Below are 71,554 nucleotides of genomic sequence, written 5' to 3' on the forward strand. Positions count from 1 at the left end.
GACACGTACTCTGGCCTAATGGTTAAGGTCTTAACTCTTACTCTGGCCTACTTGTTAAGGTCTTAACTCTTACTCTGGCCTAATAGCTAAGGTCTTAGACTCGTACTCTGGCCCAATGTTTAAGGTCTTAACTCTTACTCTGGCCTAATAGCTAAGGTCTTAACTCTTACTCTGGCCTAATAGCTAAGGTCTTAGACTCGTACTATGGCCTACAGGTTAAGGTCTTAACTCTTACTCTGGCCTAATATCTAAGGTCTTAGATTCGTACTCTGGCCTACTGCTTAAGGTCTTAACTCTTACTCTGGCCTAATAGCTAAGGTCTTAACTCTTACTCTGGCCTAATAGCTAAGGTCTTAGACTTGTACTATGGCCTAATGGTTAAGGTCTTAACTCTTACTCTGGCCTAAAAGCAAAGGTCTTAGACTCGTAATCTGGCCTAATAGCTAAGGTCTTAGACAAGTACTCTGGCCTAATGGTTAAGGTCTTAACTCTTACTCTGGCCTAATAGGTAAGGTCTTAGACTCGTACTCTGGCCTACAGGTTAAGGTCTTAACTCTTACTCTGGCCTAATAGCTAAGGTCTTAACTCTTACTCTGGCCTAATAGCTAAGGTCTTAGACTCGTACTCTGGCCTACTGGTTAAGGTCTTAACTCTTACTCTGGCCTAATAGCTAAGGTCTTAAACTCGTACTCTGGCCTAATAGCTAAGGTCTTCGACTCGTGCTCTGGCCTACTGGTTAAGGTCTTAACTGTTACTCTGGCCTATTAGCTAAGGTCTTAACTCTTACTCTGGCCTAATAGCCAAGGTCTTAGACTCGTACTCTGGCCTACTGGTTAAGGTCTTAACTCTTACTCTGGCCTAATAGCTAAGGTCTAAGACTCCTACTCTGGCCTAATAGCTAAGGTCTTAACTCTTACTCTGGCCTAATAGCTAAGGTCTTAGACTCGTACTCTGGCCTAATAGCTAAGGTCTTAACTCTTACTCTGGCCTAATAGCTAAGGTCTTAGACTCGTACTGTGGCCTAATGGTTAAGGTCTTAACTCTTACTCTGGCCTACTGGTTAAGGTCTTAACTCTTACTCTGGCCTAATAGCTAAGGTCTCAGACTCGTACTCTGGCCTAATGGTTAAGGTCTTAACGCTTACACTGGCCTACTGGTTAAGGTCTTAACTCTTACTCTGGCCTAATAGCTAAGGTCTTAACTCTTACTCTGGCCTAATAGCAAAGGTCTTAGACTCGTAATCTGGCCTAATAGCTAAGGTCTTAACTCTTACTCTGGCCTAATAGCAAAGGTCTTAGACTCGTACTATGGCCTACTGGTTAAGGTCTTAACTCTTACTCTGGCCTAATAGCTAAGGTCTTAACTCTTACTCCTGCCTAATAGCTAAGGTCTTAGACTCGTACTCTGGCCTAATGGTTAAGGTCTTAACTCTTACTCTGTCCTAATAGATAAGGTCTTAGACTCATACTCTGGCCTAATGGTTAAGGTCTTAACTCTTACTCTGGCCTAATAGCTAAGGTCTTAACTCTTACTCTGGCCTAATAGCTAAGGTCTTAGACTCGTACTCCGGCCTAATGGTTAAGGTCTTAACTCTTACTCTGGCCTAAAAGCTAAGGTCTTAGACTCGTACACTGGCCTAATAACTAAGGTCTTTGACTAGTGCTCTGGCCTAATGGTTAAGGTCTTAACTCTTACTCTGGCCTAATAGCTAAGGTCTTAACTCTTACTCTGGCCTAATAGCTAAGGTCTTAGACTCGTACTCTGGCCTAATGGTTAAGGTCTTAACGCTTACACTGGCCTACTGGTTAAGGTCTTAACTCTTACTCTGGCCTAATAGCTAAGGTCTTAGACTCGTAATCTGGCCTAATAGCTAAGGTCTTAACTCTTACTCTGGCCTAATAGCTAAGGTCTTAGACTCGTACTATGGCCTACTGGTTAAGGTCTTAACTCTTACTCTGGCCTAATAGCTAAGGTCTTAACTCTTACTCCTGTCCAATAGCTAAGGTCTTAGACTCATACTCTAGCCTACTGGTTAAGGTCTTAACTCTTACTCTGGCCTACTGGTTAAGGTCTTAACTCTTACTCTGGCCTAATAGCTAAGGTCTTAAATCCTACTCTGGCCTAATAACTAAGGTCTTAGACTCGTACTCTGGCCTAATGGTTAAGGTCTTAAGTCTTACTCTGGCTTAATAGCTAAGGTCTTAACTCTTACTCTGGCCTAAGAGCTAAGGTCTTAGACTTGTACTATGGCCTACAGGTTAAGGTCCTAACTCTTACTCTGGCTTAATAGCTAAGGTCTTAGACTCATAGTCTGGCTCACTGGTTAGGGTCTTAACTCTTACTCTGGCCTAATAGCTAAGGTCTTAACTCTTACTCTGGCCTAATGGCTAAGGTCTTAGACTCATACTCTGGCCTAATGGTTAAGGTCTTAACTCTTACTCTGGCCTAATAGCTAAGGTCTTAGACTCGTACTTTGACCTAGTGGTTAAGATCTTAACTCTTACTCTGGCCTACTGGTTAAAGTCTGAATTCTTACTCTGGCCTAATAGCTAAGGTCTTAGACTCGTACTCTGGCCTAATGGTTAAGGTCTTAACTCTTACTCTGGCCTACTGGTTAAGGTCTTAACTCTTACTCTGGCCTAATAGCTAAGGTCGTAGACTCGTACTCTGGCCCAATGTTTAAGGTCTTAACTCTTACTCTGGCCTAATAGCTAAGGTCTTAACTCTTACTCTGGCCTAATAGCTAAGGTCTTAGACTTGTACTATGGCCTAATGGTTAAGGTCTTAACTCTTACTCTGGCCTAATAGCAAAGGTCTTAGACTCGTAATCTGGCCTAATAGCTAAGGTCTTAACTATTACTCTGGCCTAATAGCTAAGGTCTTAGAATCGTACTATGGCCTACTGGTTAAGGTCTTAACTATTACTCTGGCCTAATAGCTAAGGTCTTAACTCTTACTCCTGCCTAATAGCTAAGGTCTTAGACTCGTACTCTGGCCTAATGGTTAAGGTCTTAACTCTTACTCTGGCCTAATAGCTAAGGTCTAAGTCTCGTACTCTGGCCTAATAGCTAAGGTCTTAGACTCATACTCTGGCCTAATGGTTAAGGTCTTAACTCTTACTCTGGCCTAATAGCTAAGGTCTTAGACTCGTACTCTGGCCTAATGGTTAAGGTCTTAACTTTTACTCTGGTCTAATAGCTAAGGTCTTAACTCTTACTCTGGCCTAATAGCTAAGGTCTTAGAATCCTACTCTGGATTATTGGTTAAAGTCTTAACTCTAACTCTGGCCTACTGGTTAAGGTCTTAACTCTTACTCTGGCCTAACAGCTAAGGTCTTAGACTCATACTCTGGCCTAATAGCTAAGGTCTTAGACTCGTACTCTGGTCTAATAGTTAAGGTCTTAACTCTTACTCTAGCCTAATAGCTAAGGTGTTAACTCTTACTCTGGCCTACTGGTTAAGGTCTTAACTCTTACTCTGGCCTAATAGCTAAGGTCTTAGACTCGTACTCTGGCCTAATAGCTAAGGTCTTAACTTTTACTCTGGCCTAATAGCTAAGGTCTTAGACTCGTACTCTAGCCTACTGGTTAAGGTCTTAACTCTTACTCTGGCCTAATGGTTAAGGTCTCAACTCTTACTCTGGCCTAATAGCTAAGGTCTTAACTCTTACTCTGGCCTAATAGCTAAGGTCTTAGACTCATACTCTGGCCTAATAGCTAAGGTCTTAGACTTGTACTCTGGCCTAATGGTTAAGGTCTTAACTCTTGCTCTGGCCTAATAGCTAAGGTCTTAACTCTTACTCTGGCCCAATAGCTAAGGTCTTAGACTCGTACTCTGGCCTAATGGTTAAGGTCTTAACTCTTACTCTGGCCTAATAGCTAAGGTCTTAGACTCGTAATCTAGCCTACTGGTTAAGGTCTTAACTCTTACTCTGGCCTACTGGTTAAGGTCTTAACTCTTACTCTGGCCTAATAGCTAAGGTCTTAACTCTTACTCTGGCCTAATAGCTACGGTCTTAGACTCGTACTCTGGCCTAATGGTTAAGGTCTTAACTCTTACTCTGGCCTAATAGTTAAAGTCTTAGACTCGTACTATGGCCTAATGGTTAAGGTCTTAACTCTTGCTCTGGCCTACTGGTTAAGGTCTTAACTCTTACTCTGACCTAATAGCTAAGGTCTTAGACTCGCACTCTGGCCTAATAGCTACGGTCTTAGACTCGTACTCTGGCCTAATGGTTAAGGTCCTAACTCTTACTCTGGCCTAATAGCTAAGGTCTTAGACTCGCACTCTGGCCTAATAGCTAAGGTCTTAGACTCGTACTCTGGCCTAATGGTTAAGGTCTTAACTTTTTCTCTGGTCTACTGGTTAAGGTATTAACTCTTACTCTGGCCTAATAGCTAAGGTCTTAGACTCGTACTCTGGCCTAATAGCTAATGTCTTAGACTCATACTCTAGCCTACTGGTTAAGGTCTTAACTTTTACTCTGGCCTAATAGCTAAGGTCTTAACTCTTACTCTGGCCTAATAGCTAAGGTCTTAGACTTGTACTCTGGCCTAATGGTTAAGGTCTTAACGCTTACACTGGCCTACTGGTTAAGGTCTTAACTCTTACTCTGGCCTAATAGCTAAGGTCTTAACTCTTACTCTGGCCTAATAGCAAAGGTCTTAGACTCGTAATCTGGCCTAATAGCTAAGGTCTTAACTCTTACTCTGGCCTAATAGCTAAGGTCTTAGACTCGTACTATGGCCTACTGGTTAAGGTCTTAACTCTTACTCTGGCCTAATAGCTAAGGTCTTAACTCTTACTCCTGCCTAATAGCTAAGGTCTTAGACTCATACTCTAGCCTACTGGTTAAGGTCTTAACTCTTACTCTGGCCTACTGGTTAAGGTCTTAACTCTTACTCTGGCCTAATAGCTAAGGTCTTAAATCTTACTCTGGCCTAATAGCTAAGGTCTTAGACTCGTACTCTGGCCTAATGGTTAAGGTCTTTAGTCTTACTCTGGCTTAATAGCTAAGGTCTTAACTCTTACTCTGGCCTAAGAGCTAAGGTCTTAGACTCGTACTATGGCCTCCAGGTTAAGGTCTTAACTCTTACTATGGCCTACTGGTGTAGGTCCTAACTCTTACTCTGGCTTAATAGCTAAGGTCTTAGACTCATACTCTGGCTCACTGGTTAGGGTCTTAACTCTTACTCTGGCCTAATGGCTAAGGTCTTAGACTCATACTCTGGCCTAATGGTTAAGGTCTTAACTCTTACTCTGGCCTAATAGCTAAGGTCTTAGACTCGTACTATGGCCTAGTGGTTAAGATCTTAACTCTTACTCTGGCCTACTGGTTAAAGTCTGAACTCTTACTCTGGCCTAATAGCTAAGGTCTTAGACTCGTACTCTGGCCTAATGGTTAAGGTCTTAACTCTTACTCTGGCCTACTGGTTAAGGTCTTAACTCTTACTCTGGCCTAATAGCTAAGGTCTTAGACTTGTACTCTGGCCCAATGTTTAAGGTCTTAACTCTTACTCTGGCATAATAGCTAAGGTCTTAACTCTTACTCTGGCCTAATAGCTAAGGTCTTAGACTTGTACTATGGCCTAATGGTTAAGGTCGTAACTCTTACTCTGGCCTAATAGCAAAGGTCTTAGACTCGTAATCTGGCCTAACAGCTAAGGTCTTAGACTCATACTCTGGCCTAATAGCTAAGGTCTTAGACTTGTACTCTGGCCTAATGGTTAAGGTCTTAACTCTTGCTCTGGCCTAATAGCTAAGGTCTTAACTCTTACTCTGGCCCAATAGCTAAGGTCTTAGACTCGTACTCTGGCCTAATGGTGAAGGTCTTAAACTCTTACTCTGGCCTAATAGCTAAGGTCTTACACTCGTACTCTAGCCTACTGGTTAAGGTCTTAACTCTTACTCTGGCCTACTGGTTAAGGTCTTAACTCTTACTCTGGCCTAATAGCTAAGGTCTTAACTCTTACTCTGGCCTAATAGCTACGGTCTTAGACTCGTACTCTGGCCTAATGGTTAAGGTCTTAACTCTTACTCTGGCCTAATAGTTAAAGTCTTAGACTCGTACTATGGCCTAATGGTTAAGGTCTTAACTCTTGCTCTGGCCTACTGGTTAAGGTCTTAACTCTTACTCTGACCTAATAGCTAAGGTCTTAGACTCGCACTCTGGCCTAATAGCTAAGGTCTTAGACAACGTACTCTGGCCTAATGGTTAAGGTCTTAACTTTTTCTCTGGGCTACTGGTTAAGGTATTAACTCTTACTCTGGCCTAATAGCTAAGGTCTTAGACTCGTACTCTGGCCTAATAGCTAAGGTCTTAGACTCGTACTCTGGCCTAATGGTTGAAGTCTTAACTTTTACTCTGGCCTAATAGCTAAGGTCTTAACTCTTACTCTGGCCTAATAGCTAAGGTCTTAGACTCGTACTCTGGCCTAATGGTTAAGGTCTTAACTCTTACTCTGGCCTACTGGTTAAGGTCTTAACTCTTACTCTGGCCTAATAGCTAAGGTCTTAGACTCGTACTCTGGCCTAATGGTAAAGGTCTTAACTCTTACTCTGGCCTAATAGCTAAGGTCTAAGACTCGTACTCTGGCCTAATAGCTAAGGTCTTAGATTCGTACTCTGGCCTACCGGTTAAGGTCTTAACTCTTACTCTGGCCTAATAGCTATGGTCTTAACTCTTACTCTGGCCTACTGGTTAAGGTCTTAACTCTTACTCTGGCCTGATAGCTAAGGTCTTAACTCTTACTCTGGCCTAATAGCTAAGGTCTAAGACTCGTACTCTGGCCTAATAGTTAAGGTCTTAGACTCGTACTCTGGCCTACTGGTTAAGGTCTTAACTCTTACTCTGGCCTAATAGCTAAGGTCTTAACTCTTACTCTGTCCTACTGGTTAAGGTCTTAACTCTTACTCTGGCCTAATAGCTAAGGTCTTAGACTCGTACTCTGGCCCAATGTTTAAGGTCTTAACTCTTACTCTGGCCTAATAGCTAAGGTCTTAACTCTTACTCTGGCCTAATAGCTAAGGTCTTAGACTCGTACTATGGCCTACAGGTTAAGGTCTTAACTCTTACTCTGGCCTAATATCTAAGGTCTTAGATTCGTACTCTGGCCTACTGGTTAAGGTCTTAACTCTTACTCTGGCCTAATAGATAAGGTCTTAACTCTTACTCTGGCCTAATAGCTAAGGTCTTAGACTTGTACTATTGCCTAATGGTTAAGGTCTTAACTCCTACTCTGGCCTAAAAGCAAAGGTCTTAGGCTCGTAATCTGGCCTAATAGCTAAGGTCTTAGACAAGTACTCTGGCCTAATGGTTAAGGTCTTAACTCTTACTCTAGCCTAATAGCTAAGGTCTTAGACTGGTACTCTGGCCTAATGGTTAAGGTCTTAACTCTTACTCTGGCCTAATAGCTAAGGTCTTAGACTCGTACTCTGGCCTAATAGCTAAGGTCTTAGACTCATACTCTGGCCTAATGGTTAAGGTCTTAACTCTTACTCTGGCCTAATAGCTAAGGTCTTAGACTCGTACTCTGGCCTAATGGTTAAGGTCTTAACTTTTTCTCTGGGCTACTGGTTAAGGTATTAACTCTTACTCTGGCCTAATAGCTAAGGTCTTAGACTCGTACTCTGGCCTAATAGCTAAGGTCTTAGACTCGTACTCTGGCCTAATGGTTGAAGTCTTAACTTTTACTCTGGCCTAATAGCTAAGGTCTTAACTCTTACTCTGGCCTAATAGCTAAGGTCTTAGACTCGTACTCTGGCCTAATGGTTAAGGTCTTAACTCTTACTCTGGCCTACTGGTTAAGGTCTTAACTCTTACTCTGGCCTAATAGCTAAGGTCTTAGACTCGTACTCTGGCCTAATGGTAAAGGTCTTAACTCTTACTCTGGCCTAATAGCTAAGGTCTAAGACTCGTACTCTGGCCTAATAGCTAAGGTCTTAGATTCGTACTCTGGCCTACCGGTTAAGGTCTTAACTCTTACTCTGGCCTAATAGCTATGGTCTTAACTCTTACTCTGGCCTACTGGTTAAGGTCTTAACTCTTACTCTGGCCTGATAGCTAAGGTCTTAACTCTTACTCTGGCCTAATAGCTAAGGTCTAAGACTCGTACTCTGGCCTAATAGTTAAGGTCTTAGACTCGTACTCTGGCCTACTGGTTAAGGTCTTAACTCTTACTCTGGCCTAATAGCTAAGGTCTTAACTCTTACTCTGTCCTACTGGTTAAGGTCTTAACTCTTACTCTGGCCTAATAGCTAAGGTCTTAGACTCGTACTCTGGCCCAATGTTTAAGGTCTTAACTCTTACTCTGGCCTAATAGCTAAGGTCTTAACTCTTACTCTGGCCTAATAGCTAAGGTCTTAGACTCGTACTATGGCCTACAGGTTAAGGTCTTAACTCTTACTCTGGCCTAATATCTAAGGTCTTAGATTCGTACTCTGGCCTACTGGTTAAGGTCTTAACTCTTACTCTGGCCTAATAGATAAGGTCTTAACTCTTACTCTGGCCTAATAGCTAAGGTCTTAGACTTGTACTATTGCCTAATGGTTAAGGTCTTAACTCCTACTCTGGCCTAAAAGCAAAGGTCTTAGGCTCGTAATCTGGCCTAATAGCTAAGGTCTTAGACAAGTACTCTGGCCTAATGGTTAAGGTCTTAACTCTTACTCTAGCCTAATAGCTAAGGTCTTAGACTGGTACTCTGGCCTACAGGTTAAGGTCTTAACTCTTACTCTGGCCTAATAGCTAAGGTCTTAACTCTTACTCTGGCCTAATAGCTAAGGTCTTAGACTCGTACTCTGGCCTACTGGTTAAGGTCTTAACTCTTACTCTGGCCTACTGGTTAAGGTCTTAACTCTTACTCTGGCCTAATAGCTAAGGTCTTAAACTTGTACTCTGGCCTAATAGCTAAGGTCTTCGACTCGTGCTCTGGCCTACTGGTTAAGGTCTTAACTCTTACTCTGGCCTATTAGCTAAGGTCTTAACTCTTACTCTGGCCTAATAGCTAAGGTCTTAGACTCATACTCTGGCCTACTGGATAAGGTCTTAACTCTTACTCTGGCCTAATAGCTAAGGTCTAAGACTCCTACTCTGGCCTAATAGCTAAGGTCTTAACTCTTACTCTGGCCTAATAGCTAAGGTCTTAGACTCGTACTATGGCCTAATGGTTAAGGTCTTAACTCTTACTCTGGCCTACTGGTTAAGGTCTTAACTCTTACTCTGGCCTAATAGCTAAGGTCTTAGACTCGTACTCTGGCCTAAAGGTTAAGGTCTTAACGCTTACACTGGCCTACTGGTTAAGGTCTTAACTCTTACTCTGGCCTAATAGCTAAGGTCTTAACTCTTACTCTGGCCTAATAGCAAAGGTCTTAGACTCGTAATCTGGCCTAATAGCTAAGGTCTTAACTCTTACTCTGGCCTAATAGCTAAGGTCTTAGACTCGTACTATGGCCTACTGGTTAAGGTCTTAACTCTTACTCTGGCCTAATAGCTAAGGTCTTAACACTTACTCCTGCCTAATAGCTAAGGTCTTAGACTCGTACTCTGGCCTAATGGTTAAGGTCTTAACTCTTACTCTGTCCTAATAGATAAGGTCTTAGACTCGTACTCCGGCCTAATGGTTAAGGTCTTAACTCTTACTCTGGCCTAAAAGCTAAGGTCTTAGACTCGTACACTGGCCTAATAGCTAACGTCTTTGACTAGTGCTTTGGCCTAATGGTTAAGGTCTTAACTATTACTCTGGCCTAATAGCTAAGGTCTTAGACTCGTACTCTGGCCTAATGGTTGAAGTCTTAACTTTTACTCTGGCCTAATAGCTAAGGTCTTAACTCTTACTCTGGCCTAATAGCTAAGGTCTTAGACTCGTACTCTGGCCTAATGGTTAAGGTCTCAACGCTTACACTGGCCTACTGGTTAAGGTCTTAACTCTTACTCTGGCCTAATAGCAAAGGTCTTAGACTCGTAATCTGGCCTAATAGCTAAGGTCTTAACTCTTACTCTGGCCTAATAGCTAAGGTCTTAGACTCGTTCTATGGCCTACTGGTTAAGGTCTTAACTCTTACTTTGGCCTAATAGCTAAGGTCTTAACTCTTACTCCTGCCTAATAGCTAAGGTCTTAGACTCATACTCTAGCCTAATGGTTAAGGTCTTAACTCTTACTCTGGCCTAATAGCTAAGGTCTTAGACTGGCACTCTGGCCTACAGGTTAAGGTCTTAACTCTTACTCTGGCCTAATAGCTAAGGTCTTAACTCTTACTCTGGCCTAATAGCTAAGGTCTTAGACTCGTACTCTGGCCTACTGGTTAAGGTCTTAACTCTTACTCTGGCCTACTGGTTAAGGTCTTAACTCTTACTCTGGCCTAATAGCTAAGGTCTTAAACTTGTACTCTGGCCTAATAGCTAAGGTCTTCGACTCGTGCTCTGGCCTACTGGTTAAGGTCTTAACTCTTACTCTGGCCTATTAGCTAAGGTCTTAACTCTTACTCTGGCCTAATAGCTAAGGTCTTAGACTCATACTCTGGCCTACTGGATAAGGTCTTAACTCTTACTCTGGCCTAATAGCTAAGGTCTAAGACTCCTACTCTGGCCTAATAGCTAAGGTCTTAACTCTTACTCTGGCCTAATAGCTAAGGTCTTAGACTCGTACTATGGCCTAATGGTTAAGGTCTTAACTCTTACTCTGGCCTACTGGTTAAGGTCTTAACTCTTACTCTGGCCTAATAGCTAAGGTCTTAGACTCGTACTCTGGCCTAAAGGTTAAGGTCTTAACGCTTACACTGGCCTACTGGTTAAGGTCTTAACTCTTACTCTGGCCTAATAGCTAAGGTCTTAACTCTTACTCTGGCCTAATAGCAAAGGTCTTAGACTCGTAATCTGGCCTAATAGCTAAGGTCTTAACTCTTACTCTGGCCTAATAGCTAAGGTCTTAGACTCGTACTATGGCCTACTGGTTAAGGTCTTAACTCTTACTCTGGCCTAATAGCTAAGGTCTTAACACTTACTCCTGCCTAATAGCTAAGGTCTTAGACTCGTACTCTGGCCTAATGGTTAAGGTCTTAACTCTTACTCTGTCCTAATAGATAAGGTCTTAGACTCGTACTCCGGCCTAATGGTTAAGGTCTTAACTCTTACTCTGGCCTAAAAGCTAAGGTCTTAGACTCGTACACTGGCCTAATAGCTAAGGTCTTTGACTAGTGCTCTGGCCTAATGGTTAAGGTCTTAACTATTACTCTGGCCTAATAGCTAAGGTCTTAGACTCGTACTCTGGCCTAATGGTTGAAGTCTTAACTTTTACTCTGGCCTAATAGCTAAGGTCTTAACTCTTACTCTGGCCTAATAGCTAAGGTCTTAGACTCGTACTCTGGCCTAATGGTTAAGGTCTCAACGCTTACACTGGCCTACTGGTTAAGGTCTTAACTCTTACTCTGGCCTAATAGCAAAGGTCTTAGACTCGTAATCTGGCCTAATAGCTAAGGTCTTAACTCTTACTCTGGCCTAATAGCTAAGGTCTTAGACTCGTACTATGGCCTACTGGTTAAGGTCTTAACTCTTACTCTGGCCTAATAGCTAAGGTCTTAACTCTTACTCCTGCCTAATAGCTAAGGTCTTAGACTCATACTCTAGCCTACTGGTTAAGGTCTTAACTCATACTCTGGCCTAATAGCTAAGGTTTTAAATCTTACTCTGGCCTAATAGCTAAGGTCTTAGACTCGTACTCTGGCCTAATGGTTAAGGTCTTAAGTCTTACTCTGGCTTAATAGCTAAGGTCTTAACTCTTACTCTGGCCTAAGAGCTAAGGTCTTAGACTCGTACTATGGCCTACAGGTTAAGGTCTTAACTCTTACTCTGGCCTACTGGTTAAGGTCCTAACTCTTACTCTGGCTTAATAGGTAAGGTCTTAGACTAATACTCTGGCTCACTGGTTAGGGTCTTAACTCTTACTCTGGCCTAATAGCTAACGTCTTAACTCTTACTCTGGCCTAATGGCTAAGGTCTTAGACTCATACTCTGGCCTAATGGTTAAGGTCTTAACTCTTACTCTGGCCTACTGGTTAAGGTCTTAACTCTTACTCTGGCCTAATAGCTAAGGTCTTAGACTCGTACTCTGGCCTAATGGTTAAGGTCTTAACTCTTACTCTGGCCTACTGGTTAAGGTCTTAACTCTTACTCTGGCCTAATAGCTAAGGTCTTAGACTCGTACTCTGGCCCAATGTTTAAGGTCTTAACTCTTACTATGGCCTAATGGTTAAGGTCTTAACTCTTACTCTGGCCTAATTGCAAAGGTCTTAGACTCGTAATCTGGCCTAATAGCTAAGGTTTTAACTATTACTCTGGCCTAATAGCTAAGGTCTTAGACTCGTACTATGGCCTAGTGGTTAAGGTCTTAACTATTACTCTGGCCTAATAGCTAAGGTCTTAACTCTTACTCCTGCCTAATAGCTAAGGTCTTAGACTCGTACTCTGGCCTAATGGTTAAGGTCTTAACTCTTACTCTGGCCTAATAGCTAAGGTCTTAGACTCGTACTCTGGCCTAATAGCTAAGGTCTTAGACTCATACTCTGGCCTAATGGTTAAGGTCTTAACTCTTACTCTGGCCTAATAGCTAAGGTCTTAGACTTCTACTCTGGATTATTGGTTAAAGTCTTAACTCTTACTCTGGCCTACTGGTTAAGGTCTTAACTCTTACTCTGGCCTAATAGCTAAGGTCTTAGACTCATACTCTGGCCTAATAGCTAAGGTCTTAGACTCGTACTCTGGTCTAATAGTTAAGGTCTTAACTCTTACTCTAGCCTAATAGCTAAGGTCTTAACTCTTACTCTGGCCTACTGGTTAAGGTCTTAACTCTTACTCTGGCCTAATAGCTAAGGTCTTAGACTCGCACTCTGGCCTAATAGCTAAGGTCTTAACTCTTACTCTGGCCTAATAGCTAAGGTCTTAGACTCGTACTCTAGCCTACTGGTTAAGGTCTTAACTCTTACTCTGGCCTACTGGTTAAAGTCTTAACTCTTACTCTGGCCTAATAGCTAAGGTCTTAACTCTTACTCTGGCCTAATAGCTAAGGTCTTAGACTCGTACTCTGGCCTACTGGTTAAGGTCGTAACTCTTACTCTGGCCTAATAGCTAAGGTCTTAACTCTTACTCAGGCCTAATAGCTAAGGTCTTAGACTCGTACTCTGGCCTACTGGTTAAGGTCGTAACTCTTACTCTGGCCTAATAGCTAAGGTCTTAACTCTTACTCAGGCCTAATAGCTAAGGTCTTACACTCGTACTCTGGCCTAATGGTTAAGGTCTTAACTCTTACTCTGGCATACTGGTTAAGGTCTTAACTCTTACTCTGGCCTACTGGTTAAGGTCTTAACTCTTACTCTGGCCTAATAGCTAAGGTCTTAACTCTTACTCTGGCCTAATAGCTAAGGTCTTAGACTCATACTCTGGCCTAATGGTTAAGGTCTTAACTCTTACTCTGGCCTACTGGTTAAAGTCTGAACTCTTACTCTGGCCTAATAGCTAAGGTCTTAGACTCGTACTCTGGCCTAATGGTTAAGGTCTTAACTCTTACTCTGGCCTACTGGTTAAGGTCTTAACTCTTACTCTGGCCTAATAGCTAAGGTCTTAGACTCGTACTCTGGCCCAATGTTTAAGGTCTTAACTCTTACTATGGCCTAATGGTTAAGGTCTTAACTCTTACTCTGGCCTAATTGCAAAGGTCTTAGACTCGTAATCTGGCCTAATAGCTAAGGTTTTAACTATTACTCTGGCCTAATAGCTAAGGTCTTAGACTCGTACTATGGCCTAGTGGTTAAGGTCTTAACTATTACTCTGGCCTAATAGCTAAGGTCTTAACTCTTACTCCTGCCTAATAGCTAAGGTCTTAGACTCGTACTCTGGCCTAATGGTTAAGGTCTTAACTCTTACTCTGGCCTAATAGCTAAGGTCTTAGACTCGTACTCTGGCCTAATAGCTAAGGTCTTAGACTCATACTCTGGCCTAATGGTTAAGGTCTTAACTCTTACTCTGGCCTAATAGCTAAGGTCTTAGACTCCTACTCTGGATTATTGGTTAAAGTCTTAACTCTTACTCTGGCCTACTGGTTAAGGTCTTAACTCTTACTCTGGCCTAATAGCTAAGGTCTTAGACTCATACTCTGGCCTAATAGTTAAGGTCTTAGACTCGTACTCTGGTCTAATAGTTAAGGTCTTAACTCTTACTCTAGCCTAATAGCTAATGTCTTAACTCTTACTCTGGCCTACTGGTTAAGGTCTTAACTCTTACTCTGGCCTAATAGCTAAGGTCTTAGACTCGTACTCTGGCCTAATAGCTAAGGTCTTAACTCTTACTCTGGCCTAATAGCTAAGGTCTTAGACTCGTACTCTAGCCTACTGGTTAAGGTCTTAACTCTTACTCTGGCCTACTGGTTAAGGTCTTAACTCTTACTCTGGCCTAATAGCTAAGGTCTTAACTCTTACTCTGGCCTAATAGCTAAGGTCTTAGACTCGTACTCTGGCCTACTGGTTAAGGTCGTAACTCTTACTCTGGCCTAATAGCTAAGGTCTTAACTCTTACTCAGGCCTAATAGCTAAGGTCTAAGACTCCTACTCTGGCCTAATAGCTAAGGTCTTAGACTCATACTCTGGCCTAATAGCTAAGGTCTTAGACTTGTACTCTGGCCTAATGGTTAAGGTCTTAACTCTTGCTCTGGCCTAATAGCTAAGGTCTTAACTCTTACTCTGGCCCAATAGCTAAGGTCTTAGACTCGTACTCTGGCCTAATGGTTAAGGTCTTAACTCTTACTCTGGCCTAATAGCTAAGGTCTTAGACTCGTAATCTAGCCTACTGGTTAAGGTCTTAACTCTTACTCTGGCCTACTGGTTAAGGTCTTAACTCTTACTCTGGCCTAATAGCTAAGGTCTTAACTCTTACTCTGGCCTAATAGCTACGGTCTTAGACTCGTACTCTGGCCTAATGGTTAAGGTCTTAACTCTTACTCTGGCCTAATAGTTAAAGTCTTAGACTCGTACTATGGCCTAATGGTTAAGGTCTTAACTCTTGCTCTGGCCTACTGGTTAAGGTCTTAACTCTTACTCTGACCTAATAGCTAAGGTCTTAGACTCGCACTCTGGCCTAATAGCTACGGTCTTAGACTCAAACTCTGGCCTAATGGTTAAGGTCCTAACTCTTACTCTGGCCTAATAGCTAAGGTCTTAGACTCGCACTCTGGCCTAATAGCTAAGGTCTTAGACTCGTACTCTGGCCTAATGGTTAAGGTCTTAACTTTTTCTCTGGTCTACTGGTTAAGGTATTAACTCTTACTCTGGCCTAATAGCTAAGGTCTTAGACTCGTACTCTGGCCTAATAGCTAATGTCTTAGACTCATACTCTAGCCTACTGGTTAAGGTCTTAACTTTTACTCTGGCCTAATAGCTAAGGTCTTAACTCTTACTCTGGCCTAATAGCTAAGGTCTTAGACTCGTACTCTGGCCTAATGGTTAAGGTCTTAACGCTTACACTGGCCTACTGGTTAAGGTCTTAACTCTTACTCTGGCCTAATAGCTAAGGTCTTAACTCTTACTCTGGCCTAATAGCAAAGGTCTTAGACTCGTAATCTGGCCTAATAGCTAAGGTCTTAACTCTTACTCTGGCCTAATAGCTAAGGTCTTAGACTCGTACTATGGCCTACTGGTTAAGGTCTTAACTCTTACTCTGGCCTAATAGCTAAGGTCTTAACTCTTACTCCTGCCTAATAGCTAAGGTCTTAGACTCATACTCTAGCCTACTGGTTAAGGTCTTAACTCTTACTCTGGCCTACTGGTTAAGGTCTTAACTCTTACTCTGGCCTAATAGCTAAGGTCTTAAATCTTACTCTGGCCTAATAGCTAAGGTCTTAGACTCGTACTCTGGCCTAATGGTTAAGGTCTTTAGTCTTACTCTGGCTTAATAGCTAAGGTCTTAAACTTGTACTCTGGCCTAATAGCTAAGGTCTTCGACTCGTGCTCTGGCCTACTGGTTAAGGTCTTAACTCTTACTCTGGCCTATTAGCTAAGGTCTTAACTCTTACTCTGGCCTAATAGCTAAGGTCTTAGACTCATACTCTGGCCTACTGGATAAGGTCTTAACTCTTACTCTGGCCTAATAGCTAAGGTCTAAGACTCCTACTCTGGCCTAATAGCTAAGGTCTTAACTCTTACTCTGGCCTAATAGCTAAGGTCTTAGACTCGTACTATGGCCTAATGGTTAAGGTCTTAACTCTTACTCTGGCCTACTGGTTAAGGTCTTAACTCTTACTCTGGCCTAATAGCTAAGGTCTTAGACTCGTACTCTGGCCTAAAGGTTAAGGTCTTAACGCTTACACTGGCCTACTGGTTAAGGTCTTAACTCTTACTCTGGCCTAATAGCTAAGGTCTTAACTCTTACTCTGGCCTAATAGCAAAGGTCTTAGACTCGTAATCTGGCCTAATAGCTAAGGTCTTAACTCTTACTCTGGCCTAATAGCTAAGGTCTTAGACTCGTACTATGGCCTACTGGTTAAGGTCTTAACTCTTACTCTGGCCTAATAGCTAAGGTCTTAACACTTACTCCTGCCTAATAGCTAAGGTCTTAGACTCGTACTCTGGCCTAATGGTTAAGGTCTTAACTCTTACTCTGTCCTAATAGATAAGGTCTTAGACTCGTACTCCGGCCTAATGGTTAAGGTCTTAACTCTTACTCTGGCCTAAAAGCTAAGGTCTTAGACTCGTACACTGGCCTAATAGCTAAGGTCTTTGACTAGTGCTCTGGCCTAATGGTTAAGGTCTTAACTATTACTCTGGCCTAATAGCTAAGGTCTTAGACTCGTACTCTGGCCTAATGGTTGAAGTCTTAACTTTTACTCTGGCCTAATAGCTAAGGTCTTAACTCTTACTCTGGCCTAATAGCTAAGGTCTTAGACTCGTACTCTGGCCTAATGGTTAAGGTCTCAACGCTTACACTGGCCTACTGGTTAAGGTCTTAACTCTTACTCTGGCCTAATAGCAAAGGTCTTAGACTCGTAATCTGGCCTAATAGCTAAGGTCTTAACTCTTACTCTGGCCTAATAGCTAAGGTCTTAGACTCGTACTATGGCCTACTGGTTAAGGTCTTAACTCTTACTCTGGCCTAATAGCTAAGGTCTTAACTCTTACTCCTGCCTAATAGCTAAGGTCTTAGACTCATACTCTAGCCTACTGGTTAAGGTCTTAACTCATACTCTGGCCTAATAGCTAAGGTTTTAAATCTTACTCTGGCCTAATAGCTAAGGTCTTAGACTCGTACTCTGGCCTAATGGTTAAGGTCTTAAGTCTTACTCTGGCTTAATAGCTAAGGTCTTAACTCTTACTCTGGCCTAAGAGCTAAGGTCTTAGACTCGTACTATGGCCTACAGGTTAAGGTCTTAACTCTTACTCTGGCCTACTGGTTAAGGTCCTAACTCTTACTCTGGCTTAATAGGTAAGGTCTTAGACTAATACTCTGGCTCACTGGTTAGGGTCTTAACTCTTACTCTGGCCTAATAGCTAACGTCTTAACTCTTACTCTGGCCTAATGGCTAAGGTCTTAGACTCATACTCTGGCCTAATGGTTAAGGTCTTAACTCTTACTCTGGCCTACTGGTTAAGGTCTTAACTCTTACTCTGGCCTAATAGCTAAGGTCTTAGACTCGTACTCTGGCCTAATGGTTAAGGTCTTAACTCTTACTCTGGCCTACTGGTTAAGGTCTTAACTCTTACTCTGGCCTAATAGCTAAGGTCTTAGACTCGTACTCTGGCCCAATGTTTAAGGTCTTAACTCTTACTATGGCCTAATGGTTAAGGTCTTAACTCTTACTCTGGCCTAATTGCAAAGGTCTTAGACTCGTAATCTGGCCTAATAGCTAAGGTTTTAACTATTACTCTGGCCTAATAGCTAAGGTCTTAGACTCGTACTATGGCCTAGTGGTTAAGGTCTTAACTATTACTCTGGCCTAATAGCTAAGGTCTTAACTCTTACTCCTGCCTAATAGCTAAGGTCTTAGACTCGTACTCTGGCCTAATGGTTAAGGTCTTAACTCTTACTCTGGCCTAATAGCTAAGGTCTTAGACTCGTACTCTGGCCTAATAGCTAAGGTCTTAGACTCATACTCTGGCCTAATGGTTAAGGTCTTAACTCTTACTCTGGCCTAATAGCTAAGGTCTTAGACTTCTACTCTGGATTATTGGTTAAAGTCTTAACTCTTACTCTGGCCTACTGGTTAAGGTCTTAACTCTTACTCTGGCCTAATAGCTAAGGTCTTAGACTCATACTCTGGCCTAATAGCTAAGGTCTTAGACTCGTACTCTGGTCTAATAGTTAAGGTCTTAACTCTTACTCTAGCCTAATAGCTAAGGTCTTAACTCTTACTCTGGCCTACTGGTTAAGGTCTTAACTCTTACTCTGGCCTAATAGCTAAGGTCTTAGACTCGCACTCTGGCCTAATAGCTAAGGTCTTAACTCTTACTCTGGCCTAATAGCTAAGGTCTTAGACTCGTACTCTAGCCTACTGGTTAAGGTCTTAACTCTTACTCTGGCCTACTGGTTAAAGTCTTAACTCTTACTCTGGCCTAATAGCTAAGGTCTTAACTCTTACTCTGGCCTAATAGCTAAGGTCTTAGACTCGTACTCTGGCCTACTGGTTAAGGTCGTAACTCTTACTCTGGCCTAATAGCTAAGGTCTTAACTCTTACTCAGGCCTAATAGCTAAGGTCTTAGACTCGTACTCTGGCCTACTGGTTAAGGTCGTAACTCTTACTCTGGCCTAATAGCTAAGGTCTTAACTCTTACTCAGGCCTAATAGCTAAGGTCTTACACTCGTACTCTGGCCTAATGGTTAAGGTCTTAACTCTTACTCTGGCATACTGGTTAAGGTCTTAACTCTTACTCTGGCCTACTGGTTAAGGTCTTAACTCTTACTCTGGCCTAATAGCTAAGGTCTTAACTCTTACTCTGGCCTAATAGCTAAGGTCTTAGACTCATACTCTGGCCTAATGGTTAAGGTCTTAACTCTTACTCTGGCCTACTGGTTAAAGTCTGAACTCTTACTCTGGCCTAATAGCTAAGGTCTTAGACTCGTACTCTGGCCTAATGGTTAAGGTCTTAACTCTTACTCTGGCCTACTGGTTAAGGTCTTAACTCTTACTCTGGCCTAATAGCTAAGGTCTTAGACTCGTACTCTGGCCCAATGTTTAAGGTCTTAACTCTTACTATGGCCTAATGGTTAAGGTCTTAACTCTTACTCTGGCCTAATTGCAAAGGTCTTAGACTCGTAATCTGGCCTAATAGCTAAGGTTTTAACTATTACTCTGGCCTAATAGCTAAGGTCTTAGACTCGTACTATGGCCTAGTGGTTAAGGTCTTAACTATTACTCTGGCCTAATAGCTAAGGTCTTAACTCTTACTCCTGCCTAATAGCTAAGGTCTTAGACTCGTACTCTGGCCTAATGGTTAAGGTCTTAACTCTTACTCTGGCCTAATAGCTAAGGTCTTAGACTCGTACTCTGGCCTAATAGCTAAGGTCTTAGACTCATACTCTGGCCTAATGGTTAAGGTCTTAACTCTTACTCTGGCCTAATAGCTAAGGTCTTAGACTCCTACTCTGGATTATTGGTTAAAGTCTTAACTCTTACTCTGGCCTACTGGTTAAGGTCTTAACTCTTACTCTGGCCTAATAGCTAAGGTCTTAGACTCATACTCTGGCCTAATAGTTAAGGTCTTAGACTCGTACTCTGGTCTAATAGTTAAGGTCTTAACTCTTACTCTAGCCTAATAGCTAATGTCTTAACTCTTACTCTGGCCTACTGGTTAAGGTCTTAACTCTTACTCTGGCCTAATAGCTAAGGTCTTAGACTCGTACTCTGGCCTAATAGCTAAGGTCTTAACTCTTACTCTGGCCTAATAGCTAAGGTCTTAGACTCGTACTCTAGCCTACTGGTTAAGGTCTTAACTCTTACTCTGGCCTACTGGTTAAGGTCTTAACTCTTACTCTGGCCTAATAGCTAAGGTCTTAACTCTTACTCTGGCCTAATAGCTAAGGTCTTAGACTCGTACTCTGGCCTACTGGTTAAGGTCGTAACTCTTACTCTGGCCTAATAGCTAAGGTCTTAACTCTTACTCAGGCCTAATAGCTAAGGTCTAAGACTCCTACTCTGGCCTAATAGCTAAGGTCTTAGACTCATACTCTGGCCTAATAGCTAAGGTCTTAGACTTGTACTCTGGCCTAATGGTTAAGGTCTTAACTCTTGCTCTGGCCTAATAGCTAAGGTCTTAACTCTTACTCTGGCCCAATAGCTAAGGTCTTAGACTCGTACTCTGGCCTAATGGTTAAGGTCTTAACTCTTACTCTGGCCTAATAGCTAAGGTCTTAGACTCGTAATCTAGCCTACTGGTTAAGGTCTTAACTCTTACTCTGGCCTACTGGTTAAGGTCTTAACTCTTACTCTGGCCTAATAGCTAAGGTCTTAACTCTTACTCTGGCCTAATAGCTACGGTCTTAGACTCGTACTCTGGCCTAATGGTTAAGGTCTTAACTCTTACTCTGGCCTAATAGTTAAAGTCTTAGACTCGTACTATGGCCTAATGGTTAAGGTCTTAACTCTTGCTCTGGCCTACTGGTTAAGGTCTTAACTCTTACTCTGACCTAATAGCTAAGGTCTTAGACTCGCACTCTGGCCTAATAGCTACGGTCTTAGACTCAAACTCTGGCCTAATGGTTAAGGTCCTAACTCTTACTCTGGCCTAATAGCTAAGGTCTTAGACTCGCACTCTGGCCTAATAGCTAAGGTCTTAGACTCGTACTCTGGCCTAATGGTTAAGGTCTTAACTTTTTCTCTGGTCTACTGGTTAAGGTATTAACTCTTACTCTGGCCTAATAGCTAAGGTCTTAGACTCGTACTCTGGCCTAATAGCTAATGTCTTAGACTCATACTCTAGCCTACTGGTTAAGGTCTTAACTTTTACTCTGGCCTAATAGCTAAGGTCTTAACTCTTACTCTGGCCTAATAGCTAAGGTCTTAGACTCGTACTCTGGCCTAATGGTTAAGGTCTTAACGCTTACACTGGCCTACTGGTTAAGGTCTTAACTCTTACTCTGGCCTAATAGCTAAGGTCTTAACTCTTACTCTGGCCTAATAGCAAAGGTCTTAGACTCGTAATCTGGCCTAATAGCTAAGGTCTTAACTCTTACTCTGGCCTAATAGCTAAGGTCTTAGACTCGTACTATGGCCTACTGGTTAAGGTCTTAACTCTTACTCTGGCCTAATAGCTAAGGTCTTAACTCTTACTCCTGCCTAATAGCTAAGGTCTTAGACTCATACTCTAGCCTACTGGTTAAGGTCTTAACTCTTACTCTGGCCTACTGGTTAAGGTCTTAACTCTTACTCTGGCCTAATAGCTAAGGTCTTAAATCTTACTCTGGCCTAATAGCTAAGGTCTTAGACTCGTACTCTGGCCTAATGGTTAAGGTCTTTAGTCTTACTCTGGCTTAATAGCTAAGGTCTTAACTCTTACTCTGGCCTAAGAGCTAAGGTCTTAGACTCGTACTATGGCCTCCAGGTTAAGGTCTTAACTCTTACTATGGCCTACTGGTGTAGGTCCTAACTCTTACTCTGGCTTAATAGCTAAGGTCTTAGACTCATACTCTGGCTCACTGGTTAGGGTCTTAACTCTTACTCTGGCCTAATGGCTAAGGTCTTAGACTCATACTCTGGCCTAATGGTTAAGGTCTTAACTCTTACTCTGGCCTAATAGCTAAGGTCTTAGACTCGTACTATGGCCTAGTGGTTAAGATCTTAACTCTTACTCTGGCCTACTGGTTAAAGTCTGAACTCTTACTCTGGCCTAATAGCTAAGGTCTTAGACTCGTACTCTGGCCTAATGGTTAAGGTCTTAACTCTTACTCTGGCCTACTGGTTAAGGTCTTAACACTTACTCTGGCCTAATAGCTAAGGTCTTAGACTTGTACTCTGGCCCAATGTTTAAGGTCTTAACTCTTACTCTGGCATAATAGCTAAGGTCTTAACTCTTACTCTGGCCTAATAGCTAAGGTCTTAGACTTGTACTATGGCCTAATGGTTAAGGTCGTAACTCTTACTCTGGCCTAATAGCAAAGGTCTTAGACTCGTAATCTGGCCTAACAGCTAAGGTCTTAGACTCATACTCTGGCCTAATAGCTAAGGTCTTAGACTTGTACTCTGGCCTAATGGTTAAGGTCTTAACTCTTGCTCTGGCCTAATAGCTAAGGTCTTAACTCTTACTCTGGCCCAATAGCTAAGGTCTTAGACTCGTACTCTGGCCTAATGGTGAAGGTCTTAAACTCTTACTCTGGCCTAATAGCTAAGGTCTTACACTCGTACTCTAGCCTACTGGTTAAGGTCTTAACTCTTACTCTGGCCTACTGGTTAAGGTCTTAACTCTTACTCTGGCCTAATAGCTAAGGTCTTAACTCTTACTCTGGCCTAATAGCTACGGTCTTAGACTCGTACTCTGGCCTAATGGTTAAGGTCTTAACTCTTACTCTGGCCTAATAGTTAAAGTCTTAGACTCGTACTATGGCCTAATGGTTAAGGTCTTAACTCTTGCTCTGGCCTACTGGTTAAGGTCTTAACTCTTACTCTGACCTAAAAGCTAAGGTCTTAGACTCGCACTCTGGCCTAATAGCTAAGGTCTTAGACTCGTACTCTGGCCTAATGGTTAAGGTCTTAACTTTTTCTCTGGGCTACTGGTTAAGGTATTAACTCTTACTCTGGCCTAATAGCTAAGGTCTTAGACTCGTACTCTGGCCTAATAGCTAAGGTCTTAGACTCGTACTCTGGCCTAATGGTTGAAGTCTTAACTTTTACTCTGGCCTAATAGCTAAGGTCTTAACTCTTACTCTGGCCTAATAGCTAAGGTCTTAGACTCGTACTCTGGCCTAATGGTTAAGGTCTTAACTCTTACTCTGGCCTACTGGTTAAGGTCTTAACTCTTACTCTGGCCTAATAGCTAAGGTCTTAGACTCGTACTCTGGCCTAATGGTAAAGGTCTTAACTCTTACTCTGGCCTAATAGCTAAGGTCTAAGACTCGTACTCTGGCCTAATAGCTAAGGTCTTAGATTCGTACTCTGGCCTACCGGTTAAGGTCTTAACTCTTACTCTGGCCTAATAGCTATGGTCTTAACTCTTACTCTGGCCTACTGGTTAAGGTCTTAACTCTTACTCTGGCCTGATAGCTAAGGTCTTAACTCTTACTCTGGCCTAATAGCTAAGGTCTAAGACTCGTACTCTGGCCTAATAGTTAAGGTCTTAGACTCGTACTCTGGCCTACTGGTTAAGGTCTTAACTCTTACTCTGGCCTAATAGCTAAGGTCTTAACTCTTACTCTGTCCTACTGGTTAAGGTCTTAACTCTTACTCTGGCCTAATAGCTAAGGTCTTAGACTCGTACTCTGGCCCAATGTTTAAGATCTTAACTCTTACTCTGGCCTAATAGCTAAGGTCTTAACTCTTACTCTGGCCTAATAGCTAAGGTCTTAGACTCGTACTATGGCCTACAGGTTAAGGTCTTAACTCTTACTCTGGCCTAATATCTAAGGTCTTAGATTCGTACTCTGGCCTACTGGTTAAGGTCTTAACTCTTACTCTGGCCTAATAGATAAGGTCTTAACTCTTACTCTGGCCTAATAGCTAAGGTCTTAGACTTGTACTATTGCCTAATGGTTAAGGTCTTAACTCCTACTCTGGCCTAAAAGCAAAGGTCTTAGGCTCGTAATCTGGCCTAATAGCTAAGGTCTTAGACAAGTACTCTGGCCTAATGGTTAAGGTCTTAACTCTTACTCTAGCCTAATAGCTAAGGTCTTAGACTGGTACTCTGGCCTACAGGTTAAGGTCTTAACTCTTACTCTGGCCTAATAGCTAAGGTCTTAACTCTTACTCTGGCCTAATAGCTAAGGTCTTAGACTCGTACTCTGGCCTACTGGTTAAGGTCTTAACTCTTACTCTGGCCTACTGGTTAAGGTCTTAACTCTTACTCTGGCCTAATAGCTAAGGTCTTAAACTTGTACTCTGGCCTAATAGCTAAGGTCTTCGACTCGTGCTCTGGCCTACTGGTTAAGGTCTTAACTCTTACTCTGGCCTATTAGCTAAGGTCTTAACTCTTACTCTGGCCTAATAGCTAAGGTCTTAGACTCATACTCTGGCCTACTGGATAAGGTCTTAACTCTTACTCTGGCCTAATAGCTAAGGTCTAAGACTCCTACTCTGGCCTAATAGCTAAGGTCTTAACTCTTACTCTGGCCTAATAGCTAAGGTCTTAGACTCGTACTATGGCCTAATGGTTAAGGTCTTAACTCTTACTCTGGCCTACTGGTTAAGGTCTTAACTCTTACTCTGGCCTAATAGCTAAGGTCTTAGACTCGTACTCTGGCCTAAAGGTTAAGGTCTTAACGCTTACACTGGCCTACTGGTTAAGGTCTTAACTCTTACTCTGGCCTAATAGCTAAGGTCTTAACTCTTACTCTGGCCTAATAGCAAAGGTCTTAGACTCGTAATCTGGCCTAATAGCTAAGGTCTTAACTCTTACTCTGGCCTAATAGCTAAGGTCTTAGACTTGAACTATGGCCTACTGGTTAAGGTCTTAACTCTTACTCTGGCCTAATAGCTAAGGTCTTAACACTTACTCCTGCCTAATAGCTAAGGTCTTAGACTCGTACTCTGGCCTAATGGTTAAGGTCTTAACTCTTACTCTGTCCTAATAGATAAGGTCTTAGACTCGTACTCCGGCCTAATGGTTAAGGTCTTAACTCTTACTCTGGCCTAAAAGCTAAGGTCTTAGACTCGTACACTGGCCTAATAGCTAAGGTCTTTGACTAGTGCTCTGGCCTAATGGTTAAGGTCTTAACTATTACTCTGGCCTAATAGCTAAGGTCTTAGACTCGTACTCTGGCCTAATGGTTGAAGTCTTAACTTTTACTCTGGCCTAATAGCTAAGGTCTTAACTCTTACTCTGGCCTAATAGCTAAGGTCTTAGACTCGTACTCTGGCCTAATGGTTAAGGTCTCAACGCTTACACTGGCCTACTGGTTAAGGTCTTAACTCTTACTCTGGCCTAATAGCAAAGGTCTTAGACTCGTAATCTGGCCTAATAGCTAAGGTCTTAACTCTTACTCTGGCCTAATAGCTAAGGTCTTAGACTCGTACTATGGCCTACTGGTTAAGGTCTTAACTCTTACTTTGGCCTAATAGCTAAGGTCTTAACTCTTACTCCTGCCTAATAGCTAAGGTCTTAGACTCATACTCTAGCCTAATGGTTAAGGTCTTAACTCTTACTCTGGCCTAATAGCTAAGGTCTTAGACTGGTACTCTGGCCTACAGGTTAAGGTCTTAACTCTTACTCTGGCCTAATAGCTAAGGTCTTAACTCTTACTCTGGCCTAATAGCTAAGGTCTTAGACTCGTACTCTGGCCTACTGGTTAAGGTCTTAACTCTTACTCTGGCCTACTGGTTAAGGTCTTAACTCTTACTCTGGCCTAATAGCTAAGGTCTTAAACTTGTACTCTGGCCTAATAGCTAAGGTCTTCGACTCGTGCTCTGGCCTACTGGTTAAGGTCTTAACTCTTACTCTGGCCTATTAGCTAAGGTCTTAACTCTTACTCTGGCCTAATAGCTAAGGTCTTAGACTCATACTCTGGCCTACTGGATAAGGTCTTAACTCTTACTCTGGCCTAATAGCTAAGGTCTAAGACTCCTACTCTGGCCTAATAGCTAAGGTCTTAACTCTTACTCTGGCCTAATAGCTAAGGTCTTAGACTCGTACTATGGCCTAATGGTTAAGGTCTTAACTCTTACTCTGGCCTACTGGTTAAGGTCTTAACTCTTACTCTGGCCTAATAGCTAAGGTCTTAGACTCGTACTCTGGCCTAAAGGTTAAGGTCTTAACGCTTACACTGGCCTACTGGTTAAGGTCTTAACTCTTACTCTGGCCTAATAGCTAAGGTCTTAACTCTTACTCTGGCCTAATAGCAAAGGTCTTAGACTCGTAATCTGGCCTAATAGCTAAGGTCTTAACTCTTACTCTGGCCTAATAGCTAAGGTCTTAGACTCGTACTATGGCCTACTGGTTAAGGTCTTAACTCTTACTCTGGCCTAATAGCTAAGGTCTTAACACTTACTCCTGCCTAATAGCTAAGGTCTTAGACTCGTACTCTGGCCTAATGGTTAAGGTCTTAACTCTTACTCTGTCCTAATAGATAAGGTCTTAGACTCGTACTCCGGCCTAATGGTTAAGGTCTTAACTCTTACTCTGGCCTAAAAGCTAAGGTCTTAGACTCGTACACTGGCCTAATAGCTAAGGTCTTTGACTAGTGCTCTGGCCTAATGGTTAAGGTCTTAACTATTACTCTGGCCTAATAGCTAAGGTCTTAGACTCGTACTCTGGCCTAATGGTTGAAGTCTTAACTTTTACTCTGGCCTAATAGCTAAGGTCTTAACTCTTACTCTGGCCTAATAGCTAAGGTCTTAGACTCGTACTCTGGCCTAATGGTTAAGGTCTCAACGCTTACACTGGCCTACTGGTTAAGGTCTTAACTCTTACTCTGGCCTAATAGCAAAGGTCTTAGACTCGTAATCTGGCCTAATAGCTAAGGTCTTAACTCTTACTCTGGCCTAATAGCTAAGGTCTTAGACTCGTACTATGGCCTACTGGTTAAGGTCTTAACTCTTACTCTGGCCTAATAGCTAAGGTCTTAACTCTTACTCCTGCCTAATAGCTAAGGTCTTAGACTCATACTCTAGCCTACTGGTTAAGGTCTTAACTCATACTCTGGCCTAATAGCTAAGGTTTTAAATCTTACTCTGGCCTAATAGCTAAGGTCTTAGACTCGTACTCTGGCCTAATGGTTAAGGTCTTAAGTCTTACTCTGGCTTAATAGCTAAGGTCTTAACTCTTACTCTGGCCTAAGAGCTAAGGTCTTAGACTCGTACTATGGCCTACAGGTTAAGGTCTTAACTCTTACTCTGGCCTACTGGTTAAGGTCCTAACTCTTACTCTGGCTTAATAGGTAAGGTCTTAGACTAATACTCTGGCTCACTGGTTAGGGTCTTAACTCTTACTCTGGCCTAATAGCTAACGTCTTAACTCTTACTCTGGCCTAATGGCTAAGGTCTTAGACTCATACTCTGGCCTAATGGTTAAGGTCTTAACTCTTACTCTGGCCTAATAGCTAAGGTCTTAGACTCGTACTATGGCCTAGTGGTTAAGATCTTAACTCTTACTCTGGCCTACTGGTTAAAGTCTGAACTCTTACTCTGGCCTAATAGCTAAGGTCTTAGACTCGTACTCTGGCCTAATGGTTAAGGTCTTAACTCTTACTCTGGCCTACTGGTTAAGGTCTTAACTCTTACTCTGGCCTAATAGCTAAGGTCTTAGACTCGTACTCTGGCCCAATGTTTAAGGTCTTAACTCTTACTATGGCCTAATGGTTAAGGTCTTAACTCTTACTCTGGCCTAATTGCAAAGGTCTTAGACTCGTAATCTGGCCTAATAGCTAAGGTTTTAACTATTACTCTGGCCTAATAGCTAAGGTCTTAGACTCGTACTATGGCCTAGTGGTTAAGGTCTTAACTATTACTCTGGCCTAATAGCTAAGGTCTTAACTCTTACTCCTGCCTAATAGCTAAGGTCTTAGACTCGTACTCTGGCCTAATGGTTAAGGTCTTAACTCTTACTCTGGCCTAATAGCTAAGGTCTTAGACTCGTACTCTGGCCTAATAGCTAAGGTCTTAGACTCATACTCTGGCCTAATGGTTAAGGTCTTAACTCTTACTCTGGCCTAATAGCTAAGGTCTTAGACTTCTACTCTGGATTATTGGTTAAAGTCTTAACTCTTACTCTGGCCTACTGGTTAAGGTCTTAACTCTTACTCTGGCCTAATAGCTAAGGTCTTAGACTCATACTCTGGCCTAATAGCTAAGGTCTTAGACTCGTACTCTGGTCTAATAGTTAAGGTCTTAACTCTTACTCTAGCCTAATAGCTAAGGTCTTAACTCTTACTCTGGCCTACTGGTTAAGGTCTTAACTCTTACTCTGGCCTAATAGCTAAGGTCTTAGACTCGCACTCTGGCCTAATAGCTAAGGTCTTAACTCTTACTCTGGCCTAATAGCTAAGGTCTTAGACTCGTACTCTAGCCTACTGGTTAAGGTCTTAACTCTTACTCTGGCCTACTGGTTAAGGTCTTAACTCTTACTCTGGCCTAATAGCTAAGGTCTTAACTCTTACTCTGGCCTAATAGCTAAGGTCTTAGACTCGTACTCTGGCCTACTGGTTAAGGTCGTAACTCTTACTCTGGCCTAATAGCTAAGGTCTTAACTCTTACTCAGGCCTAATAGCTAAGGTCTTAGACTCGTACTCTGGCCTACTGGTTAAGGTCGTAACTCTTACTCTGGCCTAATAGCTAAGGTCTTAACTCTTACTCAGGCCTAATAGCTAAGGTCTTACACTCGTACTCTGGCCTAATGGTTAAGGTCTTAACTCTTACTCTGGCATACTGGTTAAGGTCTTAACTCTTACTCTGGCCTACTGGTTAAGGTCTTAACTCTTACTCTGGCCTAATAGCTAAGGTCTTAACTCTTACTCTGGCCTAATAGCTAAGGTCTTAGACTCATACTCTGGCCTAATGGTTAAGGTCTTAACTCTTACTCTGGCCTACTGGTTAAAGTCTGAACTCTTACTCTGGCCTAATAGCTAAGGTCTTAGACTCGTACTCTGGCCTAATGGTTAAGGTCTTAACTCTTACTCTGGCCTACTGGTTAAGGTCTTAACTCTTACTCTGGCCTAATAGCTAAGGTCTTAGACTCGTACTCTGGCCCAATGTTTAAGGTCTTAACTCTTACTATGGCCTAATGGTTAAGGTCTTAACTCTTACTCTGGCCTAATTGCAAAGGTCTTAGACTCGTAATCTGGCCTAATAGCTAAGGTTTTAACTATTACTCTGGCCTAATAGCTAAGGTCTTAGACTCGTACTATGGCCTAGTGGTTAAGGTCTTAACTATTACTCTGGCCTAATAGCTAAGGTCTTAACTCTTACTCCTGCCTAATAGCTAAGGTCTTAGACTCGTACTCTGGCCTAATGGTTAAGGTCTTAACTCTTACTCTGGCCTAATAGCTAAGGTCTTAGACTCGTACTCTGGCCTAATAGCTAAGGTCTTAGACTCATACTCTGGCCTAATGGTTAAGGTCTTAACTCTTACTCTGGCCTAATAGCTAAGGTCTTAGACTCCTACTCTGGATTATTGGTTAAAGTCTTAACTCTTACTCTGGCCTACTGGTTAAGGTCTTAACTCTTACTCTGGCCTAATAGCTAAGGTCTTAGACTCATACTCTGGCCTAATAGTTAAGGTCTTAGACTCGTACTCTGGTCTAATAGTTAAGGTCTTAACTCTTACTCTAGCCTAATAGCTAAGGTCTTAACTCTTACTCTGGCCTACTGGTTAAGGTCTTAACTCTTACTCTGGCCTAATAGCTAAGGTCTTAGACTCGTACTCTGGCCTAATAGCTAAGGTCTTAACTCTTACTCTGGCCTAATAGCTAAGGTCTTAGACTCGTACTCTAGCCTACTGGTTAAGGTCTTAACTCTTACTCTGGCCTACTGGTTAAGGTCTTAACTCTTACTCTGGCCTAATAGCTAAGGTCTTAACTCTTACTCTGGCCTAATAGCTAAGGTCTTAGACTCGTACTCTGGCCTACTGGTTAAGGTCGTAACTCTTACTCTGGCCTAATAGCTAAGGTCTTAACTCTTACTCAGGCCTAATAGCTAAGGTCTTAGACTCGTACTCTGGCCTACTGGTTAAGGTCGTAACTCTTACTCTGGCCTAATAGCTAAGGTCTTAACTCTTACTCAGGCCTAATAGCTAAGGTCTTACACTCGTACTCTGGCCTAATGGTTAAGGTCTTAACTCTTACTCTGGCATACTGGTTAAGGTCTTAACTCTTACTCTGGCCTACTGGTTAAGGTCTTAACTCTTACTCTGGCCTAATAGCTAAGGTCTTAACTCTTACTCTGGCCTAATAGCTAAGGTCTTAGACTCATACTCTGGCCTAATGGTTAAGGTCTTAACTCTTACTCTGGCCTAATAGCTAAGGTCTTAGACTCGTACTCTGGCCTAATGGTTAAGGTCTTAACGCTTACACTGGCCTACTGGTTAAGGTCTTAACTCTTACTCTGGCCTAATAGCTAAGGTCTTAACTCTTACTCTGGCCTAATAGCAAAGGTCTTAGACTCGTAATCTGGCCTAATAGCTAAGGTCTTAACTCTTACTCTGGCCTAATAGCTAAGGTCTTAGACTCGTACTATGGCCTACTGGTTAAGGTCTTAACTCTTACTCTGGCCTAATAGCTAAGGTCTTAACTCTTACTCCTGTCCAATAGCTAAGGTCTTAGACTCATACTCTAGCCTACTGGTTAAGGTCTTAACTCTTACTCTAGCCTACTGGTTAAGGTCTTAACTCTTACTCTGGCCTAATAGCTAAGGTCTTAAATCCTACTCTGGCCTAATAGCTATGGTCTTAGACTCGTACTCTGGCCTAATGGTTAAGGTCTTAAGTCTTACTCTGGCTTAATAGCTAAGGTCCTAACTCTTACTCTGGCCTAAGAGCTAAGGTCTTAGACTCGTACTATAACCTACAGGTTAAGGTCTTAACTCTTACTCTGGCCTACTGGTTAAGGTCCTAACTCTTACTCTGGCTTAATAGCTAAGGTCTTAGACTCATACTCTGGCTCACTGGTTAGGGTCTTAACTCTTACTCTGGCCTAATAGCTAAGGTCTTAACTCTTACTCTGGCCTAATGGCTAAGGTCTTACACTCATACTCTGGCCTAATGGTTAAGGTCTTTACTCTTACTCTGGCCTAATAGCTAAGGTCTTAGACTCGTACTCTGGCCTAATGGTTGAAGTCTTAACTTTTACTCTGGCCTAATAGCTAAGGTCTTAACTCTTACTCTGGCCTAATAGCTAAGGTCTTAGACTCGTACTCTGGCCTAATGGTTAAGGTCTTAACTCTTACTCTGGCCTACTGGTTAAGGTCTTAACTCTTACTCTGGCCTAATAGCTAAGGTCTTAGACTCGTACTCTGGCCTAATGGTAAAGGTCTTAACTCTTACTCTGGCCTAATAGCTAAGGTCTAAGACTCGTACTCTGGCCTAATAGCTAAGGTCTTAGATTCGTACTCTGGCCTACCGGTTAAGGTCTTAACTCTTACTCTGGCCTAATAGCTAAGGTCTTAACTCTTACTCTGGCCTACTGGTTAAGGTCTTAAATCTTACTCTGGCCTGATAGCTAAGGTCTTAACTCTTACTCTGGCCTAATAGCTAAGGTCTAAGACTCGTACTCTGGCCTAATAGTTAAGGTCTTAGACTCGTACTCTGGCCTACTGGTTAAGGTCTTAACTCTTACTCTGGCCTAATAGCTAAGGTCTTAACTCTTACTCTGTCCTACTGGTTAAGGTCTTAACTCTTACTCTGGCCTAATAGCTAAGGTCTTAGACTCGTACTCTGGCCCAATGTTTAAGGTCTTAACTCTTACTCTGGCCTAATAGCTAAGGTCTTAACTCTTACTCTGGCCTAATAGCTAAGGTCTTAGACTCGTACTATGGCCTACAGGTTAAGGTCTTAACTCTTACTCTGGCCTAATATCTAAGGTCTTAGATTCGTACTCTGGCCTACTGGTTAAGGTCTTAACTCTTACTCTGGCCTAATAGATAAGGTCTTAACTCTTACTCTGGCCTAATAGCTAAGGTCTTAGACTTGTACTATTGCCTAATGGTTAAGGTCTTAACTCCTACTCTGGCCTAAAAGCAAAGGTCTTAGGCTCGTAATCTGGCCTAATAGCTAAGGTCTTAGACAAGTACTCTGGCCTAATGGTTAAGGTCTTAACTCTTACTCTTGCCTAATAGCTAAGGTCTTAGACTGGTACTCTGGCCTACAGGTTAAGGTCTTAACTCTTACTCTGGCCTAATAGCTAAGGTCTTAACTCTTACTCTGGCCTAATAGCTAAGGTCTTAGACTCGTACTCTGGCCTACTGGTTAAGGTCTTAACTCTTACTCTGGCCTACCGGTTAAGGCCTTAACTCTTACTCTGGCCTAATAGCTAAGGTCTTAAACTTGTACTCTGGCCTAATAGCTAAGGTCTTCGACTCGTGCTCTGGCCTACTGGTTAAGGTCTTAACTCTTACTCTGGCCTATTAGCTAAGGTCTTAACTCTTACTCTGGCCTAATAGCTAAGGTCTTAGACTCATACTCTGGCCTACTGGATAAGGTCTTAACTCTTACTCTGGCCTAATAGCTAAGGTCTAAGACTCCTACTCTGGCCTAATAGCTAAGGTCTTAACTCTTACTCTGGCCTAATAGCTAAGGTCTTAGACTCGTACTATGGCCTAATGGTTAAGGTCTTAACTCTTACTCTGGCCTACTGGTTAAGGTCTTAACTCTTACTCTGGCCTAATAGCTAAGGTCTTAGACTCGTACTATGGCCTACTGGTTAAGGTCTTAACTCTTACTCTGGCCTAATAGCTAAGGTCTTTACACTTACTCCTGCCTAATAGCTAAGGTCTTAGACTCGTACTCTGGCCTAATGGTTAAGGTCTTAACTCTTACTCTGTCCTAATAGATAAGGTCTTAGACTCGTACTCCGGCCTAATGGTTAAGGTCTTAACTCTTACTCTGGCCTAAAAGCTAAGGTCTTAGACTCGTACACTGGCCTAATAGCTAAGGTCTTTGACTAGTGCTCTGGCCTAATGGTTAAGGTCTTAACTATTACTCTGGCCTAATAGCTAAGGTCTTAGACTCGTACTCTGGCCTAATGGTTGAAGTCTTAACTTTTACTCTGGCCTAATAGCTAAGGTCTTAACTCTTACTCTGGCTTAATAGCTAAGGTCTTAGACTCGTACTCTGGCCTAATGGTTAAGGTCTCAACGCTTACACTGGCCTACTGGTTAAGGTCTTAACTCTTACTCTGGCCTAATAGCAAAGGTCTTAGACTCGTAATCTGGCCTAATAGCTAAGGTCTTAACTCTTACTCTGGCCTAATAGCTAAGGTCTTAGACTCGTACTATGGCCTACTGGTTAAGGTCTTAACTCTTACTCTGGCCTAATAGCTAAGGTCTTAACTCTTACTCCTGCCTAATAGCTAAGGTCTTAGACTCATACTCTAGCCTACTGGTTAAGGTCTTAACTCTTACTCTGGCCTACTGGTTAAGGTCTTAACTCTTACTCTGGCCTAATAGCTAAGGTTTTAAATCTTACTCTGGCCTAATAGCTAAGGTCTTAGACTCGTACTCTGGCCTAATGGTTAAGGTCTTAAGTCTTACTCTGGCTTAATAGCTAAGGTCTTAACTCTTACTCTGGCCTAAGAGCTAAGGTTTTACACTCGTACTCTGGCCTAATGGTTAAGGTCTTAATTCTTACTCTGGCCTACTGGTTAAGGTCCTAACTCTTACTCTGGCTTAATAGCTAAGGTCTTAGACTAATACTCTGGCTCACTGGTTAGGGTCTTAACTCTTACTCTGGCCTAATAGCTAACGTCTTAACTCTTACTCTGGCCTAATGGCTAAGGTCTTAGACTCATACTCTGGCCTAATGGTTAAGGTCTTAACTCTTACTCTGGCCTAATAGCTAAGGTCTTAGACTCGTACTATGGCCTAGTGGTTAAGATCTTAACTCTTACTCTGGCCTACTGGTTAAAGTCTGAACTCTTACTCTGGCCTAATAGCTAAGGTCTTAGACTCGTACTCTGGCCTAATGGTTAAGGTCTTAACTCTTACTCTGGCCTACTGGTTAAGGTCTTAACTCTTACTCTGGCCTAATAGCTAAGGTCTTAGACTCGTACTCTGGCCCAATGTTTAAGGTCTTAACTCTTACTATGGCCTAATGGTTAAGGTCTTAACTCTTACTCTGGCCTAATTGCAAAGGTCTTAGACTCGTAATCTGGCCTAATAGCTAAGGTTTTAACTATTACTCTGGCCTAATAGCTAAGGTCTTAGACTCGTACTATGGCCTAGTGGTTAAGGTCTTAACTATTACTCTGGCCTAATAGCTAAGGTCTTAACTCTTACTCCTGCCTAATAGCTAAGGTCTTAGACTCGTACTCTGGCCTAATGGTTAAGGTCTTAACTCTTACTCTGGCCTAATAGCTAAGGTCTTAGACTCGTACTCTGGCCTAATAGCTAAGGTCTTAGACTCATACTCTGGCCTAATGGTTAAGGTCTTAACTCTTACTCTGGCCTAATAGCTAAGGTCTTAGAATCCTACTCTGGATTATTGGTTAAAGTCTTAACTCTTACTCTGGCCTACTGGTTAAGGTCTTAACTCTTACTCTGGCCTAATAGCTAAGGTCTTAGACTCATACTCTGGCCTAATAGCTAAGGTCTTAGACTCGTACTCTGGTCTAATAGTTAAGGTCTTAACTCTTACTCTAGCCTAATAGCTAAGGTCTTAACTCTTACTCTGGCCTACTGGTTAAGGTCTTAACTCTTACTCTGGCCTAATAGCTAAGGTCTTAGACTCGTACTCTGGCCTAATAGCTAAGGTCTTAACTCTTACTCTGGCCTAATAGCTAAGGTCTTAGACTCGTACTCTAGCCTACTGGTTAAGGTCTTAACTCTTACTCTGGCCTACTGGTTAAGGTCTTAACTCTTACTCTGGCCTAATAGCTAAGGTCTTAACTCTTACTCTGGCCTAATAGCTAAGGTCTTAGACTCGTACTCTGGCCTACTGGTTAAGGTCGTAACTCTTACTCTGGCCTAATAGCTAAGGTCTTAACTCTTACTCAGGCCTAATAGCTAAGGTCTTAGACTCGTACTCTGGCCTACTGGTTAAGGTCGTAACTCTTACTCTGGCCTAATAGCTAAGGTCTTAACTCTTACTCAGGCCTAATAGCTAAGGTCTTACACTCATACTCTGGCCTAATGGTTAAGGTCTTAACTCTTACTCTGGCATACTGGTTAAGGTCTTAACTCTTACTCTGGCCTACTGGTTAAGGTCTTAACTCTTACTCTGGCCTAATAGCTAAGGTCTTAACTCTTACTCTGGCCTAATGGTTAAGGTCTTAACTCTTACTCTGGCCTAATAGCTAAGGTCTTAGACTCGTACTCTGGCCTAATGGTTAAGGTCTTAACGCTTACACTGGCCTACTGGTTAAGGTCTTAACTCTTACTCTGGCCTAATAGCTAAGGTCTTAACTCTTACTCTGGCCTAATAGCAAAGGTCTTAGACTCGTAATCTGGCCTAATAGCTAAGGTCTTAACTCTTACTCTGGCCTAATAGCTAAGGTCTTAGACTCGTACTATGGCCTACTGGTTAAGGTCTTAACTCTTACTCTGGCCTAATAGCTAAGGTCTTAACTCTTACTCCTGTCCAATAGCTAAGGTCTTAGACTCATACTCTAGCCTACTGGTTAAGGTCTTAACTCTTACTCTAGCCTACTGGTTAAGGTCTTAACTCTTACTCTGGCCTAATAGCTAAGGTCTTAAATCCTACTCTGGCCTAATAGCTATGGTCTTAGACTCGTACTCTGGCCTAATGGTTAAGGTCTTAAGTCTTACTCTGGCTTAATAGCTAAGGTCCTAACTCTTACTCTGGCCTAAGAGCTAAGGTCTTAGACCCGTACTATAACCTACAGGTTAAGGTCTTAACTCTTACTCTGGCCTACTGGTTAAGGTCCTAACTCTTACTCTGGCTTAATAGCTAAGGTCTTAGACTCATACTCTGGCTCACTGGTTAGGGTCTTAACTCTTACTCTGGCCTAATAGCTAAGGTCTTAACTCTTACTCTGGCCTAATGGCTAAGGTCTTACACTCATACTCTGGCCTAATGGTTAAGGTCTTAACTCTTACTCTGGCCTAATAGCTAAGGTCTTAGACTCGTACTTTGGCCTAGTGGTTAAGATCTTAACTCTTACTCTGGCCTACTGGTTAAAGTCTGAATTCTTACTCTGGCCTAATAGCTAAGGTCTTATACTCGTACTCTGGCCTAATGGTTAAGGTCTTAACTCTTACTCTGGCCTACTGGTTAAGGTCTTAACTCTTACTCTGGCCTAATAGCTAAGGTCTTAGACTCGTACTCTGGCCCAATGTTTAAGGTCTTAACTCTTACTCTGGCCTAATAGCTAAGGTCTTAGACTTGTACTATGGCCTAATGGTTAAGGTCTTAACTCTTACTCTGGCCTAATAGCAAAGGTCCTAGACTCTTAATCTGGCCTAATAGCTAAGGTCTTAAATATTACTCTGGCCTAATAGCTAAGGTCTTAGACTCGTACTATGGCCTACTGGTTAAGGTCTGAATTCTTACTCTGGCCTAATAGCTAAGGTCTTATACTCGTACTCTGGCCTAATGGTTAAGGTCTTAACTCTTACTCTGGCCTACTGGTTAAGGTCTTAACTCTTACTCTGGCCTAATAGCTAAGGTCTTAGACTCGTACTCTGGCCTAATAGCTAAGGTCTTAACTCTTACTCCTGCCTAATAGCTAAGGTCTTAGAATCGTACTCTGGCCTAATGGTTAAGGTCTTAACTCTTACTCTGGCCTAATAGCTAAGGTCTTAGACTCGTGCTCTGGCCTAATAGCTAAGGTCTTAGACTCATACTCTGGCCTAATGGTTAAGGTCTTAACTCTTACTCTTGCCTAATAGCTAAGGTCTGAGACTCGTACTCTGGCCTAATGGTTAAGGTCTTAACTTTTACTCTGGTCTAATAGCTAAGGTCTTAACTCTTACTCTGGCCTAATAGCTAAGGTCTTAGACTCCTACTCTGGATTATTGGTTACAGTCTTAACTCTTACTCTGGCCTACTGGTTAAGGTCTTAACTCTTACTCTGGCCTAATAGCTAAGGTCTTAGACTCATACTCTGGCCTAATAGCTAAGGTCTTAGACTCGTACTCTGGTCTAATAGTTAAGGTCTTAACTCTTACTCTAGCCTAATAGCTAAGGTCTTAACTCTTACTCTGGCCTACTGGTTAAGGTCTTAACTCTTACTCTGGCCTAATAGCTAAGGTCTTAGACTCGTACTCTGGCCTAATAGCTAAGGTCTTAACTTTTACTCTGGCCTAATAGCTAAGGTCTTAGACTCGTACTCTAGCCTACTGGTTAAGGTCTTAACTCTTACTCTGGCCTACTGGTTAAGGTCTTAACTCTTACTCTGGCCTAATAGCTAAGGTCTTAACTCTTACTCTGGCCTAATAGCTAAGGTCTTAGACTCATACTCTGGCCTAATAGTTAAGGTCTTAACTCTTACTCTGGCCTAATAGCTAAGGTCTTAACTCTTACTCTGGCCTAACAGCTAAGGTCTTAGACTCATACTCTGGCCTAATAGCTAAGGTCTTAGACTTGTACTCTGGCCTAATGGTTAAGGTCTTAACTCTTGCTCTGGCCTAATAGCTAAGGTCTTAACTCTTACTCCGGCCCAATAGCTAAGGTCTTAGACTCGTACTCTGGCCTAATGGTTAAGGTCTTAACTCTTACTCTGGCCTAATAGCTAAGGTCTTAGACTCGTACTCTAGCCTACTGGTTAAGGTCTTAACTCTTACTCTGGCCTACTGGTTAAGGTCTTAACTCTTACTCTGCCCTTATAGCTAAGGTCTTAACTCTTACTCTGGCCTAATAGCTACGGTCTTAGACTCGTACTCTCGCCTAATGGTTAAGGTCTTAACTCTTACTCTGGCCTAATAGTTAAAGTCTTAGACTCGTACTATGGCCTAATGGTTAAGGTCTTAACTCTTGCTCTGGCCTACTGGTTAAGGTCTTAACTCTTACTCTGACCTAATAGCTAAGGTCTTAGACTCGCACTCTGGCCTAATAGCTACGGTCTTAGACTCGTACTCTGGCCTAATGGTTAAGGTCTTAACTCTTACTCTGGCCTAATAGCTAAGGTCTTAGACTCGCACTCTGACCTAATAGCTAAGGTCTTAGACTCGTACTCTGGCCTAATGGTTAAGGTCTTAACTTTTTCTCTGGTCTACTGGTTAAGTTATTAACTCTTACTCTGGCCTAATAGCTAACGTCTTAGACTCGTACTCTGGCCTAATAGCTAATGTCTTAGACTCATGCTCTAGCCTACTGGTTAAGGTCTTAACTTTTACTCTGGCCTAATAGCTAAGGTCTTAACTCTTACTCTGGCCTAATAGCTAAGGTCTTAGACTCGTACTCTGGCCTAATGGTTAAGGTCTTAACGCTTACACTGGCCTACTGGTTAAGGTCTTAACTCTTACTCTGGCCTAATAGCTAAGGTCTTAACTCTTACTCTGGCCTAATAGCAAAGGTCTTAGACTCGTAATCTGGCCTAATAGCTAAGGTCTTAACTCTTACTCTGGCCTAATAGCTAAGGTCTTAGACTCGTACTATGGCCTACTGGTTAAGGTCTTAACTCTTACTCCTGCCTAATAGCTAAGGTCTTAGACTCATACTCTAGCCTACTGGTTAAGGTCTTAACTCTTACTCTGGCCTACAGGTTAAGGTCTTAACTCTTACTCTGGCCTAATAGCTAAGGTCTTAAATCTTACTCTGGCCTAATGGCTAAGGTCTTAGACTCGTACTCTGGCCTAATGGTTAATGTCTTTAGTCTTACTCTGGCTTAATAGCTAAGGTCTTAACTCTTACTCTGGCCTAAGAGCTAAGGTCTTAGACTCGTACTATGGCCTACAGGTTAAGGTCTTAACTCTTACTATGGCCTACTGGTTAAGGTCCTAACTCTTACTCTGGCTTAATAGCTAAGGTCTTAGACTAATACTCTGGCTCACTGGTTAGGGTCTTAACTCTTACTCTGGCCTAATAGCTAACGTCTTAACTCTTACTCTGGCCTAATGGCTAAGGTCTTAGACTCATACTCTGGCCTAATGGTTAAGGTCTTAACTCTTACTCTGGCCTAATAGCTAAGGTCTTAGACTCGTACTATGGCCTAGTGGTTAAGATCTTAACTCTTACTCTGGCCTACTGGTTAAAGTCTGAACTCTTACTCTGGCCTAATAGCTAAGGTCTTAGACTTGTACTCTGGCCCAATGTTTAAGGTCTTAACTCTTACTCTGGCCTAATAGCTAAGGTCTTAACTCTTACTCTGGCCTAATAGCTAAGGTCTTAGACTTGTACTATGGCCTAATGGTTAAGGTCTTAACTCTTACTCTGGCCTAATAGCAAAGGTCTTAGACTCGTAATCTGGCCTAACAGCTAAGGTCTTAGACTCATACTCTGGCCTAATAGCTAAGGTCTTAGACTTGTACTCTGGCCTAATGGTTAAGGTCTTAACTCTTGCTCTGGCCTAATAGCTAAGGTCTTAACTCTTACTCTGGCCCAATAGCTAAGGTCTTAGACTCGTACTCTGGCCTAATGGTGAAGGTCTTAAACTCTTACTCTGGCCTAATAGCTAAGGTCTTAGACTCGTACTCTAGCCTACTGGTTAAGGTCTTAACTCTTACTCTGGCCTACTGGTTAAGGTCTTAACTCTTACTCTGGCCTAATAGCTAAGGTCTTAACTCTTACTCTGGCCTAATAGATACGGTCTTAGACTCGTACTCTGGCCTAATGGTTAAGGTCTTAACTCTTACTCTGGCCTAATAGTTAAAGTCTTAGACTCGTACTATGGCCTAATAGTTAAGGTCTTAACTCTTGCTCTGGCCTACTGGTTAAGGTCTTAACTCTTACTCTGACCTAATAGCTAAGGTCTTAGACTCGCACTCTGGCCTAATAGCTACGGTCTTAGACTCGTACTCTGGCCTAATGGTTAAGGTCTTAACTCTTACTCTGGCCTAATAGCTAAGGTCTTAGACTCGCACTCTGGCCTAATAGCTAAGGTCTTAGACTCATACTCTGGCCTAATGGTTAAGGTCTTAACTTTTTCTCTGGGCTACTGGTTAAGGTATTAACTCTTACTCTGGCCTAATAGCTAAGGTCTTAACTCTTACTCTGGCCTAATAGCTAAGTTCTAAGACTCGTACTCTGGCCTAATGGTTAAGGTCTTAACGCTTACACTGGCCTACTGGTTAAGGTCTTAACTCTTACTCTGGCCTAATAGCTAAGGTCTTAACTCTTACTCTGGCCTAATAGCAAAGGTCTTAGACTCGTAATTTGGCCTAATAGCTAAGGTCTTAACTCTTACTCTGGCCTAATAGCTAAGGTCTTAGACTCGTACTATGGCCTACTGGTTAAGGTCTTAACTCTTACTCTGGCCTAATAGCTAAGGTCTTAACTCTTACTCCTGCCTAATAGCTAAGGTCTTAGACTCATACTCTAGCCTACTGGTTAAGGTCTTAACTTTTACTCTGGCCTAATAGCTAAGGTCTTAACTCTTACTCTGGCCTAATAGCTAAGGTCTTAGACTCGTACTCTGGCCTACTGGTTAAGGTCTTAACTCTTACTCTGGCCTAACAGCTAAGGTCTTATTTCTTACTCTGGCCTAATAGCTAAGGTCTTAGACACGTACTCTGGCCTAATGGTTAAGGTCTTAACACTTACTCTGGCCTACTGGTTAAGGTCTTAACTCTTACTCTGGCCTAATAGCTAAGGTCTTAGACTCGTACTCTGGCCTACTGGTTAAGGTCTTAACTCTTACTCTGGCCTAATAGCTAAGGTCTTAACTCTTACTCTGTCCTACTGGTTAAGGTCTTAACACTTACTCTGGCCTAATAGCTAAGGTCTTAGACTCGTACTCTGGCCCAATGTTTAAGGTCTTAACTCTTACTCTGGCCTAATAGCTAAGGTCTTAACTCTTATTCTGGCCTAATAGCTAAGGTCTTAGACTCGTACTATGGCCTACAGGTTAAGGTCTTAACTCTTACTCTGGCCTAATATCTAAGGTCTTAGATTCGTACTCTGGCCTACTGGTTAAGGTCTTAACTCTTACTCTGGCCTAATAGCTAAGGTCTTAACTCTTACTCTGGCCTAATAGCTAAGGTCTTAGACTTGTACTATGGCCTAATGGTTAAGGTCTTAACTCCTACTCTGGCCTAAAAGCAAAGGTCTTAGACTCGTAATCTGGCCTAATAGCTAAGGTCTTAGACAAGTACTCTGGCCTAATGGTTAAGGTCTTAACTCTTACTCTGGCCTAATAGCTAAGGTCTTAGACTCGTACTCTGGCCTACAGGTTAAGGTCTTAACTCTTTCTCTGGCCTAATACCTAAGGTCTTAACTCTTACTCTGGCCTAATAGCTAAGGTCTTAGACTCGTACTCTGGCCTACTGGTTAAGGTCTTAACTCTTACTCTGGCCTAATAGCTAAGGTCTTCAACTTGTACTCTGGCCTAATAGCTAAGGTCTTCGACTCGTGCTCTGGCCTACTGGTTAAGGTCTTAACTCTTACTCTGGCCTATTAGCTAAGGTCTTAACTCTTACTCTGGCCTAATAGCTAAGGTCTTAGACTCGTACTCTGGCCTACTGGTTAAGGTCTTAACTCTTACTCTGGCCTAATAGCTAAGGTCTAAGACTCCTACTCTGGCCTAATAGCTAAGGTCTTAACTCTTACTCTGGCCTAATAGCTAAGGTCTTAGACTCGTACTATGGCCTAATGGTTAAGGTCTTAACTCTTACTCTGGCCTACTGGTTAAGGTCTTAACTCTTACTCTGGCCTAATAGCTAAGGTCTTAGACTCGTACTCTGGCCTAATAGCAAAGGTCTTAGACTCGTAATCTGGCCTAATAGCTAAGGTCTTAACTCTTACTCTGGCCTAATAGCTAAGGTCTTAGACTCGTACTATGGCCTACTGGTTAAGGTCTTAACTCTTACTCTGGCCTAATAGCTAAGGTCTTAACTCTTACTCCTGCCTAATAGCTAAGGTCTTAGACTCGTACTCTGGCCTAATGGTTAAGGTCTTAACTCTTACTCTGTCCTTATAGATAAGGTCTTAGACTCGTACTCTGGCCTAATGGTTAAGGTCTTAACTCTTACTCTGGCCTAATAGCTAAGGTCTTAACTCTTACTCTGGCCTAATAGCTAAGGTCTTAGACTCGTACTCCGGCCTAATGGTTAAGGTCTTAACTCTTACTCTGGCCTAAAAGCTAAGGTCTTAGACTCGTACACTGGCCTAATAGCTAAGGTCTTTGACTAGTGCTCTGGCCTAATGGTTAAGGTCTTAACTCTTACTCTGGCCTAATAACTAAGGTCTTAGACTCGTACTCTGGCCTAATGGTTGAAGTCTTAACTTTTACTCTGGCCTAATAGCTAAGGTCTTAACTCTTACTCTGGCCTAATAGCTAAGGTCTTAGACTCGTACTCTGGCCTAATGGTTAAGGTCTTAACGCTTACACTGGCCTACTGGTTAAGGTCTTAACTCTCACTCTGGCCTAATAGCTAAGGTCTTAACTCTTACTCTGGCCTAATAGCAAAGGTCTTAGACTCGTAATCTGGACTAATAGCTAAGGTCTTAACTCTTACTCTGGCCTAATAGCTAAGGTCTTAGACTCGTACTATGGCCTACTGGTTAAGGTCTTAACTCTTACTCTGGCCTAATAGCTAAGGTCTTAACTCTTACTCCTGCCTAATAGCTAAGGTCTTAGACTCATACTCTAGCCTACTGGTTAAGGTCTTAACTCTTACTCTGGCCTACTGGTTAAGGTCTTAACTCTTACTCTGGCCTAATAGCTAAGGTCTTAAATCTTACTCTGGCCTAATAGCTAAGGTCTTAGACTCGTACTCTGGCCTAATGGTTAAGGTCTTAAGTCTTACTCTGGCTTCATAGCTAAGGTCTTAACTCTTACTCTGGCCTAAGAGCTAAGGTCTTAGACTCGTACTATGGCCTACAGGTTAAGGTCTTAACTCTTACTCTGGCCTACTGGTTAAGGTCCTAACTCTTACTCTGGCTTAATAGCTAAGGTCTTAGACTCATACTCTGGCTCACTGGTTAGGGTCTTAACTCTTACTCTGGCCTAATAGCTAAGGTCTTAACTCTTACTCTGGCCTAATGGCTAAGGTCTTAGACTCATACTCCGGCCTAATGGTTAAGGTCTTAACTCTTACTCTGGCCTAATAGCTAAGGTCTTAGACTCGTACTATGGCCTAGTGGTTAAGATCTTAACTCTTACTCTGGCCTACTGGTTAAAGTCTGAACTCTTACTCTGGCCTAATAGCTAAGGTCTTAGACTCGTACTCTGGCCTAATGGTTAAGGTCTTAACTCTTACTCTGGCCTACTGGTTAAGGTCTTAACTCTTACTCTGGCCTAATAGCTAAGGTCTTAGACTCGTACTCTGGCCCAATGTTTAAGGTCTTAACTCTTACTCTGGCCTAATAGCTAAGGTCTTAACTCTTACTCTGGCCTAATAGCTAAGGTCTTAGACTTGTACTATGGCCTAATGGTTAAGGTCTTAACTCTTACTCTGGCCTAATAGCAAAGGTCTTAGACTCGTAATCTGGCCTAATAGCTAAGGTTTTAACTATTACTCTGGCCTAATAGCTAAGGTCTTAGACTCGTACTATGGCCTACTGGTTAAGGTCTTAACTATTACTCTGGCCTAATAGCTAAGGTCTTAACTCTTACTCCTGCCTAATAGCTAAGGTCTTAGTCTCGTACTCTGGCATAATGGTTAAGGTCTTAACTCTTACTCTGGCCTAATAGCTAAGGTCTTAGACTCGTACTCTGGCCTAATAGCTAAGGTCTTAGACTCATACTCTGGCCTAATGGTTAAGGTCTTAACTCTTACTCTGGCCTAATAGCTAAGGTCTTAGACTCGTACTCTGGCCTAATGGTTAAGGTCTTAACTTTTACTCTGGCCTAATAGCTAAGGTCTTAACTCTTACTCCTGCCTAATAGCTAAGGTCTTAGACTCATACTCTAGCCTACTGGTTAAGGTCTTAACTTTTACTCTGGCCTAATAGCTAAGGTCTTAACTCTTACTCTGGCCTAATAGCTAAGGTCTTAGACTCGTACTCTGGCCTACTGGTTAAGGTCTTAACTCTGACTCTGGCCTAACAGCTAAGGTCTTATTTCTTACTCTGGCCTAATAGCTAAGGTCTTAGACACGTACTCTGGCCTAATGGTTAAGGTCTTAACACTTACTCTGGCCTACTGGTTAAGGTCTTAACTCTTACTCTGGCCTAATAGCTAAGGTCTTAGACTCGTACTCTGGCCTACTGGTTAAGGTCTTAACTCTTACTCTGGCCTAATAGCTAAGGTCTTAACTCTTACTCTGTCCTACTGGTTAAGGTCTTAACACTTACTCTGGCCTAATAGCTAAGGTCTTAGACTTGTACTCTGGCCCAATGTTTAAGGTCTTAACTCTTACTCTGGCCTAATAGCTAAGGTCTTAACTCTTACTCTGGCCTAATAGCTTAGGTCTTAGACTCGTACTATGGCCTACAGGTTAAGGTCTTAACTCTTACTCTGGCCTAATATCTAAGGTCTTAGATTCGTACTCTGGCCTACTGGTTAAGGTCTTAACTCTTACTCTGGCCTAATAGCTAAGGTCTTAACTCTTACTCTGGCCTAATAGCTAAGGTCTTAGACTTGTACTATGGCCTAATGGTTAAGGTCTTAACTCCTACTCTGGCCTAAAAGCAAAGGTCTTAGACTCGTAATCTGGCCTAATAGCTAAGGTCTTAGACAAGTACTCTGGCCTAATGGTTAAGGTCTTAACTCTTACTCTGGCCTAATAGCTAAGGTCTTAGACTCGTACTCTGGCCTACAGGTTAAGGTCTTAACTCTTACTCTGGCCTAATACATAAGGTCTTAACTCTTACTCTGGCCTAATAGCTAAGGTCTTAGACTCGTACTCTGGCCTACTGGTTAAGGTCTTAACTCTTACTCTGGTCTAATAGCTAAGGTCTTAAACTTGTACTCTGGCCTAATAGCTAAGGTCTTCGACTCGTGCTCTGGCCTACTGGTTAAGGTCTTAACTCTTACTCTGGCCTAATAGCTAAGGTCTTAACTCTTACTCTGGCCTAATAGCTAAGGTCTTAGACTCGTACTCTGGCCTACTGGTTAAGGTCTTAACTCTTACTCTGGCCTAATAGCTAAGGTCTAAGACTCCTACTCTGGCCTAATAGCTAAGGTCTTAACTCTTACTCTGGCCTAATAGCTAAGGTCTTAGACTCGTACTATGGCCTAATGGTTAAGGTCTTAACTCTTACTCTGGCCTAAAAGCTAAGGTCTTAGACTCGTACACTGGCCTAATAGCTAAGGTCTTTGACTAGTGCTCTGGCCTAATGGTTAAGGTCTTAACTCTTACTCTGGCCTAATAGCTAAGGTCTTAGACTCATACTCTGGCCTAATGGTTGAAGTCTTAACTTTTACTCTGGCCTAATAGCTAAGGTCTTAACTCTTACTCTGGCCTAATAGCTAAGGTCTTAGACTCGTACTCTGGCCTAATGGTTAAGGTCTTAACGCTTACACTGGCCTACTGGTTAAGGTCTTAACTCTTACTCTGGCCTAATAGCTAAGGTCTTAACTCTTACTCTGGCCTAATTGCAAAGGTCTTAGACTCGTACTATGGCCTACTGGTTAAGGTCTTAACTCTTACTCTGGCCTAATAGCTAAGGTCTTAACTCTTACTCCTGCCTAATAGCTAAGGTCTTAGACTCATACTCTAGCCTACTGGTTAAGGTCTTAACTCTTACTCTGGCCTACTGGTTAAGGTCTTAACTCTTACTCTGGCCTAATAGCTAAGGTCTTAAATCTTACTCTGGCCTAACAGCTAAGGTCTTAGACTCGTACTCTGGCCTAATGGTTAAGGTCTTAAGTCTTACTCTGGCTTCATAGCTAAGGTCTTAACTCTTACTCTGGCCTAAGAGCTAAGGTCTTAGACTCGTACTATGGCCTACAGGTTAAGGTCTTAACTCTTACTCTGGCCTACTGGTTAAGGTCCTAACTCTTACCCTGGCTTAATAGCTAAGGTCTTAGACTCATACTCTGGCTCACTGGTTAGGGTCTTAACTCTTACTCTGGCCTAATAGCTAAGGTCTTAACTCTTACTCTGGCCTAATGGCTAAGGTCTTAGACTCATACTCTGGCCTAATGGTTAAGGTCTTAACTCTTACTCTGGCCTAATAGCTAAGGTCTTAGACTCGTACTATGGCCTAGTGGTTAAGATCTTAACTCTTACTCTGGCCTACTGGTTAAAGTCTGAACTCTTACTCTGGCCTAATAGCTAAGGTCTTAGACTCGTACTCTGGCCTAATGGTTAAGGTCTTAACTCTTACTCTGGCCTACTGGTTAAGGTCTTAACTCTTACTCTGGCCTAATAGCTAAGGTCTTAGACTCGTACTCTGGCCCAATGTTTAAGGTCTTAACTCTTACTCTGGCCTAATAGCTAAGGTCTTAACTCTTACTCTGGCCTAATAGCTAAGGTCTTAGACTTGTACTATGGCCTAATGGTTAAGGTCTTAACTCTTACTCTGGCCTAATAGCAAAGGTCTTAGACTCGTAATTTGGCCTAATAGCTAAGGTTTTAACTATTACTCTGGCCTAATAGCTAAGGTCTTAGACTCGTACTATGGCCCACTGGTTAAGGTCGTAACTATTACTCTGGCCTAATAGCTAAGGTCTTAACTCTTACTCCTGCCTAATAGCTAAGGTCTTAGTCTCGTACTCTGGCCTAATGGTTAAGGTCTTAACTCTTACTCTGGCCTAATAGCTAAGGTCTTAGACTCGTACTCTGGCCTAATAGCTAAGGTCTTAGACTCATACTCTGGCCTAATGGTTAAGGTCTTCACTTTTACTCTGGCCTAATAGCTAAGGTCTTAACTGTTACTCTGGCCTAATAGCTAAGGTCTTAGACTCCTACTCTGGATTATTGGTTAAAGTCTTAACTCTTACTCTGGCCTACTGGTTAAGGTCTTAACTCTTACTCTGGCCTAATAGCTAAGGTCTTAGACTCATACTCTGGCCTAATAGCTAAGGTCTTAGACTCGTACTCTGGTCTAATAGTTAAGGTCTTAACTCTTACTCTAGCCTAATAGCTAAGGTCTTAACTCTTACTCTGGCCTACTGGTTAAGGTCTTAACTCTTACTCTTGCCTAATAGCTAAGGTCTTAGACTCGTACTCTGGCCTAATAGCTAAGGTCTTAACTCTTACTCTGGCCTAATAGCTAAGGTCTTAGACTCGTACTCTAGCCTACTGGTTAAGGTCTTAACTCTTACTCTGGCCTACTGGTTAAGGTCTTAACTCTTACTCTGGCCTAATAGCTAAGGTCTTAACTCTTGCTCTGGCCTAATAGCTAAGGTCTTAACTCTTACTCTGGCCCAATAGCTAAGGTCTTAGACTCGTACTCTGGCCTAATGGTGAAGGTCCTAAACTCTTACTCTGGCCTAATAGCTAAGGTCTTAGACTTGTACTCTAGCCTACTGGTTAAGGTCTTAACTCTTACTCTGGCCTACTGGTTAAGGTCTTAACTCTTACTCTGGCCTAATAGCTAAGGTCTTAACTCTTACTCTGGCCTAATAGCTACGGTCTTAGACTCGTACTCTGGCCTAATGGTTAAGGTCTTAACTCTTACTCTGGCCTAATAGTTAAAGTCTTAGACTCGTACTATGGCCTAATGGTTAAGGTCTTAACTCTTGCTCTGGCCTACTGGTTAAGGTCTTAACTCTTACTCTGACCTAATAGCTTAGGTCTTAGACTCGCACTCTGGCCTAATAGCTACGGTCTTAGACACGTACTCTGGCCTAATGGTTAAGGTCTTAACTCTTACTCTGGCCTAATAGCTAAGGTCTTAGACTCACACTCTGGCCTAATAGCTAAGGTCTTAGACTCGTACTCTGGCCTAATGGTTAAGGTCTTAACTTTTTTTCTGGGCTACTGGTTAAGGTCTTAACTCTTACTCTGGCCTAATAGCTAAGGTCTTAACTCTTACTCTGGCCTAATAGCAAAGGTCTTTGACTCGTAATTTGGCCTAATAGCTAAGGTCTTAACTCTTACTCTGGCCTAATAGCTAATGTCTTAGACTCGTACTATGGCCTACTGGTTAAGGTCTTAACTCTTACTCTGGCCTAATAGCTAAGGTCTTAACTCTTACTCCTGCCTAATAGCTAAGGTCTTAGACTCATACTCTAGCCTACTGGTTAAGGTCTTAACTTTTACTCTGGCCTAATAGCTAAGGTCTTAACTCTTACTCTGGCCTAATAGCTAAGGTCTTAGACTCATACTCTGGCCTACTGGTTAAGGTCTTAACTCTTACTCTGGCCTAACAGCTAAGGTCTTATTTCTTACTCTGGCCTAATAGCTAAGGTCTTAGACACGTACTCTGGCCTAATGGTTAAGGTCTTAACACTTACTCTGGCCTACTGGTTAAGGTCTTAACTCTTACTCTGGCCTAATAGCTAAGGTCTTAGACTCGTACTCTGGCCTACTGGTTAAGGTCTTAACTCTTACTCTGGCCTAATAGCTAAGGTCTTAACTCTTACTCTGTCCTACTGGTTAAGGTCTTAACTCTTACTCTGGCCTAATAGCTAAGGTCTTAGACTCGTATTCTGGCCCAATGTTTAAGGTCTTAACTCTTACTCTGGCCTAATAGCTAAGGTCTTAACTCTTACTCTGGCCTAATAGCTAAGGTCTTAGACTCGTACTATGGCCTACAGGTTAAGGTCTTAACTCTTACTCTGGCCTAATATCTAAGGTCTTAGATTCGTACTCTGGCCTACTGGTTAAGGTCTTAACTCTTACTCTGGCCTAATAGCTAAGGTCTTAACTCTTACTCTGGCCTAATAGCTAAGGTCTTAGACAAGTACTCTGGCCTAATGGTTAAGGTCTTAACTCTTACTCTGGCCTAATAGCTAAGGTCTTAGACTCGTACTCTGGCCTACAGATTAAGGTCTTAACTCTTACTCTGGCCTAATACCTAAGGTCTTAACTCTTACTCTGGCCTAATAGCTAAGGTCTTAGACTCGTACTCTGGCCTACTGGTTAAGGTCTTAACTCTTACTCTGGCCTACTGGTTAAGGTCTTAACTCTTACTCTGGCCTATTAGCTAAGGTCTTAACTCTTACTCTGGCCTAATAGCTAAGGTCTTAGACTCGTACTCTGGCCTACTGGTTAAGGTCTTAACTCTTACTCTGGCCTAATAGCTAAGGTCTAAGACTCCTACTCTGGCCTAATAGCTAAGGTCTTAACTCTTACTCTGGCCTAATAGCTAAGGTCTTAGACTCGTACTATGGCCTAATGGTTAAGGTCTTAATGCTTACACTGGCCTACTGGTTAAGGTCTTAACTCTTACTCTGGCCTAATAGCTAAGGTCTTAACTCTTACTCTGGCCTAATAGCAAAGGTCTTAGACTCGTAATCTGGCCTAATAGCTAAGGTCTTAACTCTTACTCTGGCCTAATAGCTAAGGTCTTAGACTCGTACTATGGCCTACTGGTTAAGGTCTTAACTCTTACTCTGGCCTAATAGCTAAGGTCTTAACTCTTACTCCTGCCTAATAGCTAAGGTCTTAGACTCGTACTCTGGCCTAATGGTTAAGGTCTTAACTCTTACTCTGGCCTAATAGCTAAGGTCTTAGACTCGCACTCTGGCCTAATGGTTAAGGTCTTAATGCTTACACTGGCCTACTGGTTAAGGTCTTAACTCTTACTCTGGCCTAATAGCTAAGGTCTTAACTCTTACTCTGGCCTAATAGCAAAGGTCTTAGACTCGTAATCTGGCCTAATAGCTAAGGTCTTAACTCTTACTCTGGCCTAATAGCTAAGGTCTTAGACTCGTACTATGGCCTACTGGTTAAGGTCTTAACTCTTACTCTGGCCTAATAGCTAAGGTCTTAACTCTTACTCCTGCCTAATAGCTAAGGTCTTAGACTCGTACTCTGGCCTAATGGTTAAGGTCTTAACTCTTACTCTGTCCTAATAGATAAGGTCTTAGACTCGTACTCTGGCCTAATGGTTAAGGTCTTAACTCTTACTCTGGCCTGATAGCTAAGGTCTTAACTCTTACTCTGGCCTAATAGCTAAGGTCTTAGACTCGTACTCCGGCCTAATGGTTAAGGTCTTAACTCTTACTCTGGCCTAAAAGCTAAGGTCTTAGACTTGTACACTGGCCTAATAGCTAAGGTCTTTGACTAGTGCTCTGGCCTAATGGTTCAGGTCTTAACTCTTACTCTGGCCTAATAGCTAAGGTCTTAGACTCGTACTCTGGCCTAATGGTTGATGTCTTAACTTTTACTCTGGCCTAATAGCTAAGGTCTTAACTCTTACTCTGGCCTAATAGCTAAGGTCTTAGACTCGTACTCTGGCCTAATGGTTAAGGTCTTAACGCTTACACTGGCCTACTGGTTAAGGTCTTAACTCTTACTCTGGCCTAATAGCTAAGGTCTTAACTCTTACTCTGGCCTAATAGCAAAGGTCTTAGACTCGTAATCTGGCCTAATAGCTAAGGTCTTAACTCTTACTCTGGCCTAATAGCTAAGGTCTTAGACTCGTACTATGGCCTACTGGTTAAGGTCTTAACTCTTACTCTGGCCTAATAGCTAAGGTCTTAACTCTTACTCCTGCCTAATAGCTAAGGTCTTAGACTCATACTCTAGCCTACTGGTTAAGGGCTTAACTCTTACTCTGGCCTACTGGTTAAGGTCTTAACTCTTACTCTGGCCTAATAGCTAAGGTCTTAAATCTTACTATGGCCTAATAGCTAAGGTCTTAGACTCGTACTCTGGCCTAATGGTTAAGGTCTTAAGTCTTACTCTGGCTTCATAGCTAAGGTCTTAACTCTTACTCTGGCCTAAGAGCTAAGGTCTTAGACTCGTACTATGGCCTACAGGTTAAGGTCTTAACTCTTACTCTGGCCTACTGGTTAAGGTCCTAACTCTTACTCTGGCTTAATAGCTAAGGTCTTAGACTCATACTCTGGCTCACTGGTTAGGGTCTTAACTCTTACTCTGGCCTAATAGCTAAGGTCTTAACTCTTACTCTGGCCTAATGGCTAAGGTCTTAGACTCATACTCTGGCCTAATGGTTAAGGTCTTAACTCTTACTCTGGCCTAATAGCTAAGGTCTTAGACTCGTACTATGGCCTAGTGGTTAAGATCTTAACTCTTACTCTGGCCTACTGGTTAAAGTCTGAACTCTTACTCTGGCCTAATAGCTAAGGTCTTAGACTCGTACTCTGGCCTAATGGTTAAGGTCTTAACTCTTACTCTGGCCTACTGGTTAAGGTCTTAACTCTTACTCTGGCCTAATAGCTAAGGTCTTAGACTCGTACTCTGGCCCAATGTTTAAGGTCTTAACTCTTACTCCTGCCTAATAGCTAAGGTCTTAGACTCATACTCTAGCCTACTGGTTAAGGTCTTAACTCTTACTCTGGCCTACTGGTTAAGGTCTTAACTTTTACTCTGGCCTAATAGCTAAGGTCTTAAATCTTACTCTGGCCTAATAGCTAAGGTCTTAGACTCGTACTCTGGCCTAATGGTTAAGGTCTTAAGTCTTACTCTGGCTTAATAGCTAAGGTCCTAACTCTTACTCTGGCCTAAGAGCTAAGGTCTTAGACCCGTACTATAACCTACAGGTTAAGGTCTTAACTCTTACTCTGGCCTACTGGTTAAGGTCCTAACTCTTACTCTGGCTTAATAGCTAAGGTCTTAGACTCATACTCTGGCTCACTGGTTAGGGTCTTAACTCTTACTCTGGCCTAATAGCTAAGGTCTTAACTCTTACTCTGGCCTAATGGCTAAGGTCTTACACTCATACTCTGGCCTAATGGTTAAGGTCTTAACTCTTACTCTGGCCTAATAGCTAAGGTCTTAGACTCGTACTTTGGCCTAGTGGTTAAGATCTTAACTCTTACTCTGGCCTACTGGTTAAAGTCTGAATTCTTACTCTGGCCTAATAGCTAAGGTCTTATACTCGTACTCTGGCCTAATGGTTAAGGTCTTAACTCTTACTCTGGCCTACTGGTTAAGGTCTTAACTCTTACTCTGGCCTAATAGCTAAGGTCTTAGACTCGTACTCTGGCCCAATGTTTAAGGTCTTAACTCTTACTCTGGCCTAATAGCTAAGGTCTTAGACTTGTACTATGGCCTAATGGTTAAGGTCTTAACTCTTACTCTGGCCTAATAGCAAAGGTCCTAGACTCGTAATCTGGCCTAATAGCTAAGGTCTTAACTATTACTCTGGCCTAATAGCTAAGGTCTTAGACTCGTACTATGGCCTACTGGTTAAGGTCTGAATTCTTACTCTGGCCTAATAGCTAAGGTCTTATACTCGTACTCTGGCCTAATGGTTAAGGTCTTAACTCTTACTCTGGCCTACTGGTTAAGGTCTTAACTCTTACTCTGGCCTAATAGCTAAGGTCTTAGACTCGTACTCTGGCCTAATAGCTAAGGTCTTAACTCTTACTCCTGCCTAATAGCTAAGGTCTTAGAATCGTACTCTGGCCTAATGGTTAAGGTCTTAACTCTTACTCTGGCCTAATAGCTAAGGTCTTAGACTCGTGCTCTGGCCTAATAGCTAAGGTCTTAGACTCATACTCTGGCCTAATGGTTAAGGTCTTAACTCTTACTCTTGCCTAATAGCTAAGGTCTGAGACTCGTACTCTGGCCTAATGGTTAAGGTCTTAACTTTTACTCTGGTCTAATAGCTAAGGTCTTAACTCTTACTCTGGCCTAATAGCTAAGGTCTTAGACTCCTACTCTGGATTATTGGTTAAAGTCTTAACTCTTACTCTGGCCTACTGGTTAAGGTCTTAACTCTTACTCTGGCCTAATAGCTAAGGTCTTAGACTCATACTCTGGCCTAATAGCTAAGGTCTTAGACTCGTACTCTGGTCTAATAGTTAAGGTCTTAACTCTTACTCTAGCCTAATAGCTAAGGTCTTAACTCTTACTCTGGCCTACTGGTTAAGGTCTTAACTCTTACTCTGGCCTAATAGCTAAGGTCTTAGACTCGTACTCTGGCCTAATAGCTAAGGTCTTAACTTTTACTCTGGCCTAATAGCTAAGGTCTTAGACTCGTACTCTAGCCTACTGGTTAAGGTCTTAACTCTTACTCTGGCCTACTGGTTAAGGTCTTAACTCTTACTCTGGCCTAATAGCTAAGGTCTTAACTCTTACTCTGGCCTAATAGCTAAGGTCTTAGACTCATACTCTGGCCTAATAGTTAAGGTCTTAACTCTTACTCTGGCCTAATAGCTAAGGTCTTAACTCTTACTCTGGCCTAACAGCTAAGGTCTTAGACTCATACTCTGGCCTAATAGCTAAGGTCTTAGACTTGTACTCTGGCCTAATGGTTAAGGTCTTAACTCTTGCTCTGGCCTAATAGCTAAGGTCTTAACTCTTACTCCGGCCCAATAGCTAAGGTCTTAGACTCGTACTCTGGCCTAATGGTTAAGGTCTTAACTCTTACTCTGGCCTAATAGCTAAGGTCTTAGACTCGTACTCTAGCCTACTGGTTAAGGTCTTAACTCTTACTCTGGCCTACTGGTTAAGGTCTTAACTCTTACTCTGCCCTTATAGCTAAGGTCTTAACTCTTACTCTGGCCTAATAGCTACGGTCTTAGACTCATACTCTCGCCTAATGGTTAAGGTCTTAACTCTTACTCTGGCCTAATAGTTAAAGTCTTAGACTCGTACTATGGCCTAATGGTTAAGGTCTTAACTCTTGCTCTGGCCTACTGGTTAAGGTCTTAACTCTTACTCTGACCTAATAGCTAAGGTCTTAGACTCGCACTCTGGCCTAATAGCTACGGTCTTAGACTCGTACTCTGGCCTAATGGTTAAGGTCTTAACTCTTACTCTGGCCTAATAGCTAAGGTCTTAGACTCGCACTCTGACCTAATAGCTAAGGTCTTAGACTCGTACTCTGGCCTAATGGTTAAGGTCTTAACTTTTTCTCTGGTCTACTGGTTAAGTTATTAACTCTTACTCTGGCCTAATAGCTAACGTCTTAGACTCGTACTCTGGCCTAATAGCTAATGTCTTAGACTCATGCTCTAGCCTACTGGTTAAGGTCTTAACTTTTACTCTGGCCTAATAGCTAAGGTCTTAACTCTTACTCTGGCCTAATAGCTAAGGTCTTAGACTCGTACTCTGGCCTAATGGTTAAGGTCTTAACGCTTACACTGGCCTACTGGTTAAGGTCTTAACTCTTACTCTGGCCTAATAGCTAAGGTCTTAACTCTTACTCTGGCCTAATAGCAAAGGTCTTAGACTCGTAATCTGGCCTAATAGCTAAGGTCTTAACTCTTACTCTGGCCTAATAGCTAAGGTCTTAGACTCGTACTATGGCCTACTGGTTAAGGTCTTAACTCTTACTCCTGCCTAATAGCTAAGGTCTTAGACTCATACTCTAGCCTACTGGTTAAGGTCTTAACTCTTACTCTGGCCTACAGGTTAAGGTCTTAACTCTTACTCTGGCCTAATAGCTAAGGTCTTAAATCTTACTCTGGCCTAATGGCTAAGGTCTTAGACTCGTACTCTGGCCTAATGGTTAATGTCTTTAGTCTTACTCTGGCTTAATAGCTAAGGTCTTAACTCTTACTCTGGCCTAAGAGCTAAGGTCTTAGACTCGTACTATGGCCTACAGGTTAAGGTCTTAACTCTTACTATGGCCTACTGGTTAAGGTCCTAACTCTTACTCTGGCTTAATAGCTAAGGTCTTAGACTAATACTCTGGCTCACTGGTTAGGGTCTTAACTCTTACTCTGGCCTAATAGCTAACGTCTTAACTCTTACTCTGGCCTAATGGCTAAGGTCTTAGACTCATACTCTGGCCTAATGGTTAAGGTCTTAACTCTTACTCTGGCCTAATAGCTAAGGTCTTAGACTCGTACTATGGCCTAGTGGTTAAGATCTTAACTCTTACTCTGGCCTACTGGTTAAAGTCTGAACTCTTACTCTGGCCTAATAGCTAAGGTCTTAGACTTGTACTCTGGCCCAATGTTTAAGGTCTTAACTCTTACTCTGGCCTAATAGCTAAGGTCTTAACTCTTACTCTGGCCTAATAGCTAAGGTCTTAGACTTGTACTATGGCCTAATGGTTAAGGTCTTAACTCTTACTCTGGCCTAATAGCAAAGGTCTTAGACTCGTAATCTGGCCTAACAGCTAAGGTCTTAGACTCATACTCTGGCCTAATAGCTAAGGTCTTAGACTTGTACTCTGGCCTAATGGTTAAGGTCTTAACTCTTGCTCTGGCCTAATAGCTAAGGTCTTAACTCTTACTCTGGCCCAATAGCTAAGGTCTTAGACTCGTACTCTGGCCTAATGGTGAAGGTCTTAAACTCTTACTCTGGCCTAATAGCTAAGGTCTTAGACTCATACTCTGGCCTAATGGTTAAGGTCTTAACTTTTTCTCTGGGCTACTGGTTAAGGTATTAACTCTTACTCTGGCCTAATAGCTAAGGTCTTAACTCTTACTCTGGCCTAATAGCTAAGTTCTAAGACTCGTACTCTGGCCTAATGGTTAAGGTCTTAACGCTTACACTGGCCTACTGGTTAAGTTCTTAACTCTTACTCTGGCCTAATAGCTAAGGTCTTAACTCTTACTCTGGCCTAATAGCAAAGGTCTTAGACTCGTAATTTGGCCTAATAGCTAAGGTCTTAACTCTTACTCTGGCCTAATAGCTAAGGTCTTAGACTCGTACTATGGCCTACTGGTTAAGGTCTTAACTCTTACTCTGGCCTAATAGCTAAGGTCCTAACTCTTACTCCTGCCTAATAGCTAAGGTCTTAGACTCATACTCTAGCCTACTGGTTAAGGTCTTAACTTTTACTCTGGCCTAATAGCTAAGGTCTTAACTCTTACTCTGGCCTAATAGCTAAGGTCTTAGACTCGTACTCTGGCCTACTGGTTAAGGTCTTAACTCTTACTCTGGCCTAACAGCTAAGGTCTTATTTCTTACTCTGGCCTAATAGCTAAGGTCTTAGACACGTACTCTGGCCTAATGGTTAAGGTCTTAACACTTACTCTGGCCTACTGGTTAAGGTCTTAACTCTTACTCTGGCCTAATAGCTAAGGTCTTAGACTCGTACTCTGGCCTACTGGTTAAGGTCTTAACTCTTACTCTGGCCTAATAGCTAAGGTCTTAACTCTTACTCTGTCCTACTGGTTAAGGTCTTAACACTTACTCTGGCCTAATAGCTAAGGTCTTAGACTCGTACTCTGGCCCAATGTTTAAGGTCTTAACTCTTACTCTGGCCTAATAGCTAAGGTCTTAACTCTTAATCTGGCCTAATAGCTAAGGTCTTAGACTCGTACTATGGCCTACAGGTTAAGGTCTTAACTCTTACTCTGGCCTAATATCTAAGGTCTTAGATTCGTACTCTGGCCTACTGGTTAAGGTCTTAACTCTTACTCTGGCCTAATAGCTAAGGTCTTAACTCTTACTCTGGCCTAATAGCTAAGGTCTTAGACTTGTACTATGGCCTAATGGTTAAGGTCTTAACTCCTACTCTGGCCTAAAAGCAAAGGTCTTAGACTCGTAATCTGGCCTAATAGCTAAGGTCTTAGACAAGTACTCTGGCCTAATGGTTAAGGTCTTAACTCTTACTCTGGCCTAATAGCTAAGGTCTTAGACTCGTACTCTGGCCTACAGGTTAAGGTCTTAACTCTTTCTCTGGCCTAATACCTAAGGTCTTAACTCTTACTCTGGCCTAATAGCTAAGGTCTTAGACTCGTACTCTGGCCTACTGGTTAAGGTCTTAACTCTTACTCTGGCCTAATAGCTAAGGTCTTCAACTTGTACTCTGGCCTAATAGCTAAGGTCTTCGACTCGTGCTCTGGCCTACTGGTTAAGGTCTTAACTCTTACTCTGGCCTATTAGCTAAGGTCTTAACTCTTACTCTGGCCTAATAGCTAAGGTCTTAGACTCGTACTCTGGCCTACTGGTTAAGGTCTTAACTCTTACTCTGGCCTAATAGCTAAGGTCTAAGACTCCTACTCTGGCCTAATAGCTAAGGTCTTAACTCTTACTCTGGCCTAATAGCTAAGGTCTTAGACTCGTACTATGGCCTAATGGTTAAGGTCTTAACTCTTACTCTGGCCTACTGGTTAAGGTCTTAACTCTTACTCTGGCCTAATAGCTAAGGTCTTAGACTCGTACTCTGGCCTAATAGCAAAGGTCTTAGACTCGTAATCTGGCCTAATAGCTAAGGTCTTAACTCTTACTCTGGCCTAATAGCTAAGGTCTTAGACTCGTACTATGGCCTACTGGTTAAGGTCTTAACTCTTACTCTGGCCTAATAGCTAAGGTCTTAACTCTTACTCCTGCCTAATAGCTAAGGTCTTAGACTCGTACTCTGGCCTAATGGTTAAGGTCTTAACTCTTACTCTGTCCTTATAGATAAGGTCTTAGACTCGTACTCTGGCCTAATGGTTAAGGTCTTAACTCTTACTCTGGCCTAATAGCTAAGGTCTTAACTCTTACTCTGGCCTAATAGCTAAGGTCTTAGACTCGTACTCCGGCCTAATGGTTAAGGTCTTAACTCTTACTCTGGCCTAAAAGCTAAGGTCTTAGACTCGTACACTGGCCTAATAGCTAAGGTCTTTGACTAGTGCTCTGGCCTAATGGTTAAGGTCTTAACTCTTACTCTGGCCTAATAGCTAAGGTCTTAGACTCGTACTCTGGCCTACAGGTTAAGGTCTTAACTCTTACTCTGGCCTAATACATAAGGTCTTAACTCTTACTCTGGCCTAATAGCTAAGGTCTTAGACTCGTACTCTGGCCTAATGGTTGAAGTCTTAACTTTTACTCTGGCCTAATAGCTAAGGTCTTAACTCTTACTCTGGCCTAATAGCTAAGGTCTTAGACTCGTACTCTGGCCTAATGGTTAAGGTCTTAACGCTTACACTGGCCTACTGGTTAAGGTCTTAACTCTCACTCTGGCCTAATAGCTAAGGTCTTAACTCTTACTCTGGCCTAATAGCAAAGGTCTTAGACTCGTAATCTGGACTAATAGCTAAGGTCTTAACTCTTACTCTGGCCTAATAGCTAAGGTCTTAGACTCGTACTATGGCCTACTGGTTAAGGTCTTAACTCTTACTCTGGCCTAATAGCTAAGGTCTTAACTCTTACTCCTGCCTAATAGCTAAGGTCTTAGACTCATACTCTAGCCTACTGGTTAAGGTCTTAACTCTTACTCTGGCCTACTGGTTAAGGTCTTAACTCTTACTCTGGCCTAATAGCTAAGGTCTTAAATCTTACTCTGGCCTAATAGCTAAGGTCTTAGACTCGTACTCTGGCCTAATGGTTAAGGTCTTAAGTCTTACTCTGGCTTCATAGCTAAGGTCTTAACTCTTACTCTGGCCTAAGAGCTAAGGTCTTAGACTCGTACTATGGCCTACAGGTTAAGGTCTTAACTCTTACTCTGGCCTACTGGTTAAGGTCCTAACTCTTACTCTGGCTTAATAGCTAAGGTCTTAGACTCATACTCTGGCTCACTGGTTAGGGTCTTAACTCTTACTCTGGCCTAATAGCTAAGGTCTTAACTCTTACTCTGGCCTAATGGCTAAGGTCTTAGACTCATACTCCGGCCTAATGGTTAAGGTCTTAACTCTTACTCTGGCCTAATAGCTAAGGTCTTAGACTCGTACTATGGCCTAGTGGTTAAGATCTTAACTCTTACTCTGGCCTACTGGTTAAAGTCTGAACTCTTACTCTGGCCTAATAGCTAAGGTCTTAGACTCGTACTCTGGCCTAATGGTTAAGGTCTTAACTCTTACTCTGGCCTACTGGTTAAGGTCTTAACTCTTACTCTGGCCTAATAGCTAAGGTCTTAGACTCGTACTCTGGCCCAATGTTTAAGGTCTTAACTCTTACTCTGGCCTAATAGCTAAGGTCTTAACTCTTACTCTGGCCTAATAGCTAAGGTCTTAGACTTGTACTATGGCCTAATGGTTAAGGTCTTAACTCTTACTCTGGCCTAATAGCAAAGGTCTTAGACTCGTAATCTGGCCTAATAGCTAAGGTTTTAACTATTACTCTGGCCTAATAGCTAAGGTCTTAGACTCGTACTATGGCCTACTGGTTAAGGTCTTAACTATTACTCTGGCCTAATAGCTAAGGTCTTAACTCTTACTCCTGCCTAATAGCTAAGGTCTTAGTCTCGTACTCTGGCATAATGGTTAAGGTCTTAACTCTTACTCTGGCCTAATAGCTAAGGTCTTAGACTCGTACTCTGGCCTAATAGCTAAGGTCTTAGACTCATACTCTGGCCTAATGGTTAAGGTCTTAACTCTTACTCTGGCCTAATAGCTAAGGTCTTAGACTCGTACTCTGGCCTAATGGTTAAGGTCTTAACTTTTACTCTGGCCTAATAGCTAAGGTCTTAACTCTTACTCCTGCCTAATAGCTAAGGTCTTAGACTCATACTCTAGCCTACTGGTTAAGGTCTTAACTTTTACTCTGGCCTAATAGCTAAGGTCTTAACTCTTACTCTGGCCTAATAGCTAAGGTCTTAGACTCGTACTCTGGCCTACTGGTTAAGGTCTTAACTCTGACTCTGGCCTAACAGCTAAGGTCTTATTTCTTACTCTGGCCTAATAGCTAAGGTCTTAGACACGTACTCTGGCCTAATGGTTAAGGTCTTAACACTTACTCTGGCCTACTGGTTAAGGTCTTAACTCTTACTCTGGCCTAATAGCTAAGGTCTTAGACTCGTACTCTGGCCTACTGGTTAAGGTCTTAACTCTTACTCTGGCCTAATAGCTAAGGTCTTAACTCTTACTCTGTCCTACTGGTTAAGGTCTTAACACTTACTCTGGCCTAATAGCTTAGGTCTTAGACTCGTACTATGGCCTACAGGTTAAGGTCTTAACTCTTACTCTGGCCTAATATCTAAGGTCTTAGATTCGTACTCTGGCCTACTGGTTAAGGTCTTAACTCTTACTCTGGCCTAATAGCTAAGGTCTTAACTCTTACTCTGGCCTAATAGCTAAGGTCTTAGACTTGTACTATGGCCTAATGGTTAAGGTCTTAACTCCTACTCTGGCCTAAAAGCAAAGGTCTTAGACTCGTAATCTGGCCTAATAGCTAAGGTCTTAGACAAGTACTCTGGCCTAATGGTTAAGGTCTTAACTCTTACTCTGGCCTAATAGCTAAGGTCTTAGACTCGTACTCTGGCCTACAGGTTAAGGTCTTAACTCTTACTCTGGCCTAATACATAAGGTCTTAACTCTTACTCTGGCCTAATAGCTAAGGTCTTAGACTCGTACTCTGGCCTACTGGTTAAGGTCTTAACTCTTACTCTGGTCTAATAGCTAAGGTCTTAAACTTGTACTCTGGCCTAATAGCTAAGGTCTTCGACTCGTGCTCTGGCCTACTGGTTAAGGTCTTAACTCTTACTCTGGCCTAATAGCTAAGGTCTTAACTCTTACTCTGGCCTAATAGCTAAGGTCTTAGACTCGTACTCTGGCCTACTGGTTAAGGTCTTAACTCTTACTCTGGCCTAATAGCTAAGGTCTAAGACTCCTACTATGGCCTAATAGCTAAGGTCTTAACTCTTACTCTGGCCTAATAGCTAAGGTCTTAGACTCGTACTATGGCCTAATGGTTAAGGTCTTAACTCTTACTCTGGCCTAAAAGCTAAGGTCTTAGACTCGTACACTGGCCTAATAGCTAAGGTCTTTGACTAGTGCTCTGGCCTAATGGTTAAGGTCTTAACTCTTACTCTGGCCTAATAGCTAAGGTCTTAGACTCATACTCTGGCCTAATGGTTGAAGTCTTAACTTTTACTCTGGCCTAATAGCTAAGGTCTTAACTCTTACTCTGGCCTAATAGCTAAGGTCTTAGACACGTACTCTGGCCTAATGGTTAAGGTCTTAACGCTTACACTGGCCTACTGGTTAAGGTCTTAACTCTTACTCTGGCCTAATAGCTAAGGTCTTAACTCTTACTCTGGCCTAATTGCAAAGGTCTTAGACTCGTACTATGGCCTACTGGTTAAGGTCTTAACTCTTACTCTGGCCTAATAGCTAAGGTCTTAACTCTTACTCCTGCCTAATAGCTAAGGTCTTAGACTCATACTCTAGCCTACTGGTTAAGGTCTTAACTCTTACTCTGGCCTACTGGTTAAGGTCTTAACTCTTACTCTGGCCTAATAGCTAAGGTCTTAAATCTTACTCTGGCCTAACAGCTAAGGTCTTAGACTCGTACTCTGGCCTAATGGTTAAGGTCTTAAGTCTTACTCTGGCTTCATAGCTAAGGTCTTAACTCTTACTCTGGCCTAAGAGCTAAGGTCTTAGACTCGTACTATGGCCTACAGGTTAAGGTCTTAACTCTTACTCTGGCCTACTGGTTAAGGTCCTAACTCTTACCCTGGCTTAATAGCTAAGGTCTTAGACTCATACTCTGGCTCACTGGTTAGGGTCTTAACTCTTACTCTGGCCTAATAGCTAAGGTCTTAACTCTTACTCTGGCCTAATGGCTAAGGTCTTAGACTCATACTCTGGCCTAATGGTTAAGGTCTTAACTCTTACTCTGGCCTAATAGCTAAGGTCTTAGACTCGTACTATGGCCTGGTGGTTAAGATCTTAACTCTTACTCTTTCCTACTGGTTAAAGTCTGAACTCTTACTCTGGCCTAATAGCTAAGGTCTTAGACTCGTACTCTGGCCTAATGGTTAAGGTCTTAACTCTTACTCTGGCCTACTGGTTAAGGTCTTAACTCTTACTCTGGCCTAATAGCTAAGGTCTTAGACTCGTACTCTGGCCCAATGTTTAAGGTCTTAACTCTTACTCTGGCCTAATAGCTAAGGTCTTAACTCTTACTCTGGCCTAATAGCTAAGGTCTTAGACTTGTACTATGGCCTAATGGTTAAGGTCTTAACTCTTACTCTGGCCTAATAGCAAAGGTCTTAGACTCGTAATTTGGCCTAATAGCTAAGGTTTTAACTATTACTCTGGCCTAATAGCTAAGGTCTTAGACTCGTACTATGGCCCACTGGTTAAGGTCGTAACTATTACTCTGGCCTAATAGCTAAGGTCTTAACTCTTACTCCTGCCTAATAGCTAAGGTCTTAGTCTCGTACTCTGGCCTAATGGTTAAGGTCTTAACTCTTACTCTGGCCTAATAGCTAAGGTCTTAGACTCGTACTCTGGCCTAATAGCTAAGGTCTTAGACTCATACTCTGGCCTAATGGTTAAGGTCTTCACTTTTACTCTGGCCTAATAGCTAAGGTCTTAACTGTTACTCTGGCCTAATAGCTAAGGTCTTAGACTCCTACTCTGGATTATTGGTTAAAGTCTTAACTCTTACTCTGGCCTACTGGTTAAGGTCTTAACTCTTACTCTGGCCTAATAGCTAAGGTCTTAGACTCATACTCTGGCCTAATAGCTAAGGTCTTAGACTCGTACTCTGGTCTAATAGTTAAGGTCTTAACTCTTACTCTAGCCTAATAGCTAAGGTCTTAACTCTTACTCTGGCCTACTGGTTAAAGTCTTAACTCTTACTCTTGCCTAATAGCTAAGGTCTTAGACTCGTACTCTGGCCTAATAGCTAAGGTCTTAACTCTTACTCTGGCCTAATAGCTAAGGTCTTAGACTCGTACTCTAGCCTACTGGTTAAGGTCTTAACTCTTACTCTGGCCTACTGGTTAAGGTCTTAACTCTTACTCTGGCCTAATAGCTAAGGTCTTAACTCTTGCTCTGGCCTAATAGCTAAGGTCTTAACTCTTACTCTGGCCCAATAGCTAAGGTCTTAGACTCGTACTCTGGCCTAATGGTGAAGGTCCTAAACTCTTACTCTGGCCTAATAGCTAAGGTCTTAGACTTGTACTCTAGCCTACTGGTTAAGGTCTTAACTCTTACTCTGGCCTACTGGTTAAGGTCTTAACTCTTACTCTGGCCTAATAGCTAAGGTCTTAACTCTTACTCTGGCCTAATAGCTACGGTCTTAGACTCGTACTCTGGCCTAATGGTTAAGGTCTTAACTCTTACTCTGGCCTAATAGTTAAAGTCTTAGACTCGTACTATGGCCTAATGGTTAAGGTCTTAACTCTTGCTCTGGCCTACTGGTTAAGGTCTTAACTCTTACTCTGACCTAATAGCTTAGGTCTTAGACTCGCACTCTGGCCTAATAGCTACGGTCTTAGACACGTACTCTGGCCTAATGGTTAAGGTCTTAACTCTTACTCTGGCCTAATAGCTAAGGTCTTAGACTCACACTCTGGCCTAATAGCTAAGGTCTTAGACTCGTACTCTGGCCTAATGGTTAAGGTCTTAACTTTTTTTCTGGGCTACTGGTTAAGGTCTTAACTCTTACTCTGGCCTAATAGCTAAGGTCTTAACTCTTACTCTGGCCTAATAGCAAAGGTCTTTGACTCGTAATTTGGCCTAATAGCTAAGGTCTTAACTCTTACTCTGGCCTAATAGCTAATGTCTTAGACTCGTACTATGGCCTACTGGTTAAGGTCTTAACTCTTACTCTGGCCTAATAGCTAAGGTCTTAACTCTTACTCCTGCCTAATAGCTAAGGTCTTAGACTCATACTCTAGCCTACTGGTTAAGGTCTTAACTTTTACTCTGGCCTAATAGCTAAGGTCTTAACTCTTACTCTGGCCTAATAGCTAAGGTCTTAGACTCATACTCTGGCCTACTGGTTAAGGTCTTAACTCTTACTCTGGCCTAACAGCTAAGGTCTTATTTCTTACTCTGGCCTAATAGCTAAGGTCTTAGACACGTACTCTGGCCTAATGGTTAAGGTCTTAACACTTACTCTGGCCTACTGGTTAAGGTCTTAACTCTTACTCTGGCCTAATAGCTAAGGTCTTAGACTCGTACTCTGGCCTACTGGTTAAGGTCTTAACTCTTACTCTGGCCTAATAGCTAAGGTCTTAACTCTTACTCTGTCCTACTGGTTAAGGTCTTAACTCTTACTCTGGCCTAATAGCTAAGGTCTTAGACTCGTATTCTGGCCCAATGTTTAAGGTCTTAACTCTTACTCTGGCCTAATAGCTAAGGTCTTAACTCTTACTCTGGCCTAATAGCTAAGGTCTTAGACTCGTACTATGGCCTACAGGTTAAGGTCTTAACTCTTACTCTGGCCTAATATCTAAGGTCTTAGATTCGTACTCTGGCCTACTGGTTAAGGTCTTAACTCTTACTCTGGCCTAATAGCTAAGGTCTTAACTCTTACTCTGGCCTAATAGCTAAGGTCTTAGACAAGTACTCTGGCCTAATGGTTAAGGTCTTAACTCTTACTCTGGCCTAATAGCTAAGGTCTTAGACTCATACTCTAGCCTACTGGTTAAGGGCTTAACTCTTACTCTGGCCTACTGGTTAAGGTCTTAACTCTTACTCTGGCCTAATAGCTAAGGTCTTAAATCTTACTATGGCCTAATAGCTAAGGTCTTAGACTCGTACTCTGGCCTAATGGTTAAGGTCTTAAGTCTTACTCTGGCTTCATAGCTAAGGTCTTAACTCTTACTCTGGCCTAAGAGCTAAGGTCTTAGACTCGTACTATGGCCTACAGGTTAAGGTCTTAACTCTTACTCTGGCCTACTGGTTAAGGTCCTAACTCTTACTCTGGCTTAATAGCTAAGGTCTTAGACTCATACTCTGGCTCACTGGTTAGGGTCTTAACTCTTACTCTGGCCTAATAGCTAAGGTCTTAACTCTTACTCTGGCCTAATGGCTAAGGTCTTAGACTCATACTCTGGCCTAATGGTTAAGGTCTTAACTCTTACTCTGGCCTAATAGCTAAGGTCTTAGACTCGTACTATGGCCTAGTGGTTAAGATCTTAACTCTTACTCTGGCCTACTGGTTAAAGTCTGAACTCTTACTCTGGCCTAATAGCTAAGGTCTTAGACTCATACTCTGGCCTAATAGTTAAGGTCTTAACTCTTACTCTGGCCTAATAGCTAAGGTCTTAACTCTTACTCTGGCCTAACAGCTAAGGTCTTAGACTCATACTCTGGCCTAATAGCTAAGGTCTTAGACTTGTACTCTGGCCTAATGGTTAAGGTCTTAACTCTTGCTCTGGCCTAATAGCTAAGGTCTTAACTCTTACTCCGGCCCAATAGCTAAGGTCTTAGACTCGTACTCTGGCCTAATGGTTAAGGTCTTAACTCTTACTCTGGCCTAATAGCTAAGGTCTTAGACTCGTACTCTAGCCTACTGGTTAAGGTCTTAACTCTTACTCTGGCCTACTGGTTAAGGTCTTAACTCTTACTCTGCCCTTATAGCTAAGGTCTTAACTCTTACTCTGGCCTAATAGCTACGGTCTTAGACTCATACTCTCGCCTAATGGTTAAGGTCTTAACTCTTACTCTGGCCTAATAGTTAAAGTCTTAGACTCGTACTATGGCCTAATGGTTAAGGTCTTAACTCTTGCTCTGGCCTACTGGTTAAGGTCTTAACTCTTACTCTGACCTAATAGCTAAGGTCTTAGACTCGCACTCTGGCCTAATAGCTACGGTCTTAGACTCGTACTCTGGCCTAATGGTTAAGGTCTTAACTCTTACTCTGGCCTAATAGCTAAGGTCTTAGACTCGCACTCTGACCTAATAGCTAAGGTCTTAGACTCGTACTCTGGCCTAATGGTTAAGGTCTTAACTTTTTCTCTGGTCTACTGGTTAAGTTATTAACTCTTACTCTGGCCTAATAGCTAACGTCTTAGACTCGTACTCTGGCCTAATAGCTAATGTCTTAGACTCATGCTCTAGCCTACTGGTTAAGGTCTTAACTTTTACTCTGGCCTAATAGCTAAGGTCTTAACTCTTACTCTGGCCTAATAGCTAAGGTCTTAGACTCGTACTCTGGCCTAATGGTTAAGGTCTTAACGCTTACACTGGCCTACTGGTTAAGGTCTTAACTCTTACTCTGGCCTAATAGCTAAGGTCTTAACTCTTACTCTGGCCTAATAGCAAAGGTCTTAGACTCGTAATCTGGCCTAATAGCTAAGGTCTTAACTCTTACTCTGGCCTAATAGCTAAGGTCTTAGACTCGTACTATGGCCTACTGGTTAAGGTCTTAACTCTTACTCCTGCCTAATAGCTAAGGTCTTAGACTCATACTCTAGCCTACTGGTTAAGGTCTTAACTCTTACTCTGGCCTACAGGTTAAGGTCTTAACTCTTACTCTGGCCTAATAGCTAAGGTCTTAAATCTTACTCTGGCCTAATGGCTAAGGTCTTAGACTCGTACTCTGGCCTAATGGTTAATGTCTTTAGTCTTACTCTGGCTTAATAGCTAAGGTCTTAACTCTTACTCTGGCCTAAGAGCTAAGGTCTTAGACTCGTACTATGGCCTACAGGTTAAGGTCTTAACTCTTACTATGGCCTACTGGTTAAGGTCCTAACTCTTACTCTGGCTTAATAGCTAAGGTCTTAGACTAATACTCTGGCTCACTGGTTAGGGTCTTAACTCTTACTCTGGCCTAATAGCTAACGTCTTAACTCTTACTCTGGCCTAATAGCTAAGGTCTTAGACTCGTACTCTGGCCTAATGGTTAAGGTCTTAAGTCTTACTCTGGCTTAATAGCTAAGGTCCTAACTCTTACTCTGGCCTAAGAGCTAAGGTCTTAGACCCGTACTATAACCTACAGGTTAAGGTCTTAACTCTTACTCTGGCCTACTGGTTAAGGTCCTAACTCTTACTCTGGCTTAATAGCTAAGGTCTTAGACTCATACTCTGGCTCACTGGTTAGGGTCTTAACTCTTACTCTGGCCTAATAGCTAAGGTCTTAACTCTTACTCTGGCCTAATGGCTAAGGTCTTACACTCATACTCTGGCCTAATGGTTAAGGTCTTAACTCTTACTCTGGCCTAATAGCTAAGGTCTTAGACTCGTACTTTGGCCTAGTGGTTAAGATCTTAACTCTTACTCTGGCCTACTGGTTAAAGTCTGAATTCTTACTCTGGCCTAATAGCTAAGGTCTTATACTCGTACTCTGGCCTAATGGTTAAGGTCTTAACTCTTACTCTGGCCTACTGGTTAAGGTCTTAACTCTTACTCTGGCCTAATAGCTAAGGTCTTAGACTCGTACTCTGGCCCAATGTTTAAGGTCTTAACTCTTACTCTGGCCTAATAGCTAAGGTCTTAGACTTGTACTATGGCCTAATGGTTAAGGTCTTAACTCTTACTCTGGCCTAATAGCAAAGGTCCTAGACTCGTAATCTGGCCTAATAGCTAAGGTCTTAACTATTACTCTGGCCTAATAGCTAAGGTCTTAGACTCGTACTATGGCCTACTGGTTAAGGTCTGAATTCTTACTCTGGCCTAATAGCTAAGGTCTTATACTCGTACTCTGGCCTAATGGTTAAGGTCTTAACTCTTACTCTGGCCTACTGGTTAAGGTCTTAACTCTTACTCTGGCCTAATAGCTAAGGTCTTAGACTCGTACTCTGGCCTAATAGCTAAGGTCTTAACTCTTACTCCTGCCTAATAGCTAAGGTCTTAGAATCGTACTCTGGCCTAATGGTTAAGGTCTTAACTCTTACTCTGGCCTAATAGCTAAGGTCTTAGACTCGTGCTCTGGCCTAATAGCTAAGGTCTTAGACTCATACTCTGGCCTAATGGTTAAGGTCTTAACTCTTACTCTTGCCTAATAGCTAAGGTCTGAGACTCGTACTCTGGCCTAATGGTTAAGGTCTTAACTTTTACTCTGGTCTAATAGCTAAGGTCTTAACTCTTACTCTGGCCTAATAGCTAAGGTCTTAGACTCCTACTCTGGATTATTGGTTAAAGTCTTAACTCTTACTCTGGCCTACTGGTTAAGGTCTTAACTCTTACTCTGGCCTAATAGCTAAGGTCTTAGACTCATACTCTGGCCTAATAGCTAAGGTCTTAGACTCGTACTCTGGTCTAATAGTTAAGGTCTTAACTCTTACTCTAGCCTAATAGCTAAGGTCTTAACTCTTACTCTGGCCTACTGGTTAAGGTCTTAACTCTTACTCTGGCCTAATAGCTAAGGTCTTAGACTCGTACTCTGGCCTAATAGCTAAGGTCTTAACTTTTACTCTGGCCTAATAGCTAAGGTCTTAGACTCGTACTCTAGCCTACTGGTTAAGGTCTTAACTCTTACTCTGGCCTACTGGTTAAGGTCTTAACTCTTACTCTGGCCTAATAGCTAAGGTCTGAACTCTTACTCTGGCCTAATAGCTAAGGTCTTAGACTCATACTCTGGCCTAATAGTTAAGGTCTTAACTCTTACTCTGGCCTAATAGCTAAGGTCTTAACTCTTACTCTGGCCTAACAGCTAAGGTCTTAGACTCATACTCTGGCCTAATAGCTAAGGTCTTAGACTTGTACTCTGGCCTAATGGTTAAGGTCTTAACTCTTGCTCTGGCCTAATAGCTAAGGTCTTAACTCTTACTCCGGCCCAATAGCTAAGGTCTTAGACTCGTACTCTGGCCTAATGGTTAAGGTCTTAACTCTTACTCTGGCCTAATAGCTAAGGTCTTAGACTCGTACTCTAGCCTACTGGTTAAGGTCTTAACTCTTACTCTGGCCTACTGGTTAAGGTCTTAACTCTTACTCTGCCCTTATAGCTAAGGTCTTAACTCTTACTCTGGCCTAATAGCTACGGTCTTAGACTCATACTCTCGCCTAATGGTTAAGGTCTTAACTCTTACTCTGGCCTAATAGTTAAAGTCTTAGACTCGTACTATGGCCTAATGGTTAAGGTCTTAACTCTTGCTCTGGCCTACTGGTTAAGGTCTTAACTCTTACTCTGACCTAATAGCTAAGGTCTTAGACTCGCACTCTGGCCTAATAGCTACGGTCTTAGACTCGTACTCTGGCCTAATGGTTAAGGTCTTAACTCTTACTCTGGCCTAATAGCTAAGGTCTTAGACTCGCACTCTGACCTAATAGCTAAGGTCTTAGACTCGTACTCTGGCCTAATGGTTAAGGTCTTAACTTTTTCTCTGGTCTACTGGTTAAGTTATTAACTCTTACTCTGGCCTAATAGCTAACGTCTTAGACTCGTACTCTGGCCTAATAGCTAATGTCTTAGACTCATGCTCTAGCCTACTGGTTAAGGTCTTAACTTTTACTCTGGCCTAATAGCTAAGGTCTTAACTCTTACTCTGGCCTAATAGCTAAGGTCTTAGACTCGTACTCTGGCCTAATGGTTAAGGTCTTAACGCTTACACTGGCCTACTGGTTAAGGTCTTAACTCTTACTCTGGCCTAATAGCTAAGGTCTTAACTCTTACTCTGGCCTAATAGCAAAGGTCTTAGACTCGTAATCTGGCCTAATAGCTAAGGTCTTAACTCTTACTCTGGCCTAATAGCTAAGGTCTTAGACTCGTACTATGGCCTACTGGTTAAGGTCTTAACTCTTACTCCTGCCTAATAGCTAAGGTCTTAGACTCATACTCTAGCCTACTGGTTAAGGTCTTAACTCTTACTCTGGCCTACAGGTTAAGGTCTTAACTCTTACTCTGGCCTAATAGCTAAGGTCTTAAATCTTACTCTGGCCTAATGGCTAAGGTCTTAGACTCGTACTCTGGCCTAATGGTTAATGTCTTTAGTCTTACTCTGGCTTAATAGCTAAGGTCTTAACTCTTACTCTGGCCTAAGAGCTAAGGTCTTAGACTCGTACTATGGCCTACAGGTTAAGGTCTTAACTCTTACTATGGCCTACTGGTTAAGGTCCTAACTCTTACTCTGGCTTAATAGCTAAGGTCTTAGACTAATACTCTGGCTCACTGGTTAGGGTCTTAACTCTTACTCTGGCCTAATAGCTAACGTCTTAACTCTTACTCTGGCCTAATGGCTAAGGTCTTAGACTCATACTCTGGCCTAATGGTTAAGGTCTTAACTCTTACTCTGGCCTAATAGCTAAGGTCTTAGACTCGTACTATGGCCTAGTGGTTAAGATCTTAACTCTTACTCTGGCCTACTGGTTAAAGTCTGAACTCTTACTCTGGCCTAATAGCTAAGGTCTTAGACTTGTACTCTGGCCCAATGTTTAAGGTCTTAACTCTTACTCTGGCCTAATAGCTAAGGTCTTAACTCTTACTCTGGCCTAATAGCTAAGGTCTTAGACTTGTACTATGGCCTAATGGTTAAGGTCTTAACTCTTACTCTGGCCTAATAGCAAAGGTCTTAGACTCGTAATCTGGCCTAACAGCTAAGGTCTTAGACTCATACTCTGGCCTAATAGCTAAGGTCTTAGACTTGTACTCTGGCCTAATGGTTAAGGTCTTAACTCTTGCTCTGGCCTAATAGCTAAGGTCTTAACTCTTACTCTGGCCCAATAGCTAAGGTCTTAGACTCGTACTCTGGCCTAATGGTGAAGGTCTTAAACTCTTACTCTGGCCTAATAGCTAAGGTCTTAGACTCATACTCTGGCCTAATGGTTAAGGTCTTAACTTTTTCTCTGGGCTACTGGTTAAGGTATTAACTCTTACTCTGGCCTAATAGCTAAGGTCTTAACTCTTACTCTGGCCTAATAGCTAAGTTCTAAGACTCGTACTCTGGCCTAATGGTTAAGGTCTTAACGCTTACACTGGCCTACTGGTTAAGTTCTTAACTCTTACTCTGGCCTAATAGCTAAGGTCTTAACTCTTACTCTGGCCTAATAGCAAAGGTCTTAGACTCGTAATTTGGCCTAATAGCTAAGGTCTTAACTCTTACTCTGGCCTAATAGCTAAGGTCTTAGACTCGTACTATGGCCTACTGGTTAAGGTCTTAACTCTTACTCTGGCCTAATAGCTAAGGTCCTAACTCTTACTCCTGCCTAATAGCTAAGGTCTTAGACTCATACTCTAGCCTACTGGTTAAGGTCTTAACTTTTACTCTGGCCTAATAGCTAAGGTCTTAACTCTTACTCTGGCCTAATAGCTAAGGTCTTAGACTCGTACTCTGGCCTACTGGTTAAGGTCTTAACTCTTACTCTGGCCTAACAGCTAAGGTCTTATTTCTTACTCTGGCCTAATAGCTAAGGTCTTAGACACGTACTCTGGCCTAATGGTTAAGGTCTTAACACTTACTCTGGCCTACTGGTTAAGGTCTTAACTCTTACTCTGGCCTAATAGCTAAGGTCTTAGACTCGTACTCTGGCCTACTGGTTAAGGTCTTAACTCTTACTCTGGCCTAATAGCTAAGGTCTTAACTCTTACTCTGTCCTACTGGTTAAGGTCTTAACACTTACTCTGGCCTAATAGCTAAGGTCTTAGACTCGTACTCTGGCCCAATGTTTAAGGTCTTAACTCTTACTCTGGCCTAATAGCTAAGGTCTTAACTCTTAATCTGGCCTAATAGCTAAGGTCTTAGACTCGTACTATGGCCTACAGGTTAAGGTCTTAACTCTTACTCTGGCCTAATATCTAAGGTCTTAGATTCGTACTCTGGCCTACTGGTTAAGGTCTTAACTCTTACTCTGGCCTAATAGCTAAGGTCTTAACTCTTACTCTGGCCTAATAGCTAAGGTCTTAGACTTGTACTATGGCCTAATGGTTAAGGTCTTAACTCCTACTCTGGCCTAAAAGCAAAGGTCTTAGACTCGTAATCTGGCCTAATAGCTAAGGTCTTAGACAAGTACTCTGGCCTAATGGTTAAGGTCTTAACTCTTACTCTGGCCTAATAGCTAAGGTCTTAGACTCGTACTCTGGCCTACAGGTTAAGGTCTTAACTCTTTCTCTGGCCTAATACCTAAGGTCTTAACTCTTACTCTGGCCTAATAGCTAAGGTCTTAGACTCGTACTCTGGCCTACTGGTTAAGGTCTTAACTCTTACTCTGGCCTA

This window comes from Triturus cristatus, chromosome 1_2 (genome assembly GCF_964204655.1).
Source record: "Triturus cristatus chromosome 1_2, aTriCri1.1, whole genome shotgun sequence".
NCBI classification, from domain to species: Eukaryota; Metazoa; Chordata; class Amphibia; order Caudata; family Salamandridae; genus Triturus; species Triturus cristatus.